Raw genomic sequence first — 72,089 nt, 5'->3', positions numbered from 1 at the left:
TTCTGCTAAATACATCATATTTTAAATGCTGTATTTATATTCACATTTAAATTCAATAATTGCAGCAAGATGCACATTTTAGGGACAGTATACTGAAAAAGAAATCTGTGCATGTCAAACCACCAGCAGGAAAATGGCAGTTCACACAAACACACAGCACATCTGTGCTAAAGGTTGATCCTAGCTTTTAAATGACAGAATTAACCTCTATTCAACCCCAGAGACAATCCTGAAAACACATCAACAAAACACAGCAGCCAAAAGCCAGTCATCAGTCGCTCAGTAAACACAGGTCTTCAGTCCTGCTCTTTTTATGTTTTTTCTCTCCTCTTCCGCTCGCTGCCAAATTACCTCCTTTCTGCTGCCTCCAATTAAAGTGATTATGAGACTGTGGCATGCTGCGTGTGTGTGTGCAGAGAAAAGAGGAATAACATGCTGATTATAGCTAATAGAAAATGTGCATGTCGCTGCGGTAGTCAGTGTCTTGAAATGGTTGTTACGACCCGGCTCAAAGTCATAACATAAAGAGGACGATTCACAAGATGGGTTTCAATAGAGAAAATATAGGTTTATTTAAAGTTAAACAAATAATGTCTAGGGTCAAAACATAAGGTAATAATAATAAATATCAATACAACCTCAAATCAATAAACTGTTGGAAATGTGGTTTGTAGAGTCGTGGAAATCATATGGGAACACAAAACCTCAAGAACCCACTCTTCAAACAAAGACACAAAACAAAAATGAGAGAGAGAACTAGACAAAATCCAGGAGCACCTTAAATAGGTAGCCACAGGTGCAGCTGGGCAATCATTAGGGCAATCCCACCCACCAAGGAGGAGTCGGTCCTAGAATTCTCACAAAAGAAACTAAAGTTAAAAAACAGGGGCAGGGCTGTAACAATGGTGTATCAGAATTTGCCCAGCTATCATTTCTGTGCATGTATAAACTTCTGCGTGTGTGTATGTGTGTGTTTTAAAGGCAGCATTATGGCATCTTCAGCACATCCATAATGTGATACGAATCTGAAGGAAAATAATACTTGCAAAGGACTTTGTTTCGTCTACTGGGATTTGACTGGATCGTGAAAACATTAGGCAGTCCATTAGGTTATGAAAGTATTAGTTCATATTTTTTGTCCAGCCTTGGTTGTATCATTTCAGAGGCAGAGAAAGTTATTTATAAGTTAAAAAGTGGTCAATTTACCATAACATGCACTGATGAACACCCTGGACATATATTAAGAAAGTAAATGTTTTTTAAAGATCTACGCGAGTGTTATATGACAGCAAAGGCAATCTAAATGTAAAATAGGGAAAATAAGCATGCACAATTAAATATCTAATACCAATAATCTATTTTATAAATCGCTATAATATCAGATTTATTGGTATAGCACAGATTTATGGGGCATCCCCAAAATACTTTCTTATATTCAAGCTAAACTTAAGATAAAACTAAGTCACTAAAACATTGTCACTATATTTACACATTCATTTGGTGATGCTAGTAGTGGCGCATAAATTAAATTAAGTACGTCACTCCCTGCAGCTTCACAGGTATAAAACAAGTAAAGCAATAATAACTTTAGAGAACACATTTACAGCATAGAAATGACAGGCCTCTTTCACTAGAGCACTGTGCATGCTGAAGGTCGAGTTGACAGAGCACAGCCATGTAGAGAACAGCAGGATCTGTGGCTCAAGGCTCTATGTTGGAGAGTGGGCGGACATTGGCTGTCAATAGTCTTTATGCACACTGAACAAAAGATGGAAGGAATAATCCAGAGGGTGAGAGGGAAGAGAGATGGCAATATCACAGTGATTCTTGTGTCAAATAGAGAGAAGAACAGGAAGAAAGGAGCAGAGAAAGAGAGCTAAATCAATACTGTTTTATATGCCCTGCATGTAAAAGTCAGATCACGCAGGACTGGTGGGGGGGGGTGAGGTGGGGGGTTAGGGGGAGAAGGAGAGGAAATTGCAGACACAAATAGGTACAGTGGTATTGGTGTCCTTGTTTGTTACGAGGAATTCATTCTCACTTACACATTCACAATGATCAGAGTGTATGTGTACAGTATATCACTGTCTAAATTAGATCTTGAATTATTCACAAAATCCCAACAGCAAATGCAATTGTTTTGTATTACTACTGTTATTTTTAAAAATAGATAGATGCAAGTTGTGACCAATTATTTTGAGGAAGGATTTTGACAGTGAAAATGTGCTGGAAATTATTAAAAGGTCAAGTGTTTAGTTTCTGCACAGCAAATGAAGTGAGGGTGAGGTTTAGGTTTGAGCTTGCTTACTGCAGTGATGGTTAGGTTAGCACACAGACAGTGTTTAACTGTTTTAACTGTTTAAGTTAACTGCAGTGACATTAGCATTCAGAGAGTTTAGACTCAGTGCAGTGATGTTTATGTTAGAGATCAGATGATGTTTTGGTTCAGTGCAATGACATTTACGTTATTGTTCAGAAGATGTTTAGGCAAATTGCAGCGATGTTTACGTTAGTGTTCAGAAGATGTTTAGGCTAATTGCAGCGATGTTTACGTTAGTGTTCAGAAGATGTTTAGGCTAATTGCAGCGATGTTTACGTTAGTGTTCAGAAGATGTTTAGGCTAATTGCAGCGATGTTTACGTTAGTGTTCAGAAGATGTTTAGGCTAATTGCAGCGATGTTTACGTTAGTGTTCAGAAGATGTTTAGGCTAATTGCAGCGATGTTTACGTTAGTGTTCAGAAGATGTTTAGGCTAATTGCAGCGATGTTTACGTTAGTGTTCAGAAGATGTTTAGGTTAATTGCAGCGATGTTTACGTTAGTGTTCAGAAGATGTTTAGGCTAATTGCAGCGATGTTTACGTTAGTGTTCAGAAGATGTTTAGGCTAATTGCAGCGATGTTTACGTTAGTGTTCAGAAGATGTTTAGGCTAATTGCAGCGATGTTTACGTTAGTGTTCAGAAGATGTTTAGGCTAATTGCAGCGATGTTTACGTTATTGTTCAGAAGATGTTTAGGCAAATTGCAGCGATGTTTACGTTAGTGTTCAGAAGATGTTTAGGCTAATTGCAGCGATGTTTACGTTAGTGTTCAGAAGATGTTTAGGCTAATTGCAGCGATGTTTACGTTATTGTTCAGAAGATGTTTAGGCAAATTGCAGCGATGTTTACGTTAGTGTTCAGAAGATGTTTAGGCTAATTGCAGCGATGTTTACGTTATTGTTCAGAAGATGTTTAGGCAAATTGCAGCGATGTTTACGTTAGTGTTCAGAAGATGTTTAGGCAAATTGCAGCGATGTTTACGTTAGTGTTCAGAAGATGTTTAGGCTAATTGCAGCGATGTTTACGTTAGTGTTCAGAAGATGTTTAGGCTAATTGCAGCGATGTTTACGTTATTGTTCAGAAGATGTTTAGGCAAATTGCAGCGATGTTTACGTTAGTGTTCAGAAGATGTTTAGGCTAATTGCAGCGATGTTTACGTTAGTGTTCAGAAGATGTTTAGGCTAATTGCAGCGATGTTTACGTTATTGTTCAGAAGATGTTTAGGCAAATTGCAGCGATGTTTACGTTAGTGTTCAGAAGATGTTTAGGCTAATTGCAGCGATGTTTACGTTATTGTTCAGAAGATGTTTAGGCAAATTGCAGCGATGTTTACGTTAGTGTTCAGAAGATGTTTAGGCAAATTGCAGCGATGTTTACGTTAGTGTTCAGAAGATGTTTAGGCTAATTGCAGCGATGTTTACGTTAGTGTTCAGAAGATGTTTAGGTTAATTGCAGCGATGTTTACGTTATTGTTCAGAAGATGTTTAGGCTAATTGCAGCGATGTTTACGTTAGTGTTCAGAAGATGTTTAGGCTAATTGCAGCGATGTTTACGTTAGTGTTCAGAAGATGTTTAGGCTAATTGCAGCGATGTTTACGTTAGTGTTCAGAAGATGTTGTGGTGGATTTAAATTAATCAACTTAAATTAATCAACTAACATTTGTTTTTCTTACAGGAACAAAATTCATATGCTTTTAATGTGTCCAAACTCTTTGGAAAAACTTGTGACTTGTGACTCTGAGTATGTGTCTATGGGTAAAAATAACATAGTTATGGGAAGTGAAACTAGACAGTCTGTTAGAACAAATTAAGTCATCATTAAAACCTTGTGATAAGTAATCACAAGATCAGAGTTTGCTTTACCTAGTAACAGAGGGGTTTGCATATGAAGAACCAATCAAATAGTGGGGAAATTATGTAATGCAGCCTGACATTTTGTCATACCTCTATACTTTAAAAACTGTTGTATATGTGTTTTTCGGTGGGATTCTCAATGGAATTTGTCTGAGATCCTCCGGCCTTGCTTCTTGGGAGAGATTCTCTGAGAACTGCTCGGGAAGATCTCCCGGCCGTGATTAAAGCATTTAAAGGACATTTGCAGATCTGTTTGTCGATTTATTCCTGCGCAGGAAGCTAGTTTAGGGAAACAAGTTAGTTAGAAACTCGGCCAGTTGTTGACTGAAGACGCAAGAGCCAGAGAGTTTAAGGTATTGGTGTCGAGAGCAGACGCCAGAGAGAGTTTAAGGTATTGGTGTCGAGTGGAGACGCCACAGATATTAAGATCAGTAGGGTGTCGAGTGCAGACGCCCCAGATAGTTAGGTTTAGGGAAAGAAATCCATGACATTTTGGCGAGCCAGATCCAGGAGTCCTCGGAATTCTCCCTCTGTTGATGGATGGGAGCGAGGAACCACGTTGTCTTCACTCTGCCAGACTGCAGAACCCTCTTCGACAGAGGGAACCATTCCAGTCGGGCTAAAAGGACCTAAAGTATTAAGGTAGGACAAACAGACCTCAGCACTTTTCCTTTGAAATGCTTCTAAATTAATTAAAAGGTTTAATAAAATTTTGGCTTTTCTGTTAAGTGAAAAATTTGAAGAAAACTGGTAATCACATCTAAAAGATTTAAGTAATTTAAAAAATGTTTCTTACCTTGTCTATTAAGGGCAATGAATGATTATGGTTAAATTCAACCAAATTAATATATGTTGAGTATTTTGTTTTTTTGTATTAAGAGTGCTTCAAAAAAGCTGTCAATAAAACTTCTGCAAAGCAACTTGTCATGGAAATCAGATCCGGGAGGGGAAAATACCCCGAGATGCTGCAGTACTGAAACTTGCTTTTTGTTTGAAGTTTTGTTTGAAAAAGACTTTGATTTTGATTGAATTAAATAAAGGTTAATAAAGAAAGATAAAGATAAAGAAAGAAATGTGGAAACAAGATAAATAGAATATTGTTATCCTGAGATTTATGAATTTTTACATTTTGAAATCAATTAAAAAATGAAGAAATTGTTAAAATTATAAATAATAATAGGAATATGTATACTCTGTGATAATTAGGGAATTTTGAAGCATAAAGAAACTTTTATGGGTTAGACTTTAATTATGTATTTATGTAGATGAGATATATAAAACTGAGCAATAGGGGCTCTTAAAGTGATGAAAAAATAGTAAGATATTGCGGTTTTTCTCGGTCGCTTTGGTGCGTTTCTCGCATCGCTATTTGCATTTGCGCCACAGTTAATGCAATTCTCAAAACAATTAGTACAAACTGCAAAACCTAGTTGATAACCTGCAAAAGCGTGTCACTTGCTCAAAATGGATAGCTCATTCCTCAAAAGCAAGTATTCATGTCAATGAAAGTGTCAGTGTCATCAAGATGAAAAGTCCAGACACCATCGTTTATGAACAAGATAATCAAATGGCTTTGTCATGTTTTCATTATGACAGTTTACTCTGTAAATGTTTTCCAATGCAAAAAAGTCAGATCTTGGTGACACTACCTGAACATGCTCGAGATAGCACTATATACTATTTGCACAGCCATTTGAAAAATACAGTAAAGTTACACAGTGCTGTATTTAGTGAGGTAACTGAGTACAAGACACTGAATATGTATGTTTCACATTTTTACTGTATATGCTCTTTGCAATTCTAATTTGTTCACAGCATTGTGCAAAAGAACAAATACACCCTTATTTACAACAAACATAAACTCCCTTTGGGTAGAGCTTTTTCAACATTTTTGCATGTAATGACTCAAGCAATGAAATGAGGACTATTCGTTTTATATGGAGTGACTATTCAGCATTCACAAGTATAGTTAATTTTGACTGACATGACATAAGCAAATGATAATGTTATAAAACAGCAGAGAGTTGTATGAAACCAATTGATGCATGTCCAAAAGCATTTGCAATTTGTTGGAAGGACTGAGAGAAACTGTAAATGCACGTGTTTAAATAATATACTTTCTATATGAAGGTGTCTAGAATTTGTATCCCGTTATCCCTTGTGGGAGACAGTGTGAAAAAACTGATCCATTGCGGAGAACCTGAGAGTCAATGGTTTATGTTTAACTGAGATCATTTTTGTGCATTGTGCATAGTATGAGAATGAGATTGGGTGACCAACTTTAAATAGAAATTGTGATTTGAACATGCACATAACTGACATCTTAGAGTCATTTTATTTTGGTTTCTTGTAAAAGAGAAAAGAAAGAATTATTTTTGTTTACATTACACTGTTATAATTAGAGAAGTTTTCCTGCTTTTTCCTGCGTCTTTGCAAAGAAGAAGTGCTTGCTTTTTTCCGCAATGAAGGACTAAGCTTTTTAATAAATTGAAGAATTGCTGTGTTGTAAACCAGAAGAGACTTTTGGAAATTAAACTGTTTAATTTTATTTTTGCGGTTCTCTGAGGGTTCAAGATTTCAGCTGCCGTGAAAAATGGGATGACTGCAGAAAAAAAAGAGGAAGTGGGGCCTGCAGCTCCCCTCCTGAAAGAGGAAGTTGACACTTCTGAGGGGGGTCAGAATGGACAGTTCAACTGAATGACAATCCACACGGAGAGACAATCCAATGTATCTTCCGTGTGGGCTAGGTGCTGCACTTTCAATGATCACTACAGAGACTGCTTCAAATTTGTTTATTATTTAACTTGATTATTTTTTGATTATCCACTGGTTTCAGCAATTCTTCATATTTCTTCAACTAACTCTTTGAATCTGCTTTCAATAGGTAACATTAACAGCCCTACTGCAAGAAGTTCAATAGCAGAAGTGAGAGCATGACTCTCCAATCTGGACATGGCAGTGAGGTTTATGTAAAAGCATTAATAGGTTATTGACATTGCAGAATTCTATGGAAAAGAAAAATATAATATAGGCCACAAGGCGTCTAAAGAGAAATTATGACTAGAAAAGTAAAAATATTGGTCACTCCATTTCATTTAAAGGTAATCTCTTGATTCAATAGAAACAATGTTTTCTAATTCTAAACATTTGAAATCACATGCTGTCATCACCAGGGGTACGAGATGGAAATGTTATTTTCTTTTTGTCCATGGACCAAAGATTGTGTGAAGGTTTCCAAATCTTCTTTTAAATAGCTTGTGAGCAACAACAAAAAGTTGAAAAATTGAAATTGTGCAAAGAATGACAAATTGCATTTGAGAAATTAGAACTGATTCTCTCAACTGCAACTGTAGGTCTATACATTATTATTATTAAAAGTATTTAATCTATTTGATTTTTGAAAAGCTAGGTTTACGTCCACTGTGTAAACTCAAACACATGGCGACTGCATCGGACAATTGAAAATTGATATCCTAACGTTCAGACACTGTTGCAAGGGGAATGCCACAGTGTGTTTACGTTCAGTAGTTTCTGTCGTCGTCGAACTTTGTTACCGTTCAGATTTGGTGGTATTCCACTCCTAATAATAAATATATGTTCCCCATTCAGTTCATAAACTGCTATGGCAGACGAGAATGTATGAATCTCTGGCCAGAGAGGGGTGTGTAAAAAGTGTGTGAAAGTGAGTGTGTGAAATATGGTGTTCTGAGAAACACAAAGACAAATAAATTATGTCAATCAAAACAGCTGTATCTAAATGTATAAAATATGACCCACAGGTTAAAATATACCCAACAAAACAACGACCATGGATGATTTTGACTAACTATCCTGGTCTGGGTTTATTGTTATGGCAGAAATAAACAATGCCACACCTGTGCAGCGTATAACTTTGGGAAGGCAGAGAGCAAGCAAGCTTGCCCTGTCCACCCCATATTTAACTTTTTACTTTTTACAGGATGTCATGATGGATCTCATCGAACAGAACTGATTCTGTTCCAAATGTATAAAATATTGTCTTGTTACTGTTTAACATGAAATTTTACAGGTCTCATCAAAAAAGGACGACCGGCCAGACGAGCAGGCAACATGATACATGTTGTAATTAACAAAAATACTTAAGGTCTCCATTCACAGGTTGTTTTTTGTGGTTCACTCCACAAACAAGGTCCCATCTGGGGTGCGGTGACACCTCCGTCCAAGCATCTCGACTTAAACTACACCAACCAGCTTGAGCCAAACGCCAACCAGCCCTCAGCCCTCAGCAACCCCAAACGCAGACACCAACGACAACGCACCGCGTAAAGGGAGGGACAAAGGAAGTGCTAGTTTAACTTTCCTCCCTTGCCAACGTGGGAGAGCCCATTGCAACGTTTCGCAAAGAATCACCCTGGTGAAGATGGAACGTCCATGGGGCAACGAGATGATCAACACATCTGGAGGAAAATGTGGACCAACTAATGGTTTAAGCTTAGAATACTGTAATAATTAATTTTGTGTGATGTTTATTGATGTTGTATTTGTTTCAATCAAACTATACTGTAGGACTGAGAATTTAGATCTCATGATTTGAACAATTACTGATTAATTTGAATATTTCAGGTAGTCTTAAATTGGAAAGAGGAAAATCTCTTAATTCTGTAGAGTATAGGGACTCTAAATAGGTACATTACTGTAAAGATAATAAATAATCTAGGGACTACTTTTGAAGAATAGTGTAATAGTTGTTCTCTAATAAGAGAGAATGGGTGATAAGTTACTTTGCCGGACTAGGTCCGAATAGATAATAGGGTAAACTTCTATAGCGATTAATTAATGACTACATTAAATATATTTTAGGTGTTTCCATTTGCTACAATAGCAAAAGAAAAACTTTCAAAAGGAGATTGATTTTGGGAAACATATTTAATTTCTGGATTATTATTAGTTAGAGAAGTTACCAGTGTGATTATTGAAATGTTCCTTTCATGTATTGTCTAATGTCTGTATTTGATATCTGAGAGGTGACTGCGGTCTAGTCTATCTAGGAATACAGTAACAGTGCTTGCTTATTTAGCCCGGCTTCCAGAAATGAAATATGGATTTGTTTTGTTGAGAAAGGTCTTCAACGTGTTAAAAATATATATATATATATGTATCACAAAGTTAAAACCAAGACCAAGAACAATGTAACACAAACATGTTAAATTTAAACTGAAATGAATCTAAACAGTTTAGACATTTCAGTGAAATAGAATATTTGCTCATAAAGCAAAATTCTAAAAAGCTTTCTTAATTCAGAATGAAGTTACAGATTTAATGATCTGGATCAATGGATCCATTATGAACTATTCTGCATTGCAAACAAATAGAGGCAGGACATGTTATGTCCATCAGTTAATTCTGGAAAAATAGGATTTTAGGATAGGTAATTAAAGATTAAATGGCATATCAGCAGCTAAGGCTATTCTCATGGCAAGAGTTGGGTTCATTTTAAAGTAATTACATTGTTTGAAACAAAACAATACAATTATTGATATTTGTGTTAGGGATAAAAATGAAAAATTCTAGAAGAATTTCTTTTTTGGTTAGATTTTATTACACAGATGCTTAAATAGATCTTACTAAGTAAAACAATCGCCTGCTTGAATTAAAAAGCTAACAAAATAAGGTTAAGAAAAATGGTTAATCAGCAGTATCAGCCTGTTAAAGGCCTAATAGATCAATGTGATTCAAAATCCAGAGAAAGGTGATAATTAAACTTGACTCAAGGTCTACTAAAGTTATAAAGGCAATATACTATGGTATGTTTAGTGTTTTACTAAAGATAGAATTAGATGGCTTGAAGATAGAATGTAGGGAAGAAGATGAGAAGATGGTATGTGTATGTGGAAGATGGTATGTGTATGTAGTAACGTTGGAAATTGGTTGTATTTTCATTACAACTTAGGATGCTGATTGAAGGAATATTTGACAGGTATTGTAAAGTAAAAGATGGAACATGGTATGATTAGAGATATCAGGTGGTATCAAAGTCACTGACTTATAATGGGATGATTTGGTAAAGGTAAATTAGTTTACAGGTAAATCATGCAAGTATGAAAAATTGAATAGAATAATTTAATTTTAATATTTGGCCGTGTATTAGTACGGCCAGAGAGGGGAATTGTGGTGGATTTAAATTAATCAACTTAAATTAATCAACTAACATTTGTTTTTCTTACAGGAACAAAATTCATATGCTTTTAATGTGTCCAAACTCTTTGGAAAAACTTGTGACTTGTGACTCTGAGTATGTGTCTATGGGTAAAAATAACATAGTTATGGGAAGTGAAACTAGACAGTCTGTTAGAACAAATTAAGTCATCATTAAAACCTTGTGATAAGTAATCACAAGATCAGAGTTTGCTTTACCTAGTAACAGAGGGGTTTGCATATGAAGAACCAATCAAATAGTGGGGAAATTATGTAATGCAGCCTGACATTTTGTCATACCTCTATACTTTAAAAACTGTTGTATATGTGTTTTTCGGTGGGATTCTCAATGGAATTTGTCTGAGATCCTCCGGCCTTGCTTCTTGGGAGAGATTCTCTGAGAACTGCTCGGGAAGATCTCCCGGCCGTGATTAAAGCATTTAAAGGACATTTGCAGATCTGTTTGTCGATTTATTCCTGCGCAGGAAGCTAGTTTAGGGAAACAAGTTAGTTAGAAACTCGGCCAGTTGTTGACTGAAGACGCAAGAGCCAGAGAGTTTAAGGTATTGGTGTCGAGAGCAGACGCCAGAGAGAGTTTAAGGTATTGGTGTCGAGTGGAGACGCCACAGATATTAAGATCAGTAGGGTGTCGAGTGCAGACGCCCCAGATAGTTAGGTTTAGGGAAAGAAATCCATGACAATGTTTAGGCTAATTGCAGCGATGTTTACGTTATTGTTCAGAAGATGTTTAGGCAAATTGCAGCGATGTTTACGTTATTGTTCAGAAGATGTTTAGGCTAATTGCAGCGATGTTTACGTTAGTGTTCAGAAGATGTTTAGGCTAATTGCAGCGATGTTTACGTTAGTGTTCAGAAGATGTTTAGGCTAATTGCAGCGATGTTTACGTTAGTGTTCAGAAGATGTTTAGGCTAATTGCAGCGATGTTTACGTTATTGTTCAGAAGATGTTTAGGCAAATTGCAGCGATGTTTACGTTAGTGTTCAGAAGATGTTTAGGCTAATTGCAGCGATGTTTACGTTAGTGTTCAGAAGATGTTTAGGCTAATTGCAGCGATGTTTACGTTATTGTTCAGAAGATGTTTAGGCAAATTGCAGCGATGTTTACGTTAGTGTTCAGAAGATGTTTAGGCTAATTGCAGCGATGTTTACGTTATTGTTCAGAAGATGTTTAGGCAAATTGCAGCGATGTTTACGTTAGTGTTCAGAAGATGTTTAGGCAAATTGCAGCGATGTTTACGTTAGTGTTCAGAAGATGTTTAGGCTAATTGCAGCGATGTTTACGTTAGTGTTCAGAAGATGTTTAGGTTAATTGCAGCGATGTTTACGTTATTGTTCAGAAGATGTTTAGGCTAATTGCAGCGATGTTTACGTTATTGTTCAGAAGATGTTTAGGCAAATTGCAGCGATGTTTACGTTAGTGTTCAGAAGATGTTTAGGCTAATTGCAGCGATGTTTACGTTAGTGTTCAGAAGATGTTTAGGCTAATTGCAGCGATGTTTACGTTAGTGTTCAGAAGATGTTTAGGCTAATTGCAGCGATGTTTACGTTATTGTTCAGAAGATGTTTAGGCAAATTGCAGCGATGTTTACGTTAGTGTTCAGAAGATGTTTAGGCTAATTGCAGCGATGTTTACGTTAGTGTTCAGAAGATGTTTAGGCTAATTGCAGCAATGTTTACGTTAGTGTTCAGAAGATGTTTAGGCTAATTGCAGCGATGTTTACGTTAGTGTTCAGAAGATGTTTAGGCTAACTGCAGCAATGTTTACGTTAGTGTTCAGAAGATGTTTAGGCTAATTGCAGCGATGTTTACGTTAGTGTTCAGAAGATGTTTAGGCTAATTGCAGCGATGTTTATGTTAGTGTTCATAAGATGTTTAGGTTCAGTGCAGTGATGTTTATGTTAATGTTCAGATGATGTTTAGGTTCAGTGCAGTGCAAACTACCTTGTAACCAATCATGCAGACGTTCCTCTCGTTGGTAGCCGAGGAGTGAATGATGTCACGGCAGTAGGCGGCGCAACTATAACGAGCAGTCTATAATCCCGCCCACTTTGACTCGGTACTAACTGCAGTGGAAAAGCAAACTGAGCCAAAGCGAGCCGAGCGGTGTTCAAGTTCAGCACAGTGACATTTGAGTGAGTGTTTATACAGTGTTTTGGTTTAGTGCAGTGACAGATGAATTATGAATGGCTCTTATTCAGTGTTGTGTTGAGTAAAAATCACATGCTCATGTAAGTTGACTCCATAAATCAAAAAATCCTGATCAGCTCCCGTATGCATGACCTTCCATTCTACTTCTACATTCATTCTACTTTCATTGGTTGAGAAACCCTAAGCAACAGTGGACATGGGTTTTCCTTTAGTTGCCTGTTCGTAGTGGTTTAATTCTGCTGAAATGACTGCAGATGGAATCTCATAAACTGTGTCTGGCAAGCACTTGTGAGACCTTGTTTCTCAGTGGACAAACACACATAATGCACATACTTTCACACTCTCTGGCATTTCATACCGACCGGAAAAACAGGCTGTTTAAATGAAACCCGTAAAATACAAAAGCCCTCCCACGGGAAACACTCACGCTCTGCATCAATAATTCCAGAAGTTCATGAATATTTAAAGATTCCATACCTGAGATGTGGCAGGAACAAAGAATGTACGAGAGAAATGCAACTGAGTGCACAATAGAGATTTAGAGCCTGAGTTTGTCTGTGCGTGACAGAGAGAGAAAGAGAGATACCACTACTTTTGTCATCTAAGTGGATCTCTAAGTGACAAGAGTTTTGAACAGTTATTGATGGCGTTCCAGGATGGATTGCAAAGTTCACAGAAACTCACCCAGAGCATCTTGCACAGGCAGATGCCGGGCAGTTGAAAAGACACCACTTTGATACCTGTCCAACTATGATGACATCACATCCAGTCCACACAGGAGGGGGCAACAGATGGTTTGTGTCATCTGTTATCTACATTGGGAGCTTTCTAAAACATCTTCCACCCAGCAAAAGATGTTATGATGGAAGATGAAAAGATGAACACATGAGGAGCAGACATAAAAGTGAAGGAGGACTCTTTCAAATGACGACATGATGACAGCATCTGCCTGTCTGAATGTGACAATTTTATTTATGGTTACACATCTATGCATGATTTGTTTTCTAAATGACATCTGAGATACAGTTATTAATATAGGTATAGGCCATCTGTGATTTTATGCTATAGAACAGATTAGGATTTCAGCAGTTTTTACTCAAATTGGAGTGTCTGTAGTCCGGATATGAGCATTATGCAAGGTCATATGATCAGGTTGTGTGTATCACAAAACAGACTCAAATAAAACTTGAGATATGCAATTTAATTACAGTATTATGCATATATTAAAAGGAAGGCAGTAATTTAGATGATACCTGAGACTGCTACTACAGTGAGCGTTGAACAAAATATGATCAACCACAGATGACACTTGAGTTGAGCATATTTTAATTTAATGTATTATGGCAGAATATACTTCCGTAAATAAACATAATATAAATGATCCTGCATTCACGTAATATGCATGATGCGTATATAATACATTAATGTGCATTTATATATTTCTTTTTTTTTTTAATCCATATAAATTGTCATTTGAAAATGCTAAACTGAATTATGAATGTCTGTTGTTGATGCTTAATATGAAAACAACGTAATTTGGTTATATTAGACGTGTATTTTATCTTATTCAACCGTAATCATAATAGTTGCATTGTAACAGTCACATCTCTCGCACCTTATGCCTGTGAACAATTTTGTGCAAACCACACTTGGTACAAATTAAGCTCAATAAAAACACTGGAGCCTAAAAAAAAATGTCACTACCTTTATATTAGTCAAACTTCTTGCAGTACTGGAGTGATACACAATGACTGGTAAGTAAATTTCCCTCTTCACTTACTCTGAAGGGATGTTAACTTATTCCCTATGCCATTTGCAGTGTTTCGAACTGAACATATTTGGATTGGAATCTCACTTAAGATGGTGGAATACCCTGTGAAGTTCACTTTGCAGGGTACTTACGATCAAATTGAAAGCACTCTCTCAGCCTACTCAGGTCTCAGCCTGGATTTGGTCTTGAATGAGCTGGTACCACACTGCTTTTTCATTTTACATCAGATGGTATACTGTTAGTCCATAAAAAGTTGGCAGAAAGAACTAAATCCATAATGTAACTGCACCAGGAACTGAAACAAGAAATATAACTTTACTACAGCAGGTAATTTGCTGTGTAATTTTTTTTCCAAGGTTGTATGAGAAAAACACACGTGTTTGATGTGGACAGGACAACAATAGATGTAAAGTATATTTCTGAAACATGAATTTGCCTGACCTCTGCAGGGAAAACTACTCCAGTCCTAATAGAGCGTTACTCCGGCATGCATACACACAAATACACACCACAGAGAAGGAAATACAATGAAACTGGAGAAGTAAATGGATGGAGAATGCATTAACTATTTTCAGAAGGCATCTGATGTAGCTTAATTTAATTGTTTTGCATGTGTGTGTGAGCTTTTTTGCATGTGTGTGCGCAGGGTCCTGGTAAACCCTACTTCGTGGGGAAGAAATGTTAAATTTTTTTGTTCCCACAAGGAAAACAGCTTTTAAATCATTATATAATGTTTTTTGAAAATGTAAAAATGCAGAAAGTTTTCTGTGATGGGTAGGTTTAGTGGTAGGGGACAGAACATACAGTTTGTACAGTATAAAAAACATGTCTATGGAAAGTCCACATAAAACATGGAAACCCAACGTGTGTGTGTGTGTGTGTGCGCGCGCACACATTCTGGCATCAATCTGTGTTGAACTCCTTATGATTTTGATCTTGACGAAGATCAAACATTAGCACATGTTGGACACAAGACCCCCAACATGGAGAGAAGTTGAGAACACAGTAAAACGGGCAAGAACAGCATCAGCCCCTGGGCCCAATGGTGTTCCATACAGGCTCTATAAGAACACACCAGGCGTCTTGAAGGTCCTCTGGAAGCTAATGAAGGTGACATGGGAAAAAGGCATCATACCTAAGGCATGGCGAAGGGCAGGAGGGATCCTGATTCCCAAAGAGAAGAACTCCTCAACCATCCATCAATTTCGCCAGATGTACCTTACTGAATGTGGAAGGAAAAATTGTCTTCAGTGTTGTGGCCCAAAGACTCTCAGCATTCCTGCAAAAGAACAATTATGTAGACACCTCAGTGCAGAAGGCAGAGATAAGTGGTTTCTCAGGATGTTTGGAACACGCAAATGTCATCTGGCACCAGGTATAAACGGCTAAGAAGGAAAAGAAAGACTTGCATGTGGTTTTCTTAGACCTTACCAATGCATTCGGGTCAGTGCCTCATGAGGTGCTGTGGGCAGCCTTCAACTTCTTACAAGTCCCAGAGGGCATCACAAGGCTGGTCAAAGCCTATTTCCAGGACCTCCAGTTCTGCATTACAACTCAGGCTAGTACAACTGCCTGGTAGCACTTGGAGATAGGCATAATGGTGGGTTGCACCATCTCCCCACTGGCCTTCACCATGGCAATGGAGTTAATAATTCGCGCATCTCGATGGGTGGTTGGAGGGGAATGTCTGAAGAGTGGGCTGCGGCTTCCTCCAATCAGGGCGTATATGGATGACATGACGACCATAACAACGACTAACGCATGCACCAAACGCCTACTGTACAAACTCCAGGGAAACTAGATGGGCACGAATGGAGATTAAACCCAGCAAATCCTGCAGTATCTCCATTGTCAAGGACCAGATCGTAAATGAGAGGTTCCACATCAATGACGAGCCGATACCAACTATCCTGGAGAAGCCCATCAAAAGCCTTGGTTGGTGGTACAACCTAGATCTCAAAGGCACCAAACAGGTGGAATAACTAAAGCAGGATACCATCAGTGGCCTGAAGCAGATCAACAGCACTGCCCTCCCAGGGAAGCTGAAGCTCTGGTGCCTTCAGTTCGGACTGCTGCCCCGCCTCATGTGGCCAATTTCCATCTATGAGGTCACCCTATCCCACGCCAATTGGTTGGAGCAATTGGTGAATGTGCAGGTGAGAAAGTGGCTTGGACTACCCAGATGCCTCAGCAGCATATGACTGTACGGCAATGGAGCCCTCTCTCTGCCAATCTCAAGCCTGGTGGGGGAGTACAAATGCTCTAAAACAAGGCTTGAAATGACCCTCACAGAATCCCAGGGAGGAGGTGGAGGCCAGGTGTAGTAGTGGCACAGGCAAAATCCGCCCTTAGACACTGGGACATAGTGGGCCAAGTCCAACAAGGCAGAGGGGGCCTAGGGCTGGGAGCAACAACACCCACATGGCAGAAGGCTACTCCAGCTGAACGCCGGCGCCTGGTGGTTGAGGAGGTGCGCCACCAGGAGGAAGCGGACAGTTGTACCAGAGCAGTGTCTCAAGCCAAGCAAGGCCGCTGGATGAGGTGGGAAGGTGTGGAGAGGAGGAAGATCACTTGGAGCGAGCTGTGGAACACGGAGTCCAATATGCTGAGCTTTACCATCAGAGCCACATATGATGTCCTGCCCTCTCCAACCAACCTACATCTCTGGTTTGGAGAGGATCCAGCCTGCCTCCAGTGTCTTGCCCCAGCAACCCTGAAACACATCCTGGTGGGCTGCAAGACCATCCTTACGCAAGGCAGATACACCTGGCGCCACAACCAAGTGCTGAAGTGCCTAGCTGCTACACTGAAGAGTAAGAGGGTAACCGTCAACGCCATGCCCCTGGAAGCCCAGACTGCCTTCCGGCAACCAACATCCTTCGTCCGGGAAGGGGAGAAACGGTCAACCAATCGATCGCCTCCAGACTCATGCCCACTGAACGCAGCCTGGGACTGGGAAATGCGGGTAAACTTATATCAGAGGCTCACCTTCCCACCCAAAATTACAGTGACCAACCTGCACCCAGACCTGGTCCTTTGGTCCAAATCATGTCAACATGTTTTCATAGTGGAACTGACAGTCCCATGGGAGGAAGCCATCGATGAGGGATTTGAAAGGAAAAGGTTGCGATATGCAGATTCTGCTGCCGAAGCAGAGGACCGGGGAGGTAACTGGAAGGTAAACGTGCGTCCAGTGGAAGTGGGCTGCAGGGGCTTTGTAGCTAGTTCTACCACAAGGCTACTAAAGGAGGTTGGAATCAGAGGACAGGCTCAGCGGAGGACCATCAAAGACCTTGCAACTGCTGCCGAAAGAAGCAGTCACTGGCTATGGCTGAAGCGGAAGGAGACTGTATGGGCTGCCAAGTGACCTCATGGAGCCTCCGGTGTGACACATACCCAGATCTGATCAGCCTGTGGTGGGCTAGCCTCGGGTGAGGGTGTATTGTGATAAAAGGCCGAAACACCCAATGAGGCCGGGGTGCACAACTGATGATGACATGTCCAACAACAGCGCTTGCTGATTATCAAGGGATTCTAACATCTAGTCCTAGTAATGAATACATCATTTCACTCCTCATCAGAGTTCCCTGCTGCCAGCTTTTCCTTTTTTGTTCCTACCTTTCTCCATTCTAATGTCACAAATCCATAGAGAGCATAAGCAATTTAACGGCACATTACCATAATGCATTGGATGCTAAAGCAAAACAGCTGACTACCACTTGATCCAAATTTACATGTAACATTAGGCCACTATAAAATATGAATCAATTTATTTTTTTTCAGTCACTTACTGCACTGCACCCCTATAGCTTTGCTTGTAAACAAAACCCTGGTGTCCTTCCTTATCACTGAGCTTAAAGACCAGCAATTACAGACGACAATCTGATCTCACAAACAAACAGATTCTCCACACACAAGCTTCACTAAATGATTGAGCTTGTCACAGTGAGATATGACTGTGAGCAGACAGACAGGGTGGGTGGCAGAGGCGAAAAGTTGAAAAGAATGAGCAAAACAGTATTTAAATATTATCTACATATGAAGCTTTTAATCATTTCAATAAACTTTTTTTATATATATATATATATATATATATATATATATATATATATATATATATATATAAAATCTCAAAGTGCAATTCAGTACCTACCTGGGTTGCATATTGTTGGGATAGAAAAGAGAAACAGTGATTTTCTTATGGAGGAAAATTTAAAGTGCTGTTTTAAAGGTTACTATTTTATTTGTGTGGTCTCCGAATAGGTTCCAAGGTCAAAAAACACTTTAATTTTCTCATAATTGCCTCACTTCTTTTCTCTCAGTGTCTGAAAAAGCTCGATAAACGATTCGGTCTAAACCCCTCCTTATCGAGAGCCTACTCTGCTTTGATTGGTCAGATGGCCCAGTCTGTTCTGATTGGTCTAGCGCTTATGTAAAATGCAGAAAGTTTTCTGTGTTGGGTAGGTTTAGTGGTAGGGGACAGAACATACAGTTTGCACAGTATAAAAAACATCATGTCTATGGAAAGTCCACATAAAACATGGAAACCCAACGTGTGTGTGTGTGTGTGTGTGTGTGTGTGTGTGTGTGTGTGTGTGTGTGTGTGTGTGTGTGTGTGTGTGTGTGTGTGTGTGTGGCATACAGCGCATACATTCTGGCATACAGCGCAACTCGGAAACAAAACGACCATTACCATAACTGAATTTCAGCTCCAGAGGCTTCCTCGGCACTTCAGCATACACAGTAATATGAACAGTAACAATGGTGTCAGTTTTACCGTATCAATTTGAGCACGAGTCCTCATCCTTTGGATGTGCTGCAAAGCAGATTTACTTTTGCAGCACAAAAAAAAAGCGTCATCTCGACAACATGAGCTAAACTCTTCCAGGCCTAAGCTTCAACTGCAGTGTTTGATAGTGGGTCAAAGTAGACGTTGCTACTTTGACCGATGAAGACCATAGGCTGGCATTATGCAAATTTATTACAAACCTACAAACCCTTCAAGTAGGAAGTAAAACTTCTGTCTTTTGGGAGACAATAACTAAAGATAAACATCTTTGAAACTTTGACCTTTTAAATTCAAAAACAGCTATCACACTACATGAACGGTAATATCTTAAAAAAACATAATGGGGCACCTTAAGTATTGCTAGCAAGGTGTCATGAGTGCATCACCACAGCCCTACCCATAAACCTCTCCGTCCCACACACCTCCCACATCATCTCCACCTGCTTTGTATTCTGGAGCGGCTGCCGTGTACGTTTTCTCTCTCTCTCTCTCTCTCTCTAGCAGTGATGGCTGAAGAACAGAGGGAGGGAGACGAGTGTCAGAGGGAGGACAGGCGATTACCATTTCAGTGCAAACACATTTTCACAGTTTCACAGAGATGTTAACTTTCGATCTTACAATATTAAACCCCATTATTAAAAATATATAATTTTAAGATAATCTAAACAATAAATAATTTCAACATTTCTTGTTGAAATTATTTATATAAATCATAATGTTCCTCATTCATTATTCAAGATGAATTCCTCAAGATTAAGAGTGTTGTCGCTGATTTTTCCACCCCAGACAAAGTTTGTCCAAAGGCTGACAAACTTAGAGAGGTTAAAATTTATTTTTAACACTGTTCCTGAAGATTATAACCTCAAAGTTTGTCTGTGCACTGCACATTTTACGTAGAACAGTAGACAGGCAGAGTATAATGCAGGATACATGCACAAAAGCTTCTCCTGAAAGATGTAGCCATTTCCCATTTTGTCAGGACAATCTGTTGTTTATGGATCACAACTTGTAAGTATGTCTTATTATTTGTAGTTTTGATTTCAATTAACAGTTCCAATTATAAACTTTATGTAGTTGCTATGATAGCTATGATGTATAAACGAATGGCAAAACTTTGCATCCGCTAGCCTGCTAACTAACATTACAGTATTGATGTAGTGTTTACTTTAGCTCTTGTAAGCTCTGTTTGACGCCCCTTGTGATCGATTACTATTTGTATTACTATAGTTTTCCGACAAATATGATTAAATGGTGGATAACATCGTATCTATAAGAAAATTACAAAAAAAGGTACCAGTTGTACGTTCAGCACAATTATCTTGTTCGTCAATGTTGTCAGGGTCTGAATCAGGCTTGAATTGGTTTGAAATTGGCGCTAGGTTCCTTTATATTTACACTAGTGTAGAGCTTGCGGTTATGAAGGGGTGTGACCAGGGGTGGCGTTTGTGTATGACTAGCAGTCAGAGTTCAGATAAAACATCAGCTAATGATGATGCTCGTTAAAGATTTTTGGAGGGCTTTAACCCCCCTAAATTTCCACCCAGCCCCCCTAACTAACTACCAACTGTACACTAATTCGTGATCGCCTCAGTCACCTTTAAAAGTCATATGAAACCGGCTCCTCCCAGTATTATCTCTGCAGCGTCAGCGTCAGAACAAAAGCAGAGGACAATGTGTGTACATTTATTGATAGATCGGTATGATATATATGCATCTGTGTAGTTCTTTGTTTGTCATAAATGTTTACATAATATGATGCTGAAGCAATTCAACATGGTTTCCCACTGTAAAATCTGGGCTTATTTATTTATTTATTTATTTAATTTCCTTTCATCCAAACGGCATGAGACTTTGTGACTTTTCCTACTCTTGCTATAGGCTACTTCATACTTCAGTACAATAAAATTGCTAAAAGAATTGTTATAATATTCATTTGATGATAAATCCAAAGGCAAAACACGTGATAAGTGACCATTCACACCGACTTCTTAATGCCGAATGTTTATGTTTTATTATTATTTTAACAACGTCAAAAACACAATGGCAGATTTTAAATGAACACATAAGTGTATACATGTATACATTATTGCAAAAGTATTATTCTAAAAAAGAATTGTGTGGAGTGAGTGTGCGTAGCCGCAGTTTATTGCATCACTTAATCGCGCGTCTTTTTGATTAGCCTAGCTGTCAGATACTGAGTAAAAATGAAAAGAAACAGGCCTATTCAATCTTCCCTGGATGTTTTTTTTTTTTTTTTTATTGAAGAAATTAAATAATAGCAATCAGGAGAATGGAAGCAGCACAAAAAAAAAAAAAAAGAGGACTGCGCTAAGAACTGCCAATCACAACACACTGGGCCAGCTTACCAATCACAGCACATTTCGCATTTCGGAAGGAGGGGCTTCATTGAAAATTACGCGGTCAAACATAATGGGGAGAGAGGAGCTGTAATAATGTAAAATATGTGTAAAATAATGTGTTTTTGAACAATCAAGCATGAAAAAACATTCTAGTACACCCCAAAAACAAAATCAAGACTTTGTAAAAGGGCATAAAAGGACCCCTTTATTATTTTTGTGGAAACCGTGATATATTTTTTTACTTTATACATTCTTCACTTTTGATCAATTTAAATGTATCTTTGCTGAATAAAAGTATTAAAAACGTACTGACTCCAAACATATGAACGTTAGAGTACATAATTTGAGATATACTGGAAATGTTCATGAAGGGGGGGGGGGGGGGGGGATGACAAAAACAACCCTGTTGGAATTGTTTATGGACTATTTAAACAAACTTGTGAGGCTTAAGAGTGAGAGCAGGGATTGGTGAGACCTCTCATGGGCTGCTTTTAAAAGCAGATATTTGTCTGCATGGGATGCTCCGCTGAATATGTTCATTGAATTGAGTGATGGAGCGCGGTGCCAGTGGAGCCTCATTGTCTGGTACTAATGGCTAACAGCAAACAACTGTGGGCTCCTCGGACCAGACAAAGTGGTGATTGCTCGTTTCTGTCTGCAGGCTCAGACACAGGCTCTAGTCTGACCTAGTTCTGCTGCTGACAGGAAGAGAATTAAGACCAGTCTAGCCAAAAATCGCAGTACTACTTCCAGTCCCAACAGCTGAACAGTCTATCACAGATGAATGACATGGAGAGGGAGAGAGAGAGATGCTTAAATGCTTAGAATGGAATAGAATAAAATATGTACCAAATGTGTCTAGCCTGAGCAATATGAGTGAGATCAAGGTGAACCTAGAAGCTCATGCGAGCATGATGTAAGGGTACATGTTTTTTCTATTGAGATCAACAAACGAACAAAAGAGAGAAACAGTGAGAGAGGCGGTGCTACATATATTTATACATACGTACATACATATTTCCCTAGACATTTCCTCCAGCTCTTCCGGGTGGACACCAGCCGGGAGATATAATCCCTCCAGCGTGTCCTAGGTCTTCCCAGGGTCTCCTTCCGGTGGAACGCGCCCAGAACACCTCCACGGGACTGCGTCCAGGAGGCATCCGGAACAGATGCCCGAGCCACCTCAGTTGGCTCCTCTCGATGTGGAGGAGCAGCGGCTCTACTCTGAGCTCCTCCCGAGTGACCGAGCTCCTCACCCTATCTCTAAGGGATCGCCCAGCCACCCTGCGGAGAAAGCTCATTTCGGCCGCCTGTATCTGGGATCTTGTCCTTTCGGTCATGACCCACAGCTCATGACCATAGGTGAGAGTAGAAACGTAGATTGAGCGGTAAATCGAGAGCTTCGCCTTGCAGCTCAGCTCCTTCTTCACAACGACAGACCGGTACATCGACCGCATTACTGCAGAAGCTGCACCGATCCGTCTGTCAATCTCCCGTTCCATCCTTTCCTTACTCGGGAAAAAGACCCCAAGATACTTGAACACCTCCACTTGAGGCAGGAACTCTCCACCAACCTGAAGTGGGCAAGCCACCCTTTTCCGACTAAGAACCATGGCCTCGGATTTGGAGGCCATATGTTTATATTTATGTTTAAATATGTAGCACAGTGGTCCTGCGAGGCACAGCATTTTGTTCCACTGTATGTCTCCACGTATAGTAGAATAACAATAAAGCTCACTTGGCTTGACTTGACTTGAATATTCAGGTTTCTGCAAAAGTGGCAGTGAGTCTGAAAAAGCCAGTGAGCCCAGTGACCGCAGGAGAGGAAGAAGAGGCTCAGGCACCTGTGTGGCGTCCGTGGTGCTGTGTGATTGCCTCACTGTTTGAATTATATCAGGTAATGATAAGAATCACTGAAGAATGACATGAAGCGAATATTATCAAGAAGTAACAGCTTCTGGAAGCCTGATTTCATATTCAGCCGAATATCACAGACCATTTTAAATCAGAGCAATAAAGGTTTGCACATAATTTAATTTCATATATGAGTGATTCTTCAATTAGAGGAACTTTTCTGTCCTCTAGGATGATTTTAAAGCAAAATAAATCATTATAGGTTTAAAGAACGGATTACATTAGCTTTTTATTGCATCTTTTTACTTACTTTTGGAGCTGGTTTCACAGACAGGGATTAGATTAAGCCAGGATTAGGCCTTAGTTAGCCTTAGTTAAATAAGGTAATTTAAGTAAAAACATACTAATATTACTAATGTGCATTGTTGAGACAAAACAATGGCACTGACATATTTTAAGTTATCTCAGTGCAAGTTTCTTTCAGTTAAAACAGCTCAAACATTCATTTTAGTCTGTGACTATCTTAAGCCTTGTCTGTGAAACTGGGGGTTTGAGTGGTGAAAGGTTAAATTACCCTGACTTCTTAACTTTCCTTTATAAATGTTTAAAGTGTTGTGTTTTTTTCTCTAAATATACACACACTTATACAGTATATACACATTTATGCACATAATATGGATATACACACATGAATATACAAACAACAGTTTGTGTTTTTTTAAATGTTTTTGAAAGAAGTCTCTTATGCTCACAAAGGCTGTATACAGTAAAAATACAATAAAAATAGAAATGTTGTGAAATATATTGCAATCTAAATAACTCCTCTCTATGTGAATATATTTTAAAATGTAATTTCTTCCAGTGATGGATTGCTCCAGTCTTCAGTGTCACATGATCCTTCAGAAATCGGTCTAATATTATGATTTGCTGCTCAAGAAACATTTCTTATTATTATCAATGTTGAAAACAGTTGTGCTGCTTAATATTTTTGTGGAAGCCAGGATAAAAAAATGTTTTTCAGGATTCTTTGATGAACAGAAATCAGAAAAGAAGAACATTTCATTTAAATGGGAATCTATATCATTATAAATGTCTTTACTCTTACTGATCCCAAACCTTTGGACAGTAGTGTACTGTATTTACATATGTATTAATTTGGTATTTATACACTGTAAAATGTGGTAATATGCAATTTTAAGCTAACAGTGGTGTAACGTAGCTGAATTCAATCAAATTAAATAATATTTTTGACTCACAGGTAATCTGATGAGACAGATTGCCATTTACCAGTATTAACATGCATCTCCTGTCACTACTTGTGATTGAATTTCTAAACTTTGTGTGTTCACTCTTATTATAGTGTATTAACAGTTTGAGTGATTGGATAAAAAAAAAAACATAGGACCCCATTTGGACCAGTACTTAGCGCTGTCTATTTGTGTTTGGATCACCCGAGACGACTGATAATACTAAGTACTAAATGGGGCTATAATTTAATCCAGACCAGTTGAACAAAACAGTCAAAAGAGCATCTGAAGGAGCAGTGTTCTGTTCTGTCAAAAGCAATATGATTGAATTATCCTTTGCACGTTCCAGTCTACGTGTACAAATACAGACAGATGAAGAGAGAGAAAGATGCACAGAATGGCAGGAGGGGGATACAGAGGACAGGCGGGATGTCAAAGAAGATCTGGCTGTTCATTCATAGACTAATCGATTCACAGGAAGAAAGTGCTAAGAAAGCATCTGCAGGCTTTCTCTGCTCCCCAGCAAATTACACACTGATTGATATGGATCCTATAGCCACCTAGATTTGGATTTATGAAGTAAAGCTGTAGACACACACACACACATTCAAAAGCACTGCACATACACAGCTCTGTTCAGGGATGTAATTTTCTGATTTATTTTATGGTTTATCTTGTGAGCCAAGACCTAAAGGCTCATAGTAAATCCTCTTTTACACACAAAAACAAACACATATACTCAAATAGACTGACTCTGACAACTTAGTAAGAGATTTCAGGGCCTAAATTAGCCATTACTGCGGTAACACTGAAAAAAAAACTTAGAGAAATCTACCCTCTGCAGAAACAGACAGCGCTCCAATTAATTCAGATTGAGCCTGGAAAGAAATAACTGTCATTTAAGCACCCATGCTGTTATAAATCCCAAATGAATACTAGCATGCACCTGTTTGTGTGTGTGACTGACTGAGAGAAACTAGAAGAGAACAAGGGAAAGGATAGATGGACACCCCTCAAGGTTACCTGTCATAGCAATGTCATTGCTGGAGGCTGGCGTATCCCATGTTGCCATATACTGCGGATTAGATCTCTGGCTGATGTTTACACTCTACGTTTTGTAACGACTGAGACAAATCAGACACAATTATTTGTTATATTTAACAAATAATCTTTAAAACTCACTCTGGGATCTATGGTCCCATCCCCCCAACAAGGGCAAGAAGGGTCTTGGTTACCATGACTACGATCAGATAAGTTGGTTTTACTGCTGTTAAAAATATGGTCACGTGGATAAGCTGAGGCCATAGGAAAGACCCACAGCCCTTAAAACAGACTTTCCTGCATTAATTTATGGACGAACTGATCTGTAAATGAACATGCACCCCAGGACACTGTGTGAATGATTTATTGTCTTATGTAGTGTCTTTTGATACTATTATGTCTTTGATACTATGTATTTTATGATAGAAACAACGGTCAATGTAACCCCACCTGTATCATGTATCTCCTGTATCTCCTATCTAATTAATCCTCATTTAATGACTCACACTTTAATGTACATCACCTTCTCATAGAATGCAGTGTGTGTTTGTTATATCTAGCGGAGTATAAATGAACACAAACAGCAAGGCCTATGTCTAACCACATCCTCCCAACAGAGGAATTTCCCGCTTGGAAATTCCCCCTTTCTTATTGGTCAAGCCAACCCTGAGAGATGGGACCTTTCTCAGACTTTAAATGGCCTCTACACAAGCTCTTCCCGCTCTTGGCCTCATCGGTACGTTCGCGTAGCTGTCCTGCGTGGCCACACTAGGTCCCAGGGCAACAGGCCTTGGCCCACAACCAGCCATGTGCTCTTTCAGGAGAGAGAGGACTCTCTCAACCAGAACAGAATCAAAGGACAACATCAGGAGTGTGGCACAATGTCTTCATTCAGTGCAGAAGAAGTCCATCGCAACTCCAACCATAAACTCCTCCGACTTCCTCCCTTCTCGTTTGCTCTGCATGTCCTCTCCGGCCCAGGGCCGGCAGGCCATAATCGGCACTCCAGCCATGAGAACAGAGTCAAACCAACCACGCAAGTTCATCACCAATTCTTCAGTCAATGCCGAAGAAATCGATTGAGACTCATGGGACCATCAAAATCCTTCTTCAGGAACTTCACGAAATGTTTCACTGCAAAGGCCATGCAAGTATACATTTAATGAGGTGCTCTGAAAATGATAAGCTGATGGTTCTTTTCATAGTTAAATGGATGTTTTCCATAGTTCCATTTCCTACTTCCGGTTTCATTCTGTCACTCACCATTTTACCTATGCATGTATGTATGTGTGTTTAGTTTAGTTATGTTTGTGATTTAGGTATTACAACTTGTGCAACAATACATATTTGGTTCTGATTCTCTGCTTGTAACAAAGTTTATTTTAAGATTTAGATTTTGACTACAGGCTCTTAGTAGTACTGTACAGTAAGAAAGACATTTCCCTCCCCCGGAAATGAACATTTCTTAGAATTAATAAACAATTAACACTGAGTGTTCACGGGACGAACAGGTGGATTGATTGTAATATTAATTTCACTACATTAAGTTAATTCTATTTACTGATCCAAATACTCATAAATCAAATATAACAAGTTATGATTGATGATTAATATTTCTTTAGAACTAATTTGCTACAGTTTCCTTCTTAAATAAAACCCCCCGTCCAATCATCAACAAACTGTCACAGAACCATTATGTCATCGCCAGCCAATCACAGGACAGTTCACATTAAAACATTTCTTCAGTATGATGGCAGAACTCTTCTGAGATTAAATGCACTCAGAGTAACAAGCAAAAAATTAATTAAAAATAGGAATACTGAGGTAGTATCACACGGCAATCAAAAATTCATAAGCTGCAGTTATAATGGAAATATGTCCCTGATGATTTTACTGTTACAGCTATAAATTTTACAATTTAATAAGCTTGGTGTTTTTTTTTTATACAGCCCGAATTAAAGTGCTCTCTAGACCATACTTTTTTCTTTTTGTTTACACTACTGCTCAAAATTTTGGGGTCAGGGAAAGTTTGTATTTTTATGAGAAAATGGTGCTTTTATTCAGCATTAAATGAATCAAACGTGACAGTAAAGACATTTAAAACAAAAGATTTATTTTCAAATAAATGCTGTTCTTCTAAATTTCTATTCATCAAAGATACCCGAATAAATGTATCATGGTTTCCACAAAAATTAAGCAGCATAACCGTTTTCAACACCGATCATAATAAGAAATATTTCTTGAGCATCAAATCATCATATAATAATGATTTCTGAAGGATCATGTGACACTGAAGACTGGAGTAATGATGCTGAAAATTCAGCTTTACCATCACAGTAATAAATTACATTTTAAAATATATTAAAATAGAAACCAGTTATTTCAAATTGTAACTTTACTGTATTTTTGATATGCAGCCTTGGTGAGCATAAGAGACTTCTTGCAAAAACATAATAAATCTTACTGACCTCAAACTTTTGAAGAGTATCATACACTTTTTACATTTAATAAGACAAGCTGGTTTTGCACAGCAGTACTCTGATCTGTTAACCTTTGCGTACTTAAGTCACTCTGAAAAAACATCATTCTGACACTCTAGAAATGGAGGTTTAGTAATTTCCTGTTATCATTCTGTCATCTACAAAATGACCACCGCTCATCTCTCATTTGAGACTGGAAGTGTGGTTCTATATGATAGAATCTCACTATTATATAGAGCCTATTTCTCAAACGCTGCTACACTAATTCAAAATTCATACAGCTATGAAATGACATGTGAAGAAGGGGCATAATGTAAACCCTTTCTCAATCTGTGGCTTTATATTCAGACTGTAATGTCATTTAAGGGTTGTTCTCTACAAATACACACAATGAAAAATATTCAAAGCATCACCAGTACACTATTACAAGTCTTCGGGTTATGGTCACGCAGCAGCAGAAAACAGCTGTCAATCCTGTTTGAAGTGCTAATGTTGTTCTGCTCATAGACATTTTACAAAATAATTACATTTTTAACCAAAGCCACACTAACAAACTTACATTTTCAGCAGTCACAAACAAATTTTGAGAACAAGTTGGATGTTCTTTGTGGGTTATATTATTTTTGCTGTCAATAAATATGATTAGGGAATGGGGATGTCAACTTCTTTCAGTTTATTAAAAAATTGTGTGGTTGTAGAAAGAGTCAAAACTCTCAATAACATTTTAAATGTCCCCGCAAGAAATGGTTAAAGTGCCCCTATTATGGTTTTTCGAATATTATCTTTCATGCAGTGTGTAATAGCTGTTTGTGAATGTAAACATTCTGCAAAGTTGTAAACTCGAAAGTTATGCACGATAAATAAAGTTATTGTGTCCCAAAAGAATCGACTACGAACCACAAATACAAGTCGTTTTTTATTTGAATCCTACTGCTTTACTGTTTTACACCACTGGAAGATACATTTACATAATGCCCGTCTATGTTGTACGTTGTCCGCCCACGAACAACTTGACCAGCCCTCAAATGTGATTTTCCTGACCTTTTCAGTTTAACGCGGGATTCGCAAAAACATATATTAATGTATATATTTTCTACTGGGTGTTCAAAATATGTAGTTTTGTGTTTTATATTGTGTAAGTTTCCGGCTAACCGGCTAACTCACGTTATTACGGTCTTACTGATGTACTTCTGTTAAGCAGTTGTGGGCCACTATTACCTAAAACTGTGTCTATTAATGCAGAATGTCTGTCATTCTTACTACTTTGAGTAAAGATAAAGGATGGAGCAAGATTTGTTTTACAAGTGTTTGTTACATCAGTCATTCACGTCAGTGCTGGGCGAACATGCACCGTTATTGATACAGTTAATACAGTTATAAATTAGAAATATACACATCAGTTTGTTGATGGACATACTCTTGTTAATGCTGATGGTGAGGAACAGTTGCAGGAATTAGAGCGTATCACTGAGAAACGTCCTGTAAAGACAGTAACGATGACGTCATTGGAAGAACTATAGTTATTCAACCCGAACTATATATATTTTATATATATAAAATAGGGGCACTTTAAGGAAAACAAATCTTCTTCTTCTTAATGAAGAAAATTTTGGACTTGCTGATTAATTTGTGATATTACGAAGAGTCTTAAAAGAGTCTCCCCGCAATATGATGAGGTTCAAAAAATCCAAATAACAAGATGGTTTCCTGCTTAATGACACCAGAGGGTAGGAAGTGAATTATCATGGATCAGAAAAAGAGCTAATTTGAGCTGGGTCTGATTCACATGTTTTTTACACTTTTACTCTACTGCCGAAATGTGCTCTATCAACTGGTATGCGAAAACAGATGCGAAGATTTTCTGACCTCATACAGGTGAGGATGAGATGTTTAGAGTTTCAAATAAATATCAAACTGTTAAAGAATATTTATTACCGTTATTTGACACTAAGGTAAAAGGCATTGCATGATATGTCCCTCTGAATATCTGCTTGGTGGAACTGTAAAAGGTCATTTGGAACCATTCCACTACCTGCCATTCACCCCAAAAACATTTTCTGCACACACACACCTCAACAGCACCTAAACAATGAGAAGGGAGGCAAAATTGGTGTGGTTTAGGGCGGCTATTTTAACCTACACTACACTTCACATGGGTAAGTGAAGACACTTGTGACGGTGCATTCAGTCAGGTTAAAAATAATTCAGGTACTATATGTTTTAAATGTATTCATGTTTCAAAAGTAAAAAATTGTGAAGTTATTAGAGCTGCAAATTGTATATCCTTAGATTGTACAGAATCTATGGCACTTTGGACTTGTATAGAGATTCTGTATTCTAGATACCTCAATATACGCTTTCGGGAAACATTATACAACAAGCACATTATACACAAAGTATCACACAACCATCATCATGCATACTCAAACATTCTTACCATGAGAATGAAACTAGAATCACATAAAATATCCTAAAGTCTTCAAGTTTCATCCAGGAACTCTATCTCCTTCATCTCTCTATCCCTTCCTTTCATCCTAGTAGTGCTTTCATCCCCCTCTTTTCTTTCATCTCCACTTTATGTTTTCGTTACACCCACCTGTCTTTCTTGACACCTATTTCTCCTTTTCATTCCTAGGAGCACTGCTCTTACTCTTTCCATCCTCCACACCTTCTACACCTACACTTTCTGCACTCTTCACTCTCTATTTAGCTTTCTTCACGTTGCTTTTTTCCTGTGAAATTGGTAAATAAAAGGGGGGTGAGAAAAAAAGAACCAACTTTGGACCATGGTAGCTGCTTTCTAGCTGATCCATGCTACTTAGCAAATTTTTTACTTATCCAAGCTGGCCATTAGCTTGTCCAAACTGGTCAAAACTAGTGATTATCTGATCATTAACTGGTCCAAGTTGGTCAATAACAGGTCAAAGCTGGTCATAATTAATAGCTGGTCCAAACTGACCGACCAGTCAACATCTTTCAAAAAACAGCTTGACCACATTAAATAGATCAAGTATCTGCTTGTAACTGGTTTGTTACTGGTATAAAAGTCATGTAAAGAAATAAAACTCCATGGTTATGTTTATACTTTTAATGAATGTCAATTTTTCTAGTTATGCCAAGGTCTAAAATATTTCATTGAGTATAAATTGTGTGTAAAAACTACTTTTAAAAGTTCTTTTTTTTTTATTTCATCCGAATGACTGGAAAAGTCATGGGGCCTTAAAAAATTGTTGTTGACAATGGGGGTCACAGCTACATTTAGGGGATTTAGGAAAAGAAGGAATAGAAGGACTGAAATTGCGAAGATGTTCTCAGACTCTTGTTCTCCCGTTCTTTGGATTATCTGTTGAGTAGTTCATGCAATGAAGCATCAGTGTTCTCCATCCTCTGCAATTCCTTCTTTTTTAGGCATATCGGCCCTCCCTTTCGTGCTTACCAAACTGGTCTCTCCCAAGAGAGTGTGGGTATGCCTCCAGCAGCCAGTCTCCTCCTTTCTTACTCTCTGCCTGCCTTCCTCAGTCTCACTTCAAGCAAGCATTTCCCTGGTTTCAATCCATCTCTCATCTGCTCTGTATATGCGTTTGTCTCTGCTGAAGATTTTTCTTATGTTCTCGTGTAGTATTTCTGTCTCAGGCCTCATACGAAATATTCCTATCATTCTTGTGATGCCTTATTTCTTCTCCCAGCAGACTTCAGGGACAAATGCCTCTAAGCCCCTCTTTGTCCATCTCTCTTTGTTTGGCTTTTTCTAACTTTTTTTTTTTTTTGCATCCATTTTGCAGCCTCCTCTCAGCAGAAGTGACTTTGAAACTGTGATACAAGACAAAAGAGGAATCTAAAACTAGATTTTTATATTTTCTCAAGAAAATGCAAGTGCTTATCCAGGCAAAACTCACCACCACGATGCTACACTGATGTTGGTGGTTGCCAGGGTGTTGCTATATGGTTGATAGGGTGTTCTGGGTGGCTACTTAGTGACCCAATTCATAAGAGGCCTTTAAGGGATAGTTCACACAAAAATGCAAATACTATCGTCATATACTTACACTCATAAACACAATAGAAAATATTTTGAAAAAAACTATGATGACTATGACAATCAATGGGGTTCCAATGTTGATTTGGACTCCACTTACTCTCACTGTAAGGACAAAAACAACTGAATTATTTTTGAAAATATATTTTTTGTGTTCCACCTAAGAAAGCCAGTCATACAGGCATGGAACAGCATAATGGCGAATTTTCAATTATGGTAAACCATCTCGCATGTGAATATGTTTTTGATTATTTTTATAGTTCAACAGGTAAGTCCAAAATGCTTGTAGTAATAGCAACTTCTAATCAACAAGCCACATTATTTGAGGTTTGTAGCGCAAACAATCCAAAGCAGGTTGCTCAGCTAAGTTTATTCATCAGGGTTCAAATAGTAATTATATTCACAAGCACCACAAAATTCTCTCCACTTGCTCACACACTCACTCCAGGTTTAATGGGTGTGATGCTTTCAACTGTTATTCTTACACGGCCACTGAATGCTAAAATGCAAAACCACAAATATACACACACACACACACACACACACACACACTGCGTTCACGCAAAGGCATCATTAGAAGACAGTTGTTTTCCCCCTCTCCCTCTTTCCCATCCTTCTGTTTCTCCAGGCATGGATCCCTCAATTCATCTCTGAGCTTCCACACCCACTGAGCCAGCCTTATCACTCCCATCCCTGGATACCCTGCTCACCAGCAGAGCCTTTAGATCCCACAGATACTGAGCAATCGGCATGAACCACCAAAGGATAACTATGCACACAAACACACACACACCCTCCAACCCCACCTTGCCCCACCCCCTCACCAAAAGCAAAAGGGGAAAAAAAAGCAGCGAATGAGGAAACCAACAAACACGGCAAATAACAAAATACCTGCTACATAAGAACAGATAAATACAAGGTTGACATACCTTGGGATGGTGCATTTCCCATAATGCCTTCACCGCGCTCCGCTGCCTACAAGAGAGAGCCACCAGCCTGCTTCCTGATCCACCCTCCTGGTCCTCCTCCTCTCTCTTGTCTTCACTCCGCGTTGTTAACCTCTCCCGGAGCCGGCCGTGCTTCTATTCGCTCCTTTTCTCCTTCCGTCCCTGCCTTCCTTTGTCTTGCTCTCTCGCTCTTGTCCTCTGTTCCTCTCCCTCTCTCTCGGCGCGCGAGATGGGCTCGTTCTCTCCAGCTGGTTCTTGCAGGCAGCAGCGCCGTACGCTTGTGAGGCGATGTGTGTGAGCGCGCGAGTCAGGGAGAACGAGCGTGTGCGGTCGTGTGTGCATGTGTGTACGTCCTTGCCTCGCTCAGTGCAATTGAGCTGGCTTACAAGTGTTGGAGAAGCTGCAAAGAGCTTTTACTAAACACACAGCTTGTACTAAGTAAAAATAAAAAAAACAGTCAGTGATATGATAGATTAACATGGTTTTGTTGTTCTCCTCTTGCTCTCTCTCTCTCTCTCTTAAAGGTACAGTCTCTTATTTGCAGTGATTGTGCTAATCTCTTCTCTCTTTGCCCTTTTCTCTTTCTCAGTCTCTGCAGACTCCTTTGTGGAGGAATATTGGGAGCTCTAGGGATCTGAGCTCTCCATGGTGCTGAAAGTCACGGGAAGGGCCCTAGAGAGTGATGCTGAGGCTAGGCTGGCTGGGGGAGGGGGGGCAGGGAGAGAAGGGGAGCCATGGAGGTCCCTCTACATACTCAGAGAAACCACCAGGAGGGTAGGGTGACCAAATGTAACATGGTCACAAATAAATGTGGGAAGAACTTAAAGGGATAGTTTCCCTTTAAATTATTTAAGATAATGACAGTAATTGAATTATGAGTGAAAAGCATAAGGAAACACATTGTGATAATGATCCTGTTTGCATTAGGGTTTGGCGGGAGCCCGTCGTGAAGTGTCAAGGAAGTGTTGCATGATTGCGATGAAACATGGCGAGGTTGCCATGACAGCAGAATGTCCTTCTGCATGGGAAGGGGAGGGTTTTTTTGCCCAAGTTAGCAGATGAAGCTGATGAAGGACAGGACTCTGTGTCCATTAGGTGCAACACACACAAAAATCCTTCTCTCGTACACATGCACAAAAACAGACATCCAATAATGATGTCAATAAACAGTCACACTCACACTCTTTCAAATCAGTTGTTTACCTCTGCCACCTTCTCTAACATAATGACCATTAAAATCATCAAGGTCTTCCAAAGGTCACAAAAAAAAAAGTGTCCAAAGGGTACAATTCAAGAAGTTTGAATACAAAATAGCCGCACAGTGTGACACACACTGCAGGTGTGTGACAGCCGGTCAGAAGATATTTGTTGTTTATTGTACAGCAATGCCAAGCGAAACTTTAGGACTAATGAGATTTCTCTGTGGATGGGGTTACCCAACGCTGCAAAAATAGAAACCAAGTGATCACCAAAATTTCCTGTCACAGCTGCAGATAGTTAGGATAAAAGCTCAGAGCTTTCATTGCTTGTCACATGGCACATGTAGAGGACATGGTGTAAATGTGACATCATGCACTACGGGAGTAAAGACATGGAACAGATGGTGGAAATACATGAAGGATCATGCAGAGAACACATAAGCAAGCACATGCTAAGATAGCACATCATGGTACATGGACAAACCAGGTTAACAGCACTGGGTTAACATGCATTTTATTTGGGTTGCATAACATTGTATTGAAGGCCATACATAAGTTCTGTTCATACTAAGTCATACTTTGTCAAACTAAGGAGTAAAGACATAACATGAATCCGAGATCACATTAATGATACACCACTGATAGGGGGTGTAACAATACACCGATATAGATCCATACATCGATCAAATCACAAATGATACGATCAGATAGCCTGGTTGACACCAGACCCTTCTCAGTTGTAACTGAGAGTGGGTCTGGGGAAGGTTCATTCACAGCCCATTTCCAAAGGGGCGTCACCAACGGACATCGCTCAAATGCTTCTGGTCGCAATTGGATAGACCTAAAACCAATCAGAGCGATGAAGGAGATGACGTATGCAGAGCGACCACCAGTGGTGTAAGGCAATTATATTGCGATTAGAATGTGATTTGCCAGTGTATAGGTCATGGAGGACGGGAAAGACGGGGAAGCGACGGGATTGACAGATGCTGACAAAAGAAAACGGGACCCTACTCCGTCAAAAACACAGAGGGATTTGAAAATGTTTCGCCCAAACACTCCAAGTCCTGGTCGACCCAAAACTGCTAAATCTGCTTCAATGTCGCTGCGCTATCGTCATCGTGTAAAGCCCGCCTCAACGTTCGTGATTGGTGCCTCGATTTGGAAAAATTGGAAATGGGCTTGAATGGGCTCTTGGCCAGACGGATTTGCAGAGCAAATCTCAAATTTGCCGGAAGTTCGTCAGGGCGTCATGCCCATTCAAACAGGATTTTTTTTTTTTCAACCATATAATGTTTATTTTAGGTTTCTGATATTTAAATACACAGTACTAGAAAAAAGGTTTGTAAAATACACACTGATGATGTCTATGAAAGTGGCCATATTAAATCCTTTCAAATGGCTATAATTTGACGACAACGAAATGTTTTAATAATATTAGATATAAAGTTTACTCTATTCTTTTCCCAGTTAACCACCCACTTACTTTCATGTCTTTTGGGAGACATGAATAAATGTAGCCTACGTGTTGTAAATCCGACAATTCTGAATTGCAGAGGCACCCATCGCCAGTTATAGATCAACTAACATTTCATTAGTCAATAAACTGGTGTTTAAACGACAAATTAGATTTACTTACACGTAGGCCTATTTGAGAATGGGAATATCAGATCTTTTATGATATAGTTAACAAATGTTTCGAATAAAAAAAAAGGAAAATCAACTAAAAACCAATAGTCGAAGTTATAATAGGACAAAGTTAAAACATGCTACTTAATTATACGTATTTATTATTGTTTTTTAAACATACCTTATACATTACTGACTTACTTTTTATGGAAAGTAATGTGTTGCGTTACTTTTACGTTATTCTTTCTCAACTGGGCTGGGCTTGCTTGTTGAAAAAAAAAAAAAAAAAAAAAAAAAAAGTTCTGTTTTTGGCAAATGTAAAGGCCCTTTCATGCCAATAGTGAAATGAATAAGCCTCAGGCTAAAGGAAGTGCAAATTCACACCTGTACAGCTGAGAACGCAGCTCAAACAAAACTTTCAGTTGTGCTGCCAATTCTGGATCACAGAAGAATAGGAAGCAGAAGAATACAGTTCAACACTCCAACTTCAGCAATAAATAAATAAAATAAAATAAAAATGAAACACAAATGTGATGTTTAACTAAAGTCATTTTTGTTTAGCATTGTTGGATCATCGAAAGTCAGCAGCAAAGACATTTGTTAATAAAGTGAGATTAAATACATAAAGGCCCGGTTTCACCGACAGGGCTTAGATTAAGCCAGGATTAGGCCTTAGTTAAAGTAGGACATTATAGTGGCTTTTTTAAACTTTAAAAACATTTTAAAGCTTAAGCCTTGGGGAAACGGGGGAAAGTATATTTGTGTTATTTAACATATTTAATTATTGCAGGTTTGCATAAACTGTATTTGCATTTCATTTTGAGGAACACTGAATCTGTTTTTGTGCAAGTAAGATGATACATGCTCACATTTAGTCTAGCCTAGATCTACGATAACCATCAAGTTCACATGGCCCAAACAAAGCCACTGCTCATAATAATAAAAAATACATTATTATTCGTTTTTATTAATATTATTATGCTCAAATCAAAACACACACATGGATAAGGAACTGGCTTAAAAAAAAAAAAAAAAAAACAATGGCCAAGGGCTTTTTAGTCACACTTCAATCCGGCTAAAGAACATGCTATGAATATATGAGAGCACATTAATGATACATTGTTGACTCATGGGTCATAAATCCTTCTGATCATAACAAAAGGCAGAAGAAGAAACCATGGCATGTATGTGTGGGTGAGTTGAGCATGTGTTTTTAAGGATGCTTCACAGAAAGGGCTTGTAAGATTGACAGAGAATTCAAGGGAGAGAGAGTTCTTAATGATTTGTATCATTAATAATGTATGGCCAGGCAGGCTCAGGGAACACGACGGCCTTCCTGCAGTCCATCTGGTAAATGACAGAAAAAAAGAAAGGAGGACAGGATCCAACCTGCTGCTATACCTCTATTAAAAAAAGAGGGAGATCATAGGAGATCTCAGGCAATGTGCCAGGCAGTTATGCATAGTTCAATATATCACTTGCAGGTCCAAGATTAGTTTAGCCAACAAACTCGTCGCCGTGTTATAATGAGATGGGTCAGATCTGATTGCAAATCAACCTCAGTGCGGTTTCTGTTCGTGGTTCTTACAGAGCAAAAGGAAGGATGAGTCAGATGAGAAATGCACACTCATTAATATGCAGTACTGCACGCGATACAGTTGGACCACAGGAGTCCATCACACTCAAACACAAGTGCATGATTAAATACACTCAAATACACACATCTTTCACCGTCTCTAATCTAGCACACAGGCATCATGACGATGATGATGCATGGGATGATTAGAATAGCCAAGTAATTCTCAAGGTCATCATTATCATGATGGAGAAAAGCGAGGGAGGAGAAAGAGGAACTAAATTGGGGAAAGGGGAACAGACCTTTGTGAGTGTGTGAAAGGAGAAAACAATATGGATTTATCGGAAACAGCAGAGAGAAAACTGTGAAAGGGTCAGTTTAGTCCTTGAACCCCTACCAAGTTTGGAACAAACAGGCAAAACCAGCCGAGAACAATGCAAAACAAGGGAGATATTGATGGGGTGGAAACAGCGCTCCTTATTTGCTATATAAGGACAAAGCATCAGACTCAGCAAAAACAGAGCAACTTTTTAGGGTGTTTGTTACTGCTTGTACTTGTGTTTTTTACATTGCAATTCAACTTCTGAATTTCAATGAAGGAGCATCCAAACCTGATGCTCGGCCAAAAAAGCAGATAAAGCAATGTGCTGTGTTTTTAGTATTATTTTGTCTTAAAATGAACATATGAGGAAGTAAATCTGATCATTTACAAGATGAGATTTGATTTTTTTGTTATGATTTTTTTTTTATATATTAGTATTTGTATAGTATAGTATTAGTATAGTATTTGAAGTGTGAAATAAGAATCATCCAGCCAGCATCTGACAAACCTACAGTGCCCTTTTCAAAATGTATAAATGATCAATGACTCAAAACAACACTAAGGCGGCATTAAAAATGTCAAACGGAATGTCAGCCCAAGCAGCTTTTCCCTTTGAAAGCAACCGAATCATCACAAAGCAAATCTTACAGTGACTTTTGACTTGACGCTAAAGGCATTCATCTATAAAGAGATGTTTAAAGGCCTTTTCTTTGTTGCTTATTCAATCAATGCCATCTGAAGAATACTCTTTCCTAAAGGCAGCTTTGATGACGTTATGAGAAAATTACTCAGAACTTCCTCTCTCTAATTCTTTGTGAGATTTTTGCTTGAAAACACCCTGTAATTGCCGGGGAAGCAGTGTTCAGTTTAAGACTACTAAATAGCTAAATTTTCAAAGACCTTTTTCTCAAAAAGTCACTGTGGTTTAACATCATCACCAGTGATATAAAGTTGCCATTTGAAAGCAAAATATAGACTAGATGTTTATGATTTTTTTGTTGTTGTTTTGCTCTCCAAACATCTCTCCAAAAATGAATGTTTTGAATTAGTTCCTGTTTATGCCATTTAAAGGGGTGGTATATTGCCCTTTTCACAAAATGTAAAATAAGTCTTTGATGTCCCCAGAGTGTGTATGTTAAGTTTTAGCTCAAAATACCCCACAGATATTTGTTAAAATTGTCAATTTTTGAGGGTGAGCAAAAAAGCACCATTTTGTGTCTGTTCCTTTAAATGCAAATGAGCTGCTGCTCCCGGCACAGAGGGCAAAGCTTCAACAGCTTGCACTCACACAGACATGCACTGAAAATGTCGACAACTTTTAGCCTTTTATGTTCAAACCGGATTCAGACAGTGATGGAGAGACTCAAGAAGAGGTGACAACATGTAGAATGCAACAGGACGTTTCTGAATGGTTAGTTGATGAATTTATGTAGCTTATGTGTAGTTATCTTCTAGTCATTGATTAGCATATTCCGTCTTGATAATCTATAAATCGTGTACAGGGGGCGGGGTTTATGTACATTTTAGGGTTGGTGATGTCACTAACCCGGGAGGAATGTCATGTAGTCCCTACCAGCCGTTTGTTGTAGTCCTTAAAAAGTGAATTCTTTAACAGAAAATGTCTCCCTTTGCTTTGAACATTGTAACTTTGCAGATGTTGTTTATGTTCAAACAGCAACATTGCACACTAACTAAAGTTAAAAAAGTGAAATCATAATCAACCACCCCTTTAAAGTATCAGTATTAGGCCTGTAACTCTCATTAGGTCTTGATATTAAAGCTACTTGTGTGAGAACACAGAACTAAACTAACACAGCTGTCCAAACTTTTATGAGATATTTCATGATTTATTCCAGGGAAACAAATTACCATGCAAAAACTCAGCATATTTCAGCCTATTTGATTTTGGACAGTAATTTGTACCCTTAAAAAGCATCTGTGAGCGGTAATCAGTGGAGGCATGCTGAGACCAACTGAGGGATTTGATTACTGCAATTTAAATATCGCCAGGGCTTTTGAGCTCTACCAGCAAGCACTGAAATTATTTTCTCTGAGACTTTTAGCTCAGAAGACTGAGTGGTTATGACATTCTTTTCTGAGGCAGAATGTAGAGTTTCACAGTGTTTAATCCCTTCCTTCCAGAGCAGCACAAATTATATGGATGCGCAAAGCCGACAGCGTTTGGCTGGCAGAGACTGACCACCGCTGATCATGTTTATTTCCCATGCTGCTCTTTAACTATTCATGTATTCTCACAGTGCATCTCACTGAGCTAAAGGAGTTGGTTCCTGGGTTGTTTTAATCTAATACAAATACTACCTTTTGTTTTCCATATGGGTGCAAGATACAGCTCCGGAAAAAATTAAGAGACCTCTGCAAAATTATCAGTTTCTCTGGTTTTACTATTTATAGATATGCGTTTAGGTAAAAGTAACATTTTTGTTTTATTCTGCAAACTACTGACAATATTTCTCCCAAATTCCAAATATAAATACTGTCATTTAGAGCATTTATTTGCAGAAAACGACAACTGGTCAAAATAACAAAAAAAGATGCAGTGTTGTCAGACCTCGAATAATGGAAAGAAAATAAGTTCATATTCATTTTTAAACAACACAATACTAATGTTTTAACTTAGGAAGAGTTCAGAAATCAATATTTGGTGGAATAACCAAACCAAACATTTATGTTTTTAAAAATATAAACACACAAACATACACACACTAGAGTTCAAAAGTTTGGGCTAAGTAAGTTTTGTTAAAAAAAAAAAAAAAAATTATCTTTTATTACCTAACTACATTTATTTGATCAAAAATACTGTAAAAACAGTGAAATGTTATTACAATTTAAAATAACTGTTTTCTATTTTAATATATTTTAAAATGTGATTTATTCCTGTGATGCAAAGCTGAATTTTCAGCATCATTACTCCAGTCTTCAGTGTCACATGATCCTTCAGAAATCATTCTAATATGATCAAGAATAACTTATTACCAATTTTGAAAACAATTGCGCTGCTTAATATTTTTGAGGAAAGTTCAAAAGAACAGTAATTTATTTGAAATCGAAATCTTTTGTTGCATTATAAATGTCTTAGTCACTTTTGATAAATTGAATGCATCCTTGCTAAATAAAAGTATTCATTTCTTTAAAAAAAACCAGCAGTGTATATATATATTATAGTATATTATATGTTTGTCTTCTTAATTCAATGCTTGTAAAAAAATCATATCGATATGTACTTTTTTATGTTTGTCTCATCCATTGCTTCAGCATAAATGCCCCTGCTCATGTGGTCTGGGTTTAACAACAATCTTTACAAGAGCAAAGGATGTGCACCATTACATGATTTCTCTCGTTTCTGTCACCAAACCTCCATCTTTCCTTTACCTTTCACTCCTATACTGGTTTCCCTGACCCGTGTGTGTGTGTGTGTGTGTGTGTGTGTGTGTGTGTGTGTGTCATTAGTGAGGTGGTTGTGTTCAATAAAGCAGAGCGGGTTCCTCCGCTGCTCTCCTCTCTTCCCTCAGGCACTCTGCTTCACTCTCTCTTTCCCTCCTGCCTTCTAACAAGAAGTCATCCCTCCTTCACTGCTCTGACAGCACAGTGAAGCTGATGAGGACAGATTTGAGTGCCTGTGTTTCTTTAACCTTCCTCATCTCTGCTCTCCTCTCCTGTTCTTGCCATTTCCCTCAGAAAGGCCATGATCAGCTCAACACGGATGCTCTCTGTGAACGTGTATGTGTGTGAGCAACTGTTTTCTACTAGTCCTCTGTTTCCAGCCCCTCTGAAGAGCGCTGCGCACTAACACAGAAACCTTTGCAGCCGACAGCAGCTCAACTAAAAGAATTTCTCCTTCGCTCCAGTGACAGTATTGCTATGGCAATCGTTAGCCCTCTGGAGGTGGAGACGCTAATGTGAAATGCTGGGCTAGTGGCTTGAGAAAACTGGATCAGACAGGGCAGTTGCATGGGACACTCACACACACACACAGTTTCCATGTTTTATGGGGGCTTACAAAATGTTTTAATACTGTACAAACTGTATATATTATATCCCCGGCCATAACCCTAAACCTCCCCATAACAGAAAACTTTCAGCAATTTTACATTTTCAAAAAACATCATCCTGTATGATTTATAAGCTGCTTGCCTCATAGAGACCAAATCAAATTTCCCTACAAGGTCAAAGATTTCTGGTATTACCATCCTTGTGGTGACATTTTGTCCCCATACCATAGGGAATACCTGAACCACACACACACACTTCTCATAATATGAATAATGATAATACAAACAACCCAAAACTATTTTTAACCAATATCAAGTGTCAATATCGCCAATTTTATTGATGCTAATACGGAAGAGTCTATTAAACAGAAAGTTGCTTTCTGATAAAAGGGGTTAAAAATCCCTTTTAATCAACATTTAAAAACCTTTGTTAACATTAATTTGTGCTAATAACCCTGTGTTTTCCTTTCATCAGCAACAATAAAAAAATAAAAAACTTGTATACTTTAACACTAGAACTGCCATGGCGGTCATTTTGACCGTTTTGAATTTTATATCTGCAATAACTTTGTTGAAAAAATAAATAAAATCCTGCTGGTACCTGACTTTTCCTAAAAGTGTCTGTATTTTCATTTAAAATGTTTTTCATATAAATTACACATAAGGCAAAAAAACAAATTAACATATTTACCTATTTCGGCCATAGACGGTCATATTGACCGCACTGAATTTCGCGGTATTATTATACATATTCAAAATGTTTCAACATTTGCGATGTATTTGGATGGTAAACTATTCTTTATTATAGGCTTTGTACTTCACTCACGTTCCAATATCGACAGAAAAAAATCATCCTCTTCACATGCGCAAAATGGTACGAATTGTAGGCTATTTTTGTGTGTTAGGTTGACTATTTTATTATTATATTTTATTATGGCTATAATGAACAGGCTGCGATGTCAAGATTGCAATGCTGGAATACGGTGTGTGTGTGTGTGTGTCTGTGTGCGTGCGTGTGTGTGTGTAAGGCGCGGGCGCGATCAACAGTGTAAACATGAACACAGGCTACTCCGTCACATATTAAGACTCAAACATAAAATTCATAAAATTATATTATTATTAAATATGTTGTATGTGTATGTGAAATTATGCATATTCCATGCATGAATATTTTTCAAATAGCCTATTGAAAAAGGAGTGGTTCAACTTCTAAATAATCTGGAGCATGAAAACATGTTCATTTTAGTGCTTGTAAATAGATTTAATATTTTTATTTATTGTATATATTTTTTTTGTATTTAGACAAATGAGTAAAAACTGTTCCACTCAAATTAGTTGTTTCATGCGTCTAATTATAATGGCATTCCCTACAGATACGGCGGAGTTATTAAAAACAGATTACTGCCATTACACTGTGCATCAATAGTTTTAAAATCATTAGTATTAAACACACAAAGAATGACATCTGTACAACAGTGTATCAGTATGCCATCAGTGTCAAAAGAAATGATACATCAAGATCAATCACTAGTGCATTAGAGAGAGAAAAAACAAAGAATATTGTGCATCTGTCACAGCTTTACCCTGTACATCTTTTGTGTACCAACACATCTAGACAGACAACATGCCATGCGCACAACAACATACATTTGTTTTCACACATCCCTGGGACACTGCAACAGGCTTTCAATCTTTACACTTCATTCACAGGCACAAACTAGTGAACATCTCTGGTTTAGCCTTCACATTTTTGCTTATACTATTATGGCCTTATTGCTTTGTGCCATGGTACAGTGATGAAGAGCCAGGTTGATTGATAACTGTAGAAAAGCACAGTGAGGCACAGAGGATTCAATAACCTCAATTCTTCATCACACATTGACATCCCATCTTCTCACCGTCTGGATTTTTACTGAAATAAGCTTCTCCCTTACTAATAATACTCCCTTGTTTAACAACCTCTTCCAAAAATTGTATGCCATTACTAGCTAAATCCTGCTTTTCACTGGCTTCAAAATTCACGTTAAGGAATCCGGTTTTTGTTTTGTGCTGTAATGGATGAGAATGAGAGCTGTCTGTCTTTTCTCGTGGACCAATAAAGCAAATTATGAACATTATGATGTGCATATTATATGCAATTAGTCTCAGGTCTTCCCTAAATGATAATTATCTACCCATCACTGTTCAAGACTCATTCATATGCAGTCTCACTTCAGTTCCCAGCACTGCATTACAATTTTTATTACCTTGGAAAATGTATCTCTATAGATTCAATGGAACTATTCCGACGTCTTATACTCTTTTTGCTATATAAAGAATGAATTTTCCCTCAAATCATAACCCTAAAGCACAGCACACATCATCACCCACCAACCCAGACCTTTGGGTTTCCATGGTGACGGTGATGATGGTGGAAAGAAGGGGTTGCTGTATTTTGCATTGTTGCGTGAGACGAAGAAAGTAAAGAAACTGTGGGGAGCTGTGTTTACAGGGCACTGATGAGGTCTGAATGTGACAGGCCATTACAGCATCCATAGCACTGGAAGTATTAGGAGAGGGAAGAGCAGAATCAGATTTAAAGACACTGAGTCTCGTTTACTGTACTTGTGTATATCTGTATGTAAAACCTGTTCACTATTTTCAAGCAAAAAAAATCAGCATTCCAAAATCGCAAACATGGAATCTGTTGGGTCAAAATGTTCATTTTCCCTACTCTTTTCCGTCTCACGTACAGTTATTCTTTGAATACACTAATAAATTAACAACTGTAGCAAATGTCAAAATATTCATTTTCATAATACACATTGTAATGCTTTGATGTCAAAAAACACTTGCAGCATTTACATTTTCAGCTATTATTTATGTGCGTATTATATATATATTTACACACACATTATAAATTAAATATAGATTAATCCTTCCTAAAGCTACAGACGTTATTTAGTCAAGAGCAATAAGTGGTTTTCTCTGTCTTTTGTTCTTTGATTAACATTAAATGACATCACAGCAGAAGAGAGTTTTTAAGAGTTGATGCACATTCTAATTTTTTCACAACTCTTTCTTTACGTACATTTAAGACTTAATTTAACTCAGTTAACTGTGCTTGTGAGGGTACACATCTATATATATATATACACACACACACACAGGTTGTGCACGAGCCAGAAAGAACCATCACTCAATGTCCCTAGCATAGCTTGCGTGCAAGTGATTGCGTGTGAAGCTGGATGTGAGCTGTCGATTTGATGCAGAGGAAAAAATGATTCGATACTCTGAGAGAGGTCAGATAACAGATGAAATGTTCACAGATGCACACTAATACTCAAACTGACCAAAGAGCAAAAGCATGTTCCTATAATGTCTATTATAGGAACACAAAATGCATCAAACACTTTATGCATACAGGCGAGATCACACATGCACATTTACACCTGCATAAACACAATAAATAACTAAAGGGGCACTCATGATAAAATAGGCTTTTCTCTACTCTTCCACAAGACTGAATATCTTCTAAATTATTCCAAAAAAAAAAACTCACTGCCCAATATGGGAAAAAATAGGATGGATGGATGGATAATGTGCACCTAAAATGATAGTCAAGAAACGATTTAGTCTTCAAACTGAATTGCTACTTTATGGCTTCATATTTAAACACCAATTAAAAAATATGGATTTTATTTTACATATGTATTTTAATATTTAAAATCTGAAAAAAAAATGTTTTATTAGTTTATTGTTTTGTTATTTTATTTAACTACATTTTTTTTAAATTGTCTTATTTCCATTTTTATGTTTGAATTATTAAATTGATAACTTATCCCTTCATTGTATTTTCAAGTGTCACCTCTAGTCCTCCATAAAATGAAGGCATGGAATTATGAACTGAAGATGTGCCTTTAACATATTTCTATCAGCTATAACAAAACGCTAACTTCGTGAAGAAAAATGTCTTCTCAATAATAATTTGTTCCTTTATGGCAGTGTGGGGAATAAAGGAAAAATAAACTCTCATCCGTCCACCGTTCCTCAATTGACGATGGCCTTCAAACAGTCCTTTGGGATTTAGAGGGGCGTTAAGGGAGGAGGAGAGATGCTCTATGTGAAGTTGTCGAGCATGTCAAATGAATAACTGCCCTCAAATTTCAGGACCCAAAGGTTCAGCGATCAATGCGATTAATGCTGGGTGAGTGCATGTGTGATGCGCGCGCTTGTTTTCTCTCCTGGGAAACATGGAGGGAATATTTTAAGGCTGTTGGGTGGGGTTACTATGGCACTGAACTAGAGGTGTGTGATGCTGAATTCGATATAAATATTTAAGAGACGTAGCTCACCGATCAAACACCATCCAGGTGTGGAGGAAAAAGAAAGACAGGTGCTTTCTCTTTTTTTTATCTCTTCCAGCTCTCTTCTGTCCGACTCTATAAATAAGTAAGGTTCCGTTTCCAAGGAAACATGTCCCCTGAGACTTGGTCCCTTCTACTATTAGGGGGGAAAGGTGTGCAATGAACCAACAATATCACACACAACAGGTCTCACAGTCCTCGCAACTTCCACACACGTTCTCTACTATAGCACAAATAAGCAAGAGTCATACATCTATTTACATATCCCGTGTTTCCCATCATTCCCACCTGCTGTGTTTGTGTTGCCACCAAAGCATCGTTCCCCATCAGAAGCCCCCGGTAAATCACAGCATATGGGGATGGCTTTGTGCTGATATGCATGAATAAGTGCTCATAAACTGGGTGGGAAATTTACAAGTACACTGCTAGTGCTACAGCATGTCAGGAACAAATGAGAGCAGATACCAAGAGATTTGAATAGCTGCTTCTGCAGTTAAATGTTCATTGCGGTTCATATCTAACTGCTGACTTTGCTCAAATCAGCATTGTAAAGTAAAGCAGGGAAGCTTGAAATAATTTAGGAATTAACACGAATCCTAGATGTAAATAACTAACTAGGCCTCTTACCTGCAGGTGTAGTGAACAGCCCCCTCTTGTGGTGGTTTTGGATTTTGGAAGCCGAGCTGTCTCTGGCCTACAACAACAATGCCATTTGGAAATGGACAACCAGGAACGATCCGTCCATGATTTGGCTTTATTGGCGACTTGAAAGCCATCTTTACTTGGCCGAGGCGTTGTAAAACACTATAGTGTAGACAGTCCAGGGAAATGTGCAGATAAGGCATTATCTGACGAGGGATGTTTTCGAATAGCGGGCGTGTCGTGTGCGTCGAATGTTTTGAATCAGAACTACTGATTCGCGAATGAATCACTCTTTTGATTTATTTCAGTGCATCGGACAAAAACGTTTAGCAAAACTGTGTGGCTCGTTTCGCGATTCATTCTGAATCATTCGGATAGCTTACTCACGTGCTGAGTAGTTGGAGCGGTTTGTAAGTAACTAGAAAAAAAAAAAAAAAAAAAACGCGCATTTTGAGACAAAACAATGGTAGGCTACTGACATATTTTAAGATATAGCCTATCAGTTTAAGTTGCTTTCAGTTAAAAAAAAAAAGCTCAAAAAGCCGTCTGTGAAACTGGGGTTAGGTACAACGGGGCTAAAGGCACACCTTAAGAAAAATGTGTGTGTGTGTGTGTGTGTTTATTGAACACTAATGGAGCAACAGATTTTGTGTGAAAATAAATCATAAAAGTGGTTTGTTTGCTTAAAAATCATATAAATGTATAAAAGAGGTGGAAAGGTGGGGCTTTTACACCACACAGGATAAAAGGCTCTCACCAGCATGGGGCAAAAGGCACAATGGATACAGGTAAAATGTTTTGAATAGCCTACAACTTGTTCAAAACAATGACTTAAGGTAAAACAAATTGGCCTATTTTGATAAATAAAATAATAGCCTACATTTTGTTCAGTAAATATTACTAGGCTATCATTAAAATATGTTTATATAAAAATACAGAAACAAAATTATTTTAAAAAGCAGCTAAAGAATGAGATTTACAGTAGTAGGCTAACAAATAAGTTTTTTATTATATGATAAGATTAACATATTTTAAAAAGATGGTTTCATCTCTTTTACCTCAAATACCATACTTGTACATATTCTTCCGTTATTGAAAAACTGTTGCTTTAATTACCTTGAAAATCATTAACAAGACCTTTGTCTCAAAATATAATCAATAATTTTATCGATTCTCATTTGCTTCATGAATCTACAACATTTTATGAAACATAAATATTAGATCAAATTATCGCAGAATCAACTTTGCGCTGCTGCCCGCGATAGCGTCAAGGATCAGACAAATTTTCACGTGCATCATCAAAACTGGTTGTTAAAGTCCCAGTTGGTGTGTTGTTTATATGTTTATGTGGTGTTTTTCATACACTTTAAGATAAACCATGTGCAAATTCATGTCAACACCATTGCTGAGTATTTTCTCTTTAAAACTGCAGTGATCTCAAGACTTCGGCGCCCCATACATGACATGCAAGAAAAAAAAGTAAATCATGTAAACACTTAATATGGGTTTGGTGCACACAGGGATAAAAAAGTACCCCATGTGTAAAATGAAATACTCTGCTGTATCTTTAATACTGTGGGCCTAATTTTCTGCCAGAGGTCCTGGACATCTTGTTCAGATACATGGCATCATGGATTCGATCAAATACCAACAGATAAAAAATCTAAACCTCTGCTAGAAATCTTATAACGGGCCATGTTCGGATCTTCCAACAGGACAGTGATCCAAAAACATACATCAAAATCAAAACAAAAATGGGTCACTGAGCAGCACAAAACCAAGCATCTGCAATGGCAATCCCAGTCCCTGACCTGAACCCTATAGAAAATGAGTGGGCTGAATTGAAGAGAAGATGTGCCAACATGGATCTGGGAATCTGAAGGATCTGGAGAGATTCTGTATGGAGTCTCTGATCTCTTGTCAGGTGTTCTCCAAACTCATCAGGCATTGTAGGAGAAGACTCTGAGCTGTTATCTTGGCAGAATAAAAGGGGGCAAATAATTGTTCCCAACGTGTTTTGGAGAAAAGCATTTATTTCATAATGTGATTTTCCCCCCACTTTCAATTCTTTTACTTCAATGAAAGGTTCGATTTTTGCTATTTTTTAAAAATAAAATATCAAAAGGATTAACAAAGCAGATTTAACAATGCGCCTTTTACCCCGGTGCACCTTCAGACCCGTTGAACACCGGTTTTAATGTGATTAGAGCTAATGAAGATATATGAATATATCATTCCATTGCCGTCAAATTTTAAATAATTTGATTTAATATTAACAGTTTTGGAAATTTGGGGTATTTTCCCATTCAGGTGAATAGGGGCTGTACTTGTATGACTAGAAAATAGACTGCAGAAGGCATTAAGATGGACGCTTGAGTGAACTGACTTTGCCTGAACTCAGTAAGCTTATTGAGGCTAAACACTTGCCAGCACTGCTGATTAATATGTGCTTCAGTCAAACAGACTATATGTTAAGGTGTTAATGGAGCACACTAGGGAGTATTAGAATACAGCATTAACCTTCTGATTACACACACCAAGTCTAGTGGGAAGAGTATCTAGCGTTAAGTCCCTCCTTGTCTCTCCTCTTTTCGATAATGCTAATTGACATCTTTTAGCTGAGCAGATCCCAGGAAACATCAAAGCGTACGATTAAATTATCACAATTAGTCCACTGAAAGTCATTATCCAGCGATCATCCTAAATATCAGTCATGGGGATTGGGAAATGGTGGGAGGAGAGATGGGTGGAGAGCTGTTAGGGCGTTAAACAATGCGGTAGAGACAAAAAAAAAAAATAGAGATGGAGACGATAGGGAAAATTGGATGCTCATAATCTGATATTTCACAAAAGCTCATTTGCGAATTTGTGATGATGGTTATTCGCCTCAACTAATGCCTGAGTGACGTGGGGAAGCCTTGTAGGAATGAAACATTCACACTGGATCTCTTCAGAGCAACACACACCAATCAGTAAATAGTAAATAAATTCGCCTTAAATAGTAGGCAAAAAACAGTGTGTGACAAAAGAAGTATGTCCGAATTCACAGTACTCATAAAAGAGTAGGCAAAAGGTACCCGGATGACCTACTTCTTCCGGTGAGATTCTAAAGTGTGCATACAATGGGCAACATAGCGACATAACTGACACTGGTAGGTCACATGATAGTGACAACAGGCGAATGTAGTACATCCAGATTACATTCATATACTATATAGAACATATGGTAGAGTGGGGGGAATGCCACCCTCAAGGATTGTGTAATTTTTTCTGTCCTCCATGAAATCCAACCTGCACCTCATCGTGGTTTGGGGGTGAACACCAAGTAGGGGATTGCTCATTGAGGCTATATCACCAGTGAAGCCTGCGGTTACAGGCCTAACTGCAGAGCAGCAGCTGCGGCTGGTGTGTGGAAGGCGGATGAACTCTGTGGTGAGTCGACAGGTTCCTCCAGTCGAGCACTTGACAGACAGGTGAACTGAATTGCTCAAGACTCAACTGCTCGATGACATCATTAATTTCAGATTGAGATTTTGTAAACTCTTATAACTGAAATAGAAACACACCTCAGTCTTGCTGTCTGTGGAGTGCTGTGGTGAATTTGTAAGGTGAAAAAAAAAAAGATTGTCAAAGCCTTGACCTATCTTGCCTGAAAAGAAAGTGCTATATTAGGTGCAAACCAAATATAGTTCAACCTCCATGAAACAATGTGGTGACAGAATGTATTCATTTGAACTGGAGGAACTGGAAAGCTTGTCATTGTTAACCTGAATGGAACCAAATACAGGTAAATCCTTTTTGAAGAGCTTGTTTCAAATAGCCAGCAGCCATATCACCCTGTAGACCAAGACTGGTTGCCCACTGAAGCTAAGCAGGGTTGAGCCTGGTCAGTACCTGGATGGGAGACCTCCTGGGAAAACTAGGTTACTGCTGAAAGAGGTGTTAGTGAGGCCAGCAGAGGGCGCTCACCCTGTGGTCTGTGTGGGTCCTAACGCCCCAGTATAGTTAATGGGACACTATACTGTCAAAGAGCACCGTCCTTTGGATGAGACGTTAAACCGAGGTCCTGACTCTCTGTGGTCATTAAAAATCCCGTGTAACCCTGGCATCCTGGCCAAATTTGCCCATTGGCCTCTGTCCATCATGGCCTCCTAATCATCCCCATATACTGATTGGCTTCATCACTGTCTCCTCTCCACCAGTAAGCTGGTGTGTGGTGGGCGTTCTGGCGCAATATGGCTGCCGTCGCATCATCCAGGTGGATGCTACACATTGGTGGTGGTTGAGGAGATCCATATAGAAAAGCGCTATATAAATGTAATGCATTATTATTATTATTGTTTCAGTCAGCCAGAGATCTGCAGGATAAAGCCCGGACAGGTTCAGAAGGGATTCTGAAGGCGGTTACATTTTGTGAATAACCTTAAATTCGGGTGTTGGCTGGTTAATTAATCTATCAGCACCAGTTATTTGTGAAATGGTTGAACTGCTGGGTATGTAAGGAATATAAGAGAATATCTTAACCATACGATGTGATGAACATCAGGCCGTTTCCACAGCATTAGATCCTTCCATCAAAGCTTAAGGTTATATGTAGGTTTCATCTGGCTTTTTCCTTTGAATTAATGAAGTACTTTTCTCTTAGGATATATGGATGGCTAGGGCTTGTCATGCTGCACCGTTCCATTTGCTGGGAGCAAAAATGTGAATTTCACTGCCACATAATATTCTCCCTCCACACTTATCACAGTTAAATGGCCTTACTATTACTAATCAAGCTTTTTTTGCTTTTTTTTTTTTTATCCAGGCTTTTTGCTTGCATCCATGGTGTGGGCTGCCCTACATAATCTGCTGCAACTGTGGCCCAGTCCTAGAGAAGCAGATGGATGTTAGGTCTATGTGCAACTGAAATATTATTCTCCTATCTTCATTCAGTTCTTGACTGCCAGTTTCATAGTGGAATGCAACAAATGGCAGTTTTACACCCTATTTTATAATCCCTTTAATTCATACGTCTTCTAAACTGCTGGTCCTATGTAAGGTCTCTGAAATGCTGGAGCTTATCCCAGCGTCTCAGGCCATAGATTATAGTCGCTAAATGACTATGTATAGGTGTCAAATCAACTTGAATCGTGCTATATCTTGTCCTGTCAGCATCAGCTCCACAGCACCACTTTATGATTAACTAGAATAAGACTGACACATCAGCGCTCCAACAACAGCAATCATGCAAATATCTGAATATTGACAAAAGTTGTAAAATAAAGGCACAACAAAAACTATTGTAATAGAGATCTCTTTATTATAGTGCATTTATCAGATGTTACAAGATGGGTTTAAAAAACAAAAAAAAGCTAAAAACAAAAACCATTTCAGTAAAAGAAAAAAAAAACATCTGCACACATTCCTTCCTCCTATTATTTTACAGATTTTTTTGAAATTAAAGCTTCACATCTGAACATAGGATAGCTAAATGAAATCCGAAAGCTAAATACATTTTCATACTCAAGTCCATACACTTTAATTACTTGTCATAGATGATGCTTATTCAAATAAATCTATCAACTACAGTAGATCTGTATCATAACTAAAAGGCCAAGAAAAACATTATTAGAGTTATGAAACATGAATTTGGTGACAGACAAAGGGGAAAGAAAACAAATTAATGAAATGCATTCATGTTGCCATCAAGTTTCACACAAGGTGAAACGTCAGCTATTCCCTTGTGAGAGCTCAGCACAGGGGGTCGGACCACTGGGATCTTTACAGCCGAATGCTCAGTGCTGTACTCAGCACTGCAGTTGCCTTTGGAATATGAAGGGAAGCAAAGCGTTTGTCAGTTTTGGATTATTAGGCTGTGTACACGTTCTCTAAGCGAACATCTCTCTGCTGGTGGTTTTTTCTATCAGTGACATGTTTCAAAATGGACCGGTGCATCAGGTAGAGCAGCCATCAACAGATGAAGAGAAATGAAGGAAAAAAGAAATGTGAAATATGGAAGAGGGAGGACTACAGCAGGCTGGAGGAGTTTGCATTTTGACCTGCAGCTGTTCTGTATTTCTCTCATACAAAGAGAACCACAGAGACAACCACTGGATCTTGTTGGCGACTCTGGATCAGCTGCAGATTTGCCTGGATGTTAATCAATATATCAGGGATCTCATTTTCAGATTACAATAAGGAAACCGAACGCACCCCAAAAAGCCCTTAGTGGCCTCACCAGAACACTCATGCGATTCTGACTGTACACATGATGCAGGACACCTTGAAAGAGACCGTAATAACAACAAAAATAATCATCACAACAATAAAAATAAAGAAAAAGAGCTAAAAGAAGAATCACTGGAGTGGGAGCAGCTCGCAAAAGGCCTTGCTGCACCAGCAGAAGGCGCTCACTCCCTCCATACTCCCACAAACACTCATCACTTCTGCAGTCGCCTCTTACATGCCAATCAAAACACATGTAGGACTGTTAGTTAGTGCCTGGGATCTGACTGGATGATCATACTACAGCAAGATCCAAGAAAGCAGACACACAGGGTCAACATGATTTCTTCCCCACAGGCAATAGTTTAAGACGTTTTACAAGCTGACTTTGTGTAAACAAAAGATTTCACAGGCTTGTGCTTGAATGCGCTTGACTGAGGACAGCAGTAGGGAAAGCGAGCTGGTGTTCACATGGAGAGTGTCATGTGACGTACCTGAAAGCATTAGCATGATTTTCAAATAACGCGAAGAAGAATGGATGAAAAACAAATGTCACTTTATTGTCTGATTTTTTTCCTTCTTTTTTCCCAACCTGATGCAGGTTACAATGAGTTTTATCAAATGTGGGGTCAAAGGATGGCAACTCACACCTTGTAACATTTTAGTCATGCGTGATTGCTTTAAACATTGGGAAAGGGAAAAATCAGGCCTATAGTCTGGTTTCAGTGTATTAGGTAACAGAAATATTTAACATCCTGGGTCATTCTTTGCGTGCAGAAAACCACGGGGAGAGGAGGGAGAAAAGAGAGAAAGAGAGAACCGTGCTGTACGCTGAGTGTCTATTTTGAAAGGCACAGCAAGGCTACTCCCACCCTCAGTTCACTCACACACACACACACACACACACACACTTGCATGTGTATTTTAGACAGCACTGGGCTAAGTCTCTGATGTATACAAGACTGGACAAGAGAAAGATATGAATAAACTGGGCAACAGGGCGAGACTGAAACTAGTGCTGTCACCCTTTACACACACTCATACACACACAGCGCTGACAGAAGAGGAGAGGGTGGAATGGATCATTTAGCGTTTTTGAGCTGGTTGGAGAGCCAGTCGAGCCCTTCGTACAGGCCATCCCCGCTTGTGGCGCAGGTGGCCTGAATGTACCAGTTACGATGACGCAGGGAATGAAGGCCCAGCTTATCTGTGATCTCGGCTGCGTTCATCGCATTGGGCAGGTCCTGTAGGAAACAGACGGTAAGAACAATGCAGTCAGTTACTGAGCTTTGTAAAAACAGATTTTTGATTTGAATGATATTGATTCATAAAAGTCGAGATCGAAAATGTGTTTGTACAATGCTGACTGTCACTTGTGCGGCTTAATACTTTTGTTTTTTCTTTAATTAAAAAAAAACCCTTCAAAACAACAGCATTTATTTGAAAGTAAAATTCTTTGTAACAATGTATTCATTGTCACGTCTCTAAAATAAAGACTTTCGAACAGTAGTGCATGTAAGCAATATCGATTCAAGTGAAATATACCCAACAACAGACCTGGATGAATAGCTTGTGAATCAGAATCAAATCAGAAACACTGTATCAAAGACACAGTCATACATGATGTCAGCCATAGCTGAAGACTGAAAACAAACCCAATAAATACTGGGGCTGCTGATGCTCCTTGGGTTTAGCAAATTATGTTCTGCTCTCTCTTACCTGTTTGTTGGCAAAGACAAGCAGCACAGCATCCCTCAACTCGTCCTCCGCCAGCATCCTCGTCAACTCCTCTCTTGCCTCGTTCACTCGCTCCCTATCGTTACTGTCCACAACAAATATCAGGCCTGTGAAAGAGACAGTGGGAGACTGAGTATGTGCTTAAGAGTAGCTTGATACCTGGTACTCTGTGTATGCATAGACACTGACCTTGTGTGTTCTGGAAATAGTGCCTCCAAAGCGGCCGGATCTTATCCTGACCGCCCACATCCCACACTGTAAAGCTGATGTTCTTATACTCTACTGTCTCAACATTAAAACCTGCACAAAGAGAAGGGAGGCAAGTTAAATAAACATTGGCACTCAGAAACAGGGGCCCTGCTCTAATAACACTATAGCTAGAGGGTAAAAACTTTTTGCCAGAGAGCAGAGAAAGAGGGATAAGACTGGACACACAATGATGGAATAAGAGGGGAGGGGAGACGGCTAAAAGTAGAATAAAGAGTTTTTTTCCCTAAATGCAGGAAAACCTGACATTTTTCTCCAAATTAAAGTCACTAATGTCTGAATTGATTGATCTCGCATCTGGTTGGTTTGATTGATGGCTTACAACTATTCATTGATAATTTTTTAAATGCCAATGGAAAAAAGGAATATTTATAGAACCAAATCCACTGAAAAAAAGGGCTGCATTTATGAGCCGTACACATGTTGCAAAACCAGTGTATTTCGGCCACTTCACACCACAAGTGTGAGCGGTGCGTATTTTTTTCGACATGCATGTTAACCAATAAGTGCTTTCACACCGGGAGCAGGAGAGTCGCGTGAGTGTTTTATAGATGATTTACCCATTTAAACTTGTATTTAATTATTCAGTTTGGGTGAAAGTATGGTGTATTATAAAAAAAACTAATTTAAACTAGCCAGAATATAAGATATATAAACTTTCTTTTAGTTTATGTAATACAGACAGGTATATAGGCTAGCACTACCCAAATCAAACCTGAGTGTGCATTTGCTGTCTTGTAAACATATCGAAGTATGACTGAAACGACAAGATCGGAGCTGTTTTCTTGGTTGTGTTTGTTAACCATTTACATGCGAATGTTGTACAACTCCCCATCTTAAACTTTCAAGACCATTAAGTTGATAAATTACCAACTTCTAAAAACAAATTTATAGTTATCTTTGAAAAGAAATGCTCGCTTATATGAAGCCTTGGAGCCGCTGCTGTACAAACACTTCCAGTGTGAATACTCTCGCGCAGCTCAAGCTTGCAGTGTGAAACAGCAATTATTCTGAAATGTCATCTGAAATATGACTGAGAAAGAATGAATAGTAAATGTGCAAAAGTCACAAACCGATAGTGGGGATGGTGGTGACTATTTCTCCCAGTTTCAGTTTGTACAGGATGGTGGTCTTTCCAGCAGCATCCAAGCCCACCATCAGAATTCTCATCTCTTTCTTCCCAAAGAGATTCTTAAAGAGGCCTGCAAACATGTTCCCCATGGTGGCGGATCTGCGGGGAACAATAGAGAGGGTAGATAGGGTTATAGAGCAAGCAAAACATATAATTGAGGATGGTGTGACAGTGGTAAAGATCAGAGGTGGAAATAAAAAATAAATAAAAAAGAGGCTTGAACCCTTCAACTTAAGCAAAGCACTTAACCAAGTTACTCTGCAGTAAGTTTCAGATACAGGCATCTGATAAACCGTGAAGGGAATAACGGCATTACTAACGGCGCCATTTTTTTCAGTAACGAGTAATCAAACGAATTATTGTTTCCCCATTACAACGCAGTTACTGACAATAAAATGCGGCGTTACTATAATTGAGCTCACTGCAGCGGTTTTCATCCGAGTAGGCTGTCTCTCAGCTATAGGACCTGCAAAGTGTGAGGCGCCGGACCGGACAAAAGCGAAGCGAGAGCGCTCGACAGTTCGCGAGAGAGGCCGAGCTAGGGCTGGGCGATATATCGCATGACATTGTTATGCGCATCTCGTCAGTAAAGCCGGTTCCTTGATTAGTAGTAAATCGCCATAACCTGCTTTCAGATGGAGCGGCATTTACTACACAGAGCCGTAGTTCACTGACAAGCTGAGCCATATCGCATTAATTATCGCAGGCAATACGTCGTATTATATAGCCTAGTTTGTTTATAAGTAAATTACACATTTCAGCATTAGAATAATCTCTGTAGCCTATTGGTATCATCTGCAATGTTTAAATTAGTTTACATGGTTATAAAAATAAAACCTAAAAATAACAGGGAACGTTCTCTTTAGGTTATAAAATAAAAATAAAAAAATAACCTGCAGGGAACGTTTCCAGAAAACATCTTTGTTTGACCGGTTGTGAACACATGCTGCAAATACGCCTAGAATTTGGCTTAAATAACCTCTGATGATGAAGTTCTCTGTAGATTATAAAAATAAAACCACTGTTCAGTATTATATTGAGAGCACTTCTTGTTAAACTGTTTACTTTTGTGAGGAAGAAAATACTTCAAGTAGGCTACAGTATGTCTACCAGTTGTGAAGTTTTTGGTACATTTCTTAAGCATCATCATTTATTTTTAGACTTATTTGTTGGCCAGTTGTGGTCTGTGCAATAAATTCTATAAAACCATCTATTGTGTTTTATTGTTCCACTATAGTAATGATAACATTTTAAATAGTAGGCTATATTTGAAAGAGATTCAAGACCCAAATGACACAACCCACCATTATTTACACAGGAGCTGATTAAGTGTTTAATGTGCCATGAATGCAGGTTATGCTTGAGGGAGGGAGGGAGGGAGGGAGGGAGGAGAGAAACAAAAGGCTCAGTGATGAGGTGAATGCAAGATTCCACCAGTGGAAAGAAGAGTACAGGAGGTAACCAGACACCTGACAAACCTGTAAGAGGAGACACCTGCCTTCTGAATTAATCAGAGAGAGAGAGAGAGAGAGAGAGAGAGAGAGAGAGAGAGAGAGAGAGAGAGAGAGAGAGAGAGAGAGAGAGAGAGAGAGAGAGAGAGAGAGAGAGAGAGAGAGAGAGAGAGAGAGAGAGAGAGAGAGAGAGAGAGAGAGAGAGAGAGAGAGAGAGAGACTGGTCCCCATCGATTGGGTTACACTCTAATCCCAACTGTAGCGTAAGAGATAAACTACACAGTTTTAGACAATGAGGCCACACTACATCCCTATACAGACCAAAGACAGTCAATACATCTCTCCTATCTTGTGTCTAAACAATATGGGACATGTTTGAAGACTCTCAGAAATTATAAACAGCCAACCATAATAATGTCACATTTTTGTTTTCATGTTAGCTTAACTTGTCAATCTGCTTTAAAACCTGTAGTGTTTGAAATGTAAAATGTATGGGAGAGACTAAAACTGATACCACAGATTCACTCTCATTGACATGGTGGATGTAGTGCATGTATTTCACTCATGATCCAATTATAATTCCATGATGCACTGCAACACTTTTTAACCATAGCATATGCATCAGAATGTGTACGGTATTGTGAGGTAGTTAGTGATACCCTACACAAAATACATGTGTGCAAAAATAATCTAAAAGACTACGGAAGCCGAAATAATAAAAGCAAGTTTGTTCACAAGTAATTAAAGATCTGAAGGAATGTACTCTGTCTGTCTACCGAGTCTAAATGTCACAAAAGTTAGGTGCTAAGAATGGTGTGAGAACACACCCACTAAGATTGCGAGAGCAGTGTCCTCTGGGTAAAAACAACAGAGGTGGGTCTTTAGAATGCAGTGACACCAGAGTTGAAACAAAGTCCCAAAAGAACTATTTGAAAAACACCCTTTTTGTTGAACAAAGGGTGCTCCACAAGGGGCCACATCACTGGAAGACGTCCCTGCAAATACAAGGAAGTGCTACAAAAAAACAGACTCATTCTATGACTTACACATTTCCACAGGTTGACTCACTGATCAGTCAAATGGGTTGCATTATGGTCAGTGTATGTGTATTTTGTACAGTGTATTTTTTTAATCTGCCATACGTCAGCCACATCAATTATTCAAGGAACCAAAGAAGTTAAATTATTGAATAGAAAAGGTAAAACGAGAAGCTGTTGCTAATGTTGTTGTAGTAATCATAACTGCACACTAATCTCTGTATGGTGTAAATAGAGCTACAACATTACACATATTATACTGACCCTTGGTTTCACAGACAAGGCTTAAAGTACAAGCTCACTTCAAAAGGAAAATTCTGTCATTTACTCACCCTCAAGTTGTTTCAAACCTGTATGAATTTCTTTCTTCTGCTAAACACAAAGAAAGATATTTTGAAGAATGTCGGTAACCAAACAGTTGATGTGCCCCAATGACTTCCGTAGTATTTTTTTTCCTACTACAGAAGTCAATGGGGTACATCCACTGTCTGGTTACCGACATTCTTCAAAATATCTTTCTTTGTGTTTAGCAGAAGAAAGAAATTCATACAGGTTTGAAACAACTTGAGGGTGAGTAAATGATGACAGAAGAATTTTCATTTTGAAGTGAACTATTCCTTTAAGTTAGTCCCAGGCTAAAATGCAAGTTTGAGCGGTTTTAAATGAAAGCAACTTGCACAGATAGGCTATATCTTAAAATATGTCAGTGCAATTGTTTTGTTTCAAGATGCACAGCCGTAATTATTTTTTTTCTAAGGCATGTTTATAAAAGCTACTTACAGGTGCCGGAAGCTAGTTATTTTAGTCCAGACTCCAGAAATATGGATATCTTTCTTATACGAACGCATCACTTCAGAAAGCCTTTATTAGCCCCCCCAGGTCTGCGTGGAGCACTTTTATCATGAATGGACGCACTTTGATGAACTTCAAAACATAGGCCTAAACTGCCATTATAAAGCTTGGAAGAACCAGGACATTTTTTAATATAACTCTGATTGTATTTGTCTGAAAGAAGAATGTCATATACACCTAAGATGGCTTGAAGGTGAGTAAATCATGGGGTAATTTTCATTTTTGGGTGAACTATCCCTTTAAAAAGCCTAATTGAACTAAGACCTCATCCTGGCTTAATCTAAGCATTGACTGTGAAACCAGGCCTAAAAAACATACCTCAATCAGTCTACAAAGTCTTGATATAAATTCTGATGATTCCATTAACAGGTTTCAATGACTGTCTTAACATTTAAAAACGTCCGTTCTGTTAAGTGAAAGCTTGTTCTTTTTCCTCACTGTTATTCACTTTGTCACCCTGTGCAGCAACACATTTAAAAATCATGCATCAGATGTGATGAGTATTGCTGACTCTTTTTGTTTCCACTGGTTACGACAGTGAACTAGTCATGCTGAAACTGAAGGCATTAAAGGTTAAGCACTGGCATACCATTCACACTTCTAAAGTTTGGGGTCGGTAAGGCTCGTTTAAATAAGTGTCTTAAAAACAGTAATATTAAGAAAAATGATTACAATTTAAAATAACCTTTTTTTATATACTTTAAAATGTAAATTATTTCAGTGGTGTCAAAGCTGAAATTTCAGCATCATTGCTCCAGTCCTCAGTGTCACATGATCCTTCAGAAATCTTTAAAATATGCTAATTTACTGCTCAAGAAACATTTCTTATTATCAATGTTGAACTTGAAAACAGTGGCAGCTTCAAATTTTTGTGGAAACCATGATAAAAATGTTCCTGAATAATATGTTGAATAGAAAGTTCAGAATAAATACAAGTATAAATTGGAAATATAAGTATTTTGAAACACTATAAAGTAGTTTACTAGTTTTCAGTAAAGATGAATGCATCCTTACTGAAATAAAAGCATTCATTTCTCCAAATCTAAAGCTGTTAGCTGATCGCAAACTTTTGACCAATAGTGTATTGTGTTGCTCTTTATTTTTCCAGCAGCAAACATCATTCCTGACATTTGAATGAATAAAAATATTAATTATATATATATTTTTTTCTTTTTTCTTCTAAATAGAACATTCACATCTCTGATCAACTGAGATTGATCAGTACTCCGATGTGATACATGTAGGATACTTCCCCTATATGAGATTAAAATTATGATCAAACGTGCACAAAGATCAAAGACCGTAATGGTTAAGACAACCCATTTATCAGACAGACTAGGAAGTGAGAGCGTAACAGAGGCTAGAGAAAAATCACATGACAACACACGATCCCATCCACAGCTACAATGTTGCGACAGACACAGCCAATTATAGCGAGAAATGCTCCCTAACTAGAAATCAACACGCCAGTCATTTATGATCAGAGTGACTGTGCTTGCTTACAAAACACCTTAAAACTCAACAGCAGCACTACAACCACAATTAGAAAAACGGCAATCATCCGACAACAGATATCTAGTTCTACCATCTGACCAGGAACTGAAAGGGGTTAAAATGAATAATCACTGACAGCGAAATAGATTACACTTTCTTTGATTGAATCCATCCATTCATACATTACTGCGGTCACCCTGGGTGTTTGACACCCGCTAGACAAATGAAATACGTCATCATATCACCGTTTAACGTTATTACAAACACTCAGTTGTTCTCTAATGCCAATGACGGTATCAATACTGGTCGCGCTTTTCAAAATGCAAACCACTTTAGACCTACATATAGAGCATGTTGCCAACAATATTACAAGGAACACTTCTGGTGAAAAGATACAACGTCTGTTGTTTCGAACACCAACATTAGAAACGCGGCCTAGAAATTATTCAGATTACGCACAGTGACTGTAACTGACTTTGAGTCACTGTGATCTAACGTAACAGTTTATTTCCACCATCGAATTAAGAGACAAACTAGATCGCCTAGATTAAAACCAATGTAGACTGTTAGCGCAAGAGCCGTTTTTTACAGGGGAGCGTTCAGCTTGTGTCGCGAGCGACGCCTTGTCGTCTGCTATATGTGCTAAGGGCGAGGTAACTACATCACTCGACTGTTTACATCACTACTTATTTTACTCTGGTCAGGCCTGAGTATCTATATAATTTGTGTAGGGGGTAAAACGCGTTTAGACAGAAAAATTAGCGCTGAAAATGTCTGTATATTGCTATAAGTAGGCGCGAACTGGTTATGCAGTTCCACATCAGCTAAGCAAACATCCGTTAGTTAGCCTGTTAGCCTCCCTGACTGAGATGACCATTCATAACCGAATACTCGTTTTCTATTAGCTACATGTTAACGACAGGTAAATTAAAATACCTCTGTACAACTTACGTCAGAATGACAAAGCAAAATGTGTGGTTTCGGCAGTATTTACCTTTTGGTGCAGTTTCGCTACAATTTTTTTCCGGTTCTCCTCCTCACCGCTAAAAACAAAATGGCGTCTTTCTCTACTCTGAGGACGGTGGCGTCATGTTTTCCGCCCTCGCGGAAGTGCTGTCCAATCACATTGTCCAAAGTGTATGCGAAACCCCACCCCTTTGCTGTCGTCGTCCAATGACTGCATGGTGGGCGTGAGTGCATAGGGACGCGTGTACAGGCCGCCTCTTCCCATGCAAAATGAAAGATGAGTCGACCTGAATATGTTTAACAAATTTATGCTTCTAATGAGAACCTCTTGTTTTCGAACCGCGCTAACCAGAGAGTTGAGCAAATATAAAGTAAAAGGATCAAATGGACTGAAGGTTCTGTTGGAGGAGGACTTTATAAATATGACAGATTAGCTGTTTCGAGGATTGTATCGTCTAACATTAACATGGATGAGGTTACCCTCTAGCGGCAAAGATACTACAACGTGTCAGGTGCCAATAAATATAGAATGTTTTATCTATTGTACCATTTGTAATATCTTGTTGCACTCAATAATGCAATGTAACAAAAGCAAATACTTTAAATTATAAAAAGTAAAAAAATAATGATAAAAAAATCCATACTTGAAAAAAAAAAAAAAAAACTGTAGGTCTAGTTAAACCTTACCTTATTTATTTATAAGGTATTTTGTCCTAAATTAGCTTATTATATTAGCTTATTTTATCTTGTGAATTTTATCCTAAATTATGACCTACTTGTCATGAATATGAATAGCCAGTCCACCAGATGGTGTAATACATTCTCAATGATCAACTGAGCTGTACATAATTCTGCAGATAGACAGAGTATGTTCCAGTCAGCAGAGGGTGCTGCAGATAAGACAAACCAAACAATTGCCCATCCACTGAAGCACAAAGCTACAAATACTGGCAATTCATTGAATATCTTTAGCTACTCTATTTGTTGTTAATGTTTTTTTATTTTTTATTTGAACTTGTACTTGGTGGCACATAAAAAAAAAGGGCACATTGCAGGACAAGGTACAAGGTCATTAATGATTTGAAAGTACTGTGTGCTCAAATAAAACCTGGGTACTAGGAGAGTCTGCCCTTAAATGAATTAAACTAATTATATTCATTTAAAATTTAAAGCTTATCAATTTTTTTTAATTTTTTTTAATTTGTAGGCTACCAACAGTAGTGACAAGAAACATGACCAAACAAGGCCTTTTCGAATTCAGACCTGAAAAATCCCTAAAATGTAAAATACATAACTGGACAAATTGTTGGAGAGATAATTAATTTCATTTTAGAAACATATAGTAACAGTCCCAAAAGTTTACTTCTTTGTTTTGGGGGGTATGAAAAATAACATTCCCACGGACTAACTGCCTAAAATATAAGTTAATCTAACAACATTAATATCAGTGGCAGTCTGTTATGCAAGGTTTTACTGTCAACAAAATAAACCCATTTTAATGAAGTCACATAAATTCTTAAAGTACTTTATATCAACTTAAGTGTTATCTACTGTATCATATTTTTAAAGACCTCAAACCAATTCTAAAATGAACAAATGGATCCCTATTCAAGAATCCAACATTAATGGTAGAAAGATGATTCTCGAATGTATTTTATACTTATTTTAGGAGCAGAGAATGTCTCCTGCATATTGTTTGGATTGGTCACCACAAGCAGGAAGTGCACCTGACGCACCTACGTCATAAAGGTGGGTGTCTTAAACAAAGAAGGTGACATCATAAGGGAAATGCGGAGCCCAGTTGGTCTGTCACTGATGGAGGCAAGAGGAACTGCGATGAAAGATCAGCCATGATTAGCTCATTATATCTTGTTCTTAGTGATGACAACAGCATCAAAGTCGCCAGTGCGTTAATGATGCTCAGGAAATGAGAATGGAGCCACAGTTTGTAAACAAGGTGTTGGAATTAAACAAGAGTAAACAGACACTCATTATTCCGATACTGAACTCAAAATTCTTATGCTGAACCGCTTTAAAAGAATAGTATACAAGTGATGATGACACACAAAAGTCTAAATTATTCAATGTTGTATTCATTTGACATTAGAGATAACAAGACAATATTAAACCAATAGAAAAGTCTCTTTCCTATTCACTTCTCTTCTTAATTTCCTCTCTATTTATTTTCATATGTATTACAAAAGCAGACAAACTATACGTGAAGAAGACTTGATAATTATTGAAATTGAACATTATTAGTTTAATCACCTAATCTATTTGTTTTGGTCTTGGATGATTAATTCATTGTCCATCCATGTCTTCCATAATCAGAAGGGGGATTTTAAGTATAGCCTAAATGTGAACCATTCAGCAGGGAAGCGCACCTGCCAATCTGTAGGGAAATAAGGGTCGTTTCCTTGCATGGCACAATAGGCGGAGTAAATGACTGATGATCCAATAAGTTCGGCGCTCATGCCTCACCCCTCTCGGGACCGCGCCTCCCAAGGTCTGAAATGAGTTTCTGCCCCTTTAAGAAGTTGCTCTGTCCAGCACAGCTGGGATTTCAACAAGGACAGATAGCGCAATGAAGAGCAGCGTCGACCCGTCATCATGTGCACCGGGCTTACAAGGACTGCCTGTCCGCTGCGACTTATTGCCCTCTGCATCCTTCTCTCCCACGCAGCAGCCTATTTCGGGTCAGCAGAGCCTTTTATATCCTCCATCTTCTCTGAAGTCTTGGAAATAGCCTCTGAGTGCATTATTGACATATTTGGCATGGAATTGAATCATTTGAAGTGGTGTCAACAGGTGGAGATATTTGGTGATGTTGGATATCCCATGCGCAATTACGCATGCCTTATTGTTTTATTATGTTTAACAAACATGTTTTAAACCTAAATTGCAGGCTGTCTTTTACAAAGAATCACACTATACAGACTGAAATAATTATTTAAAGAATGTGTTTTTTTTTTAAATGTTCTAAAATTAATTATTTAACTAAGAATTTTTTTGGCTTGCTCTCATTTTTCTTGCTTTCGAAATTGCTACCAGTAACACCATTAGATTTCGTTGTATGTATTTATTTGTTTTTTAACATTGATTTGTCTAAAATATCGAAATAGTGTGTTGTTCGGGCCGATTATTCCCATAGAGAGCACTGAACAGCGCAGTGTATGGATCCAGATGTCTTCCGATGGTTTGGCACCGCGTCCTGACACTCGCCCTACCTGATCATTAAGATCTTTCTGGCTTACTCTCACAGGACGTTATTGCCCCACTGGTGTTTATATTAAGACTCCTATAAACACGTAAAAACACTCTCCAATGGGTTTTAATTAAGAGTGCTGACTGAAGATTGTTAAGCGCCACAGTAGTGTATCCAAAATCCAAGGGCACTCAGACTACTGACCACGTGTAGTTATGTGCGTTCTCTATTCAAACACGAGTCACGACTATTCAAATCAGGTATTTAAACATATATTCAAAGCACCCGTGCCATCGCTAGTTCATTCTAATTTGTTGATTTGCTGCCTTTAGTTCTCAAATACAGTAAAAAAAAATATATATATATGTACACTGAAAACTCTTCAGAAAATTGAAGTGAGAGAAATAACTGTGACAAGCTAAACTAAAACAAAGATTTTTATAACATGATGATTAAAACATTTTACAGTGTAGCCTATCTGATAGTTTAAAAGTTCTTAAAGGATAATTGTATGGACGGGGTGTGTGTGTGAACTAATCAAAATGAACGTCCTTAAAAGTAAATTAATGTTTCAACTGTACTGTAGTTTTCGTGACTGTATTGTGTATGTTATCGTTAGGCTTACAGGTCGCGAACCCTTGGTTTTTCTGCCCGGTCCATTTGCCAACGAGCCTCCGAACGGTAAAGCGCACCTGAAGCAATGCGAGCAGATGACTTTAACGCGCCGGCAAAAGCGATTGTGCCGGCGGGAACCGGGGCTGGCGGAGACTCTGAGGGAATCTGTCCGCCTCAGCCTCCTCGAGTGCCGCTATCAGTTCCGCAACGAGCGCTGGAACTGTAGTATGGATGGCCGTGGAAGCCTTTTAAAACGAGGTAAGATTTGCCAGGTGTTTTTTAATTTATTCGGAATATGTGATTTTAAAAGATAGCCTAATGTTTGTGAAATATGAAACAAATAGTATTAAGTGTTATTAACATTCCATCTTTCCATCTCAACGTAGGGCAAATGTAAATATTTTAATATAGGCCTGTTTTATTTTAGCCATTTTTATCCTTTCGTTCAAGGTCATACAATTACAAGTTGTTGTTTATGGAACTGTTCATCATTTTCCCATCACATGGAGTTTTTTTTTAAATAAAATTGTTTGGCCACTAAAATTCTATTAAAAAAGATAGATAGATAGATAGATAGATAGATAGATAGATAGATAGACAGACAGACAGATAGACAGATAGATAGATAGATAGATAACAAAATAATAAATAAATTAGGCTAATTAAAATGTATTAGTAACATTAAGACATAAGTTATAGAAAAAGTAGGCATAACTGCTGGGGAAAAAACTAACACACAGTAACTGGGATCAGCTTTTTATTGTTAAAGTCGTTTGCACTTTCATAAAGGCACAAAAAAGAAACAGCCAAATATTGTGAGTTTAAATCCCACAAAACACAATTTTACAATTTGTTGTTTGGTAGTCTTAAATTAGTAAATGCTACTTATATGTCAGAAAAGGAAATGTTTTAGTATTAACAACTATGCAGAAACCTCCATGAGGTGCCTGTTTCCAAACGGACATGTGCGTAATGTGCAGGATGTGAATGTTAAAGCCAAGCTTAGGTCAGTTCGCTGGTAATTAGGGAGTTGGGAAGCGCGGAATCCCTGTGCGGTGAGGCCTCGCGGGGCCAGTTGAAGTATTTTTATCTCGCGGAAAAGCGCCCAGTTCTCAGAGGAAAAGGGCGGCGTGATCGCGCGCTTTAATCTGACAGAAAACCTAGTCAAAATAATAATTAATTGGATCAAAATGCACGCCTTGTCTCAGCTCTGATCTAAGCAAACAATAATACGAGGATGTTGCAAGGGGGGATTATGGTTAAAGGATCATGACACAACGCTGCACTTAACACTTGGGAACCAAAATGGGAAAAGATGTAGGTTATGATGGAGGATTTTTATGTTAGAGAACGCCATTAGCAAGGCACGATATAGGTGGGCTTTTCTTTTTCAAATTGCTCAAACTAGATGAAGTGAGTTTTAAATAATGAACGTGGTCCTGGAAATTTACTTCAAAAAAACAAAGATCCAATAGCCTATCTCTATGTTATTGCGGACATATTAAATATGCTCATAAATGGACATTTGGCCTATTTATTATACTCATTTCCACTTTATATTGCCAGTTACCAATGCTGTTATAGAAATGCATTATTTGCAATCAAACATGATTGATTTATTAATTTGTTAATATTAAATAATTCCAATAAAGTGCTTAGTATTTAGCTTGTCTTATAGCTAAACTCATCATGTCACCCCCCTGATGCAACCCACTTCATGTAAAATCAAACAGCTTTTATTATGCTCCTAATATTGCCATCTCCTTTGAATGTACGTCATTTAAAAAATATTTTTCAAAAGTACTATTCATTTATTTAAGTGGAAAAGTTTTTAATGTGGAAAAAGTACAAGACTCATTTAAAGCAGTTTTGCACAGTGCTCATTAATAAATGCATCATTTCATCAGGTTTTAAAGAGACAGCCTTCCTGCTTGCGGTGTCCTCAGCAGCCTTGTCTCACGCGCTGGCCAAAGCGTGCAGTTCTGGACGCATGGAGCGCTGCACCTGCGACGATTCTCCTGGTCTGCAGCACCGCGAGGCCTGGCAGTGGGGCGTATGCGGGGACAATCTGAAATACAGCACCAAGTTTCTCAAGAAGTTCTTGGGGCAAAAACGAGTCAGCAAGGACCTGCGTGCCCAGATAGACTCTCACAACATTAATGTCGGCATCCGGGTAAGATGCATAATATAAAAAATATTGTCATGGTACATGGTCCAAAAAACTGGTATTGGCATGGTCGAAGAACAATTGAGTATTTTCATTCTTTTTGATAGTGATATAATGGCTTTATAAAATAAGGGAACCTTTCAATCTCCTCCAAAGCTTGTAGAGGAGAACATCTGTAAGGGTTAATTTCTCTCATGCCTTCACGTTCTCTCTTGGCTGGCGGGTTGCAGTCTCCTAGTTCATTGTAGCCCAAAGGAGAGTTCAGCGAGTGGGGTGAGGCAGGTAGGTGAGCAGGTATTGGCCAGCTCTCTGGAGCCAGGTGTTCCTTCCCCTGGTCCAGGCATGACAGCGCTTGCTGTGGGGGCCCTTTTCAAAATTAGAGGTCTCCCCATGAAGGCGATTATACAGAGAGGAGGCCTCTGTAATATACGAGCATTTTTTCCACCTACTGTATGCCTCCCGCTCTACCAGTCTCACTGCTGCCGCCGTCGCCGCTGCTCTCCCAGACTTTCATAAATCCTCATAACATCCCTCAAAACAGTCCTGTTACCAGGAGACTGGTAGCCTCAGGGAAAGACAGAGGGAACGAAAAAGGGGGAGGGTTTACGAGGTTCACAGAAAGAGTTAGAAAAGAACGGCTGGACAAACTCGGATCTTATCTTATCAGTCTCCGGTTTTGTTGTTTCCCACAATTGACACCTCAGGCCACAGATGGCTGTTAACAAAGACAAGCAAAGGTGGCTGAGGTCTTGTTATCCCCTCCCCTTTCAGATTCTCTCCATTTCCTCGCTTCTCCTTCTCTGTATTTCTCAGGTAGCCCTGGGGTGGGAGCTCATACCTATGTAGGGTGGAACACCCCCATTGACCATTTGACCTCCCCATCTCCCCTTGGGCCCTTTTTGATAGACTGATCTGTTCTGCAGCCTCCTCCCCAATATGTGAAATGAAGAGAGGAGCCTGAATAGGAGAAATAGATAAACAGTAAACAAGTAAACAATATGATTTGGCTCTCAAACTCAGAGATACAATACGATAGAGAATGAGAGACAGCAATAGAACAAAAATGGAAATGTGTTGATAGGAGCATAGATCAGGGATGGTGGTCTTCAAGAGGTGCAGGTCAGAGTTGAAAGACGGCCAGCTCAGACATTCCCTCTGCATCCATCATCTACACCATGTCAACCTGATTTTCTTTTAGCTCAGGGCTATGAGGTCCTTGAGCATTCACTCAATTTCTTGTAAACAACTTATAATTTAAGACAGCATGCCGTACCACTTTTAGAAAAGTCTATGATTATCTCCCTCTCCACTTTTGGGGAGATAATCAATACCAATATATTAATATGACCCCCTAAGTGGCCCTCAACCTTTTGGACTCCATTGTCCACAACAACAACATTCCCAATAGGCCCCATGACTTTTTCAGTTTTCTTGATATACTGGATAAGGATTAAGGAGAAAGTTTTTTTTTTTTTTTTTTTTCTTGTCTAATAAAGAAACAACAATCAATGTTTATATCTTATGTGAAAAAAAAAAATCTGTGCCACAATCACGGAAGTGTTAATAGTTCCATAGGAATAAATTGTTTCAAATCTTCTTTACCTCCAAATATTCACAGGGAAAGGGTCTTGGCCAATCAAAAAGTGGGACCAACTTTCAGCATCCCATATCTAATCTTTATCAATCCTCTCTTTCATCTCATTTTCACAGGATCGTAGTGTTGTGTTTGGAATACTATGTTCATGTCTCCACCTCTGTCTTTCTTTACCTCTCAGGCGGTGAAGAGTGGACTTAAGACTACTTGTAAGTGTCATGGCGTCTCCGGTTCGTGTGCTGTGAGGACATGCTGGAAGCAGCTCTCCCCGTTTCAAGACACAGGCCATCTGCTGAAGTACCGCTATGACACGGCCGTTCGAGTGCACAGCGTCACTAACTCCGCCACGGGGGAGACGGAGCTGGCGAGCCCTCGTCGCCACAGCAACACGGTTCCCCGTCCGCGGCCCACTGAGCTGGTATTTCTGGAGGAGTCGCCCAGCTTCTGCAGGCCATCACGCTACTCGCCTGGGACGGCTGGCAGACCGTGCTCCAAGGACACCAGCTGCAGCAGCCTGTGCTGTGGACGAGGCTACAACACGGCCCTCCACCTCACCACCCTCTCCTGCCACTGCCAGGTCCGCTGGTGCTGTCACGTCGAGTGTCAAACCTGCCTCAGAGAGGAGGAGGTCTACACCTGCAAGAAACATTGATAGACCATGCAAGGAGACTGAGAGGAAGAAGCGGAAAGTGAGGAAGGTTGAGGATGCATCTACTAGTCAACTAATGAGAGATTTGGAAGGGTTTGGATGTTGTGATCCAGGTTGTGCTAAGGGGAAATTTTAAGGATGATGTGCCAGTCTTACCTGATTCAGAATGGCTTAGATGAGATGGCTAAATGGACGAGCGTCTGGGCTCCCACATGGAGTTCCTAACTAAAGTTCGGGATGAACATTTTCATTTAATCTGACCAATCAGCACCTGAACTAGAGTATACAAGCAGCTGCTTACCTCTGTCCTACAACAGTTCTTCTACAAAATAGGACATTCCATGTGTTTCCCAGCATCTCGCAAGAAGTGGAGGTTTGAATTGAACTCTTTTCTTCTGCAGTGCTAAACCAACCTCTCCGGGAAGGCTGCCTTTTGAACAGTCTGTGTTGCACACACACTTCTGTCAATGGACTAGTGATCTGCCACATTTAGTTATACTCAAACTAATAAGTGAGATGGCGGTCTGCTCACTTAGAATTCTGACTGCTTGTCTCTCTACCTGCCTATACTGTATATCTCTCTATTGCTCTGAGAGTCCACATATGGCTTCAAAATATACTGAAAGTATGAAGCACTTATGAATGCATTTATTTGTGAATATTATTGTAGTCTTTTATTTGTGAGGAAGAAAGTACTATGTGTCTGTTATGGTAGTTGTGTTGTCATGCTTCACAGATATATTACAAATGGGTGGGGTGGGGGGTGGGGTTATGTTGATAAACTGGAAATTTACTTGGACACAGTCTGCTTTCATAGACTTTTAATGAATGTTAGAGCAAGTTATATAATCAGAAATGTTATGTTTTAAATCTTGAATGGCCATTAAATGGCTGTATCTGGTATAGATAGGAATGTATTTATTGCAATTAGACTGCTGTACCAATTTCAAGTACACTTATTACATTGCATTCATGCAGTTACACTTTTTTAGTTGAATTTTTACACATTGCTGCATGATAGTCTGCTTTTCTATGCAGAAGTATGTGTAAAACACAAGCATTAGGGATCGACCATAACAATGTGTGTCATTACAGCATGACCCAAACATAACCTCTCCCTACAGCTGCAAACAGTATGTGCAAACATCTGGGCTTCTGAGTGTGTAGTCTTTGCTATCCCATCAAGGGCAATGATAGTATGTCCCATCCAGAACAAAGGAAAACATCTCCTTCCCTAGTAAGCAAAGCTCTCTGCCCTATAAAGTCTGCAAGCCCTTTCATGTGTGTGAAGCCTTTGATAAAGTCCATTCCAGTCCCGTATTAGCCCATTACCAATCAGAGAAAATAACAGTGCCTTTTCTCCAGGATGTGCCTGAGTCTAAAGTTGGCTGGATTCCCAATAGAGAGGCATTTGTTACAGAGATTTTTTAATTCCTAGTAAGCAACTAGGAACAACAACGGTTTAGATACAAAAAAAACAAACATGTTTTCACACAAATTTGCAAATTAGATTGTGAAAGAGACCAAACAAGAGTGAAAATGTTAAAAATCAGTTGTATTGGTGCACTGCACAAAGGCACATTTTAACCTTCAGATGCAAAGTATTACTCAAAAATATTTTCGGTTAAAACATCACATGCTTTTCTTCACTTAACAACAGAAATCTGAATTGAAAGTATGAGAATGTGAGCTTGTACGTGCCTACTTGTATGTACGTGTGTGTGTGTGCGTGCGTGCGTGTGTGCATGGTTTTTCTGGGAAGGGAGAAAACTGCAGTAAAATTGGCCACATCAATCAAGTGCAAGAAAGCCCAAGCATTCAGTGACATGCCATTCGGCTGAAGCGTTTGTAATGTGTAAAACATTTGCTGTAAAAGGGTTTCACTGACTACTTGAAATTCATATGCATATTGTATGAAAGTAATCGATCCATTTTCTATGAAAGAGACTAAA

At 38.7% G+C, this 72,089-nt stretch overlaps 3 protein-coding genes across 7 annotated transcripts in view; 1 reads left to right on the top strand and 2 right to left on the bottom strand.

Annotated features, from left to right (window-relative positions):
- Positions 1-33,356, bottom strand: part of srcin1a (SRC kinase signaling inhibitor 1a) — a 132,570-nt gene extending 99,214 nt beyond the window's left edge. For all 5 annotated transcript variants that reach the window (XM_084406595.1, XM_084406577.1, XM_084406584.1 and 2 more), the window contains exon 1: positions 33,023-33,356. In XM_084406595.1, the coding sequence (XP_084262721.1) occupies positions 33,023-33,044 (22 nt within the window). In that variant the 5' untranslated portion in view covers positions 33,045-33,356. The remainder of the gene's footprint in view (positions 1-33,022) is intronic.
- Positions 33,357-52,044: 18,688 nt separating this feature from the next.
- Positions 52,045-62,360, bottom strand: arf2a (ARF GTPase 2a). The gene is made up of 5 exons (XM_084429105.1): positions 61,936-62,360; positions 56,049-56,206; positions 54,898-55,008; positions 54,691-54,815; positions 52,045-54,215 (listed from the first exon to the last, which is right to left on the bottom strand). The coding sequence occupies exons 2-5, from the start codon at positions 56,194-56,196 to the stop codon at positions 54,054-54,056; spliced, it is 546 nt and encodes a 181-aa protein (XP_084285231.1). The 5' UTR covers positions 56,197-56,206; positions 61,936-62,360; the 3' UTR covers positions 52,045-54,053.
- Positions 62,361-64,453: 2,093 nt separating this feature from the next.
- wnt9b (wingless-type MMTV integration site family, member 9B) lies at positions 64,454-71,607 on the top strand. Its single transcript, XM_084425845.1, has 4 exons — positions 64,454-64,603; positions 65,732-65,985; positions 67,635-67,900; positions 69,670-71,607. The coding sequence occupies exons 1-4, from the start codon at positions 64,518-64,520 to the stop codon at positions 70,138-70,140; spliced, it is 1,077 nt and encodes a 358-aa protein (XP_084281971.1). The 5' UTR covers positions 64,454-64,517; the 3' UTR covers positions 70,141-71,607.
- The last annotated feature ends 482 nt before the right edge of the window (positions 71,608-72,089 follow it).

The sequence above is a fragment of the Rutilus rutilus genome, assembly GCF_951802725.1.
Source record: "Rutilus rutilus genome assembly, chromosome: 1".
In the NCBI taxonomy this organism is placed as follows: domain Eukaryota; kingdom Metazoa; phylum Chordata; class Actinopteri; order Cypriniformes; family Leuciscidae; genus Rutilus; species Rutilus rutilus.
The sequence above is the reverse complement of the archived record's forward strand: the minus strand, read 5'-3'. Positions and strand labels throughout refer to the sequence as shown.

What these genes read in the sequence shown, in the direction of transcription:
- arf2a (XM_084429105.1), bottom strand. Translation starts at nt 56,196, where the DNA reads ATGGGGAACATGTTTGCAGGCCTCTTTAAGAATCTCTTTGGGAAGAAA. An exon ending in CACCACCATCCCCACTATCG is followed by an intron (nt 55,009 to 56,048) that starts GTTTGTGACTTT and finishes CTCTTTGTGCAG; the next exon opens with GTTTTAATGTTGAGACAGTA. An exon ending in TTGTCTTTGCCAACAAACAG is followed by an intron (nt 54,216 to 54,690) that starts GTAAGAGAGAGC and finishes TGTTTCCTACAG; the next exon opens with GACCTGCCCAATGCGATGAA.
- wnt9b (XM_084425845.1), top strand. Translation starts at nt 64,518, where the DNA reads ATGTGCACCGGGCTTACAAGGACTGCCTGTCCGCTGCGACTTATTGCC. An exon ending in TGGAAGCCTTTTAAAACGAG is followed by an intron (nt 65,986 to 67,634) that starts GTAAGATTTGCC and finishes TCATTTCATCAG; the next exon opens with GTTTTAAAGAGACAGCCTTC. An exon ending in ACATTAATGTCGGCATCCGG is followed by an intron (nt 67,901 to 69,669) that starts GTAAGATGCATA and finishes TTTACCTCTCAG; the next exon opens with GCGGTGAAGAGTGGACTTAA.